Below are 71,399 nucleotides of genomic sequence, written 5' to 3' on the forward strand. Positions count from 1 at the left end.
CTTCGCCTCTTGACCGGAGAGGAGTCGCGTGGTACCGTAGCGTTATTATCATTAGAGGCGGCGGCGCGTGTAGTACGAGCATCCGCTTCGGCCTCGGCGGCAGCACCTCGGGCCGCGGCTCTTCCTCCTCTTCCTCCTCCTCCTCCTCGCGCTAACGCCCTGGCTTCGAGCATGGGGCGCGCGAGCGCTTTGCCCAGTCGCTCGAGGAAGAGCCTTCGCCTGTTGAGCTTGCCCGCCATCCAGTCGGGGTGAATTTCCCTCCAGAGCACAAACGCGTTGTAGGCCGCCACGTCGACCATGTTGTGGAAAAGGGCCACAGGCCACCTGCAGGTCTTTCTCCTGCAGCTGTACGTGCTCACGACCTTGTCCAGGTTGTCGACGCCTCCCTTGGTGCGGTTGTAATGCAGCACCAACGGCGGTTTTCCGCCGCCGCTTCTGCCGTCGCTGCTTCTGTTGCTGACGCCGATGCTGTTGCCGATGCGGCGGCAAAGCCGGGGCTCGGGACCGGAGCGATGGTAGCGAGGAGCGGTGGTGAGGAGCAGCACGTTCTTGTTCTTCTTTGCCACGTAGGAGAGGATAATCGTGTCGGGCCCTCGTCCTCCTCCTCCTCGTCCCGCGGAACAGCCGCCGAGTACTACTGATTCGACGGAGCCCACGGCCCTGCCCTTGACGCAGCGCAGCTCTCTGGGGATCTCGGGCCTGTTCGATCGCAGAGTGCCCAGCACGGTGTGGCCTCTTTCGCGATAGAGCCTGTCGGCGAGCTCGCGCGAGGTGAAAAAGTTGTCGCAGGTGACGTTGCGTCCCGGCGTCAATCCCTCGGTGAGGTCCACGACCACTCGAGTGGCCAGGTGCTTTTCGGGAGGGCCGCGCTTGTCGGGCTTGCCGGTGTAGACTTGCATCTTCCACGCGTAGCTGGAACGCGCGTCGCACGCCACCCATATCTTGATCCCGTACCTGGCTGGTTTGCTGGGCATGTACTGTCTGAACGGACACCTTCCTGATGGAGAGAGAGAGATGGAGAGAGAGAGAGAGAGAGAGATAGAGAGAGAGAGAGAGATGGAGAGAGAGAGAGAGAGAGAGAGAGAGATGGAGAGAGAGAGAGAGAGAGAGAGAGAGCGAGAGAGAGAGATGGAGAGAGAGAGAGATGGAGAGAGAGAGAGAGAGAGAGATGGAGAGAGAGAGAGAAGGGGGACGTGAGTTTGACAGAGAACACACGTGCAAGCGTGGACCATAAAGTCATGTAAAAGCAGCAACTCAGAACCCGACGACGACAATAGCAGAAAGCTAGTGTTGTCGTCCCCCCCCCCCCCCCCTCTTCCTCCTCTCATCCGCATGCAAAACACACACACACACACACACACACACCACGTACCTCTGAACGGCACCAGCCTCTCGTCGACGGTGACCTCCGGTCCCGGGCGGTACATGGCGGGCAACCTCGCGCACCACTCGTCCCACACGGCTCTGATGGGGGCCAGTTTGTCGTAGCTGCTATCGTCTCGCCTGGCCGGTCTGGTCTCTCTGTCGTCGAAGCGCAGCGCGCTCGAGTAGGCTCGAAAGGTCTTGAGCGGCATCGTGGCTCTGAACACGGACCTGCCGCTCTCGGCGTCCCACAGGCTGTCGCAGGCCTCTCCCCGGGACCTGTACACGCCGGCGAGCACGAGCAGCCCCACGTACGCTCGGAACTCGACGCGACCCATGGGTTTCCATCCGTCGATGGCGGGCCTGCGCCTGTCCGCTTCCAGGTTGGTCATGGCGATCACCGAGTCCTCGATCTCCGGCGGGAAGTAGGCCATGAACGAGGAGGCCTCGTCTCGCGCCGCCGCCACGGCCTCTTCGGTGGGGCCTCCTCGTCCTCGCGGGTCGAGGTCTTCTTCTTCTTTTTCTTCTTCTTCTTTTTCTTCTTCTTCTCCTCCTCCACAGTCTTTGTCTTCATAGTCTTCGTCGTCGTCTTCGTCGTCGTCTTCGTCGTCGTCTTCTTCGTCTTCTTCTTCGTCGTCTTCTTCTTCTTCTTCTTCTTCTTCTTCGTCATAATCATCGGCTACATCTACATCTACATCTGCAGTTTCGCCGCCACGGCGCTGTCGGCGATCGCGCCCAAGATCATGAACGCCACCTGCAGCACGGCCGGCGTCCTCTTGCCACAGCTCCGAAGCCCCCCACCCCGGTTCGGCGCCTGCTTCTTCGTCTTCGTCTCGGCCTTTCGGCTCGCCTTGCGAGCCGCCGTCCTGGCAAAGTTGCAACGGCATTTCGCAACCCTGATCCTCTGTGGCCGCGTACCCTTGGTGGTCCGCAGCCTCATCGTTTTCGTCCGACTCCCGATCCTCCCGGTAGCGCTCCTCGTCTGCGAGCGTTCGGGCCGTCGTGTCGTCGTCCCCCTCGGCCTCTTGCTCCTCTTCCTCTTGCTCCTCTTCCTCCTCCGAGTTCTCCTCCTCCTCCGAGTTCTCCTCCTCTTGTTGCTGCTGCTGCTGCTGCTGCTGCTGCTGCTGCTGCTGCTGCTGCTGCTGCTGCTGCTCTTGGTCTTCCTCGATCCCTAGCCCTCGATAACGAAACGTGGCCGGTCGCAACAACGGAGCGACCGCAGCCCACCCCGCGTACGCCAAACGCGCTGGCGATGGCGATGGTGAGCGGGAGGAGGAGGACGATGATGACACCGCCGGTGAAAGCGGTCCACCTGTACCGACCTTTGTGCTCTTTGGCTCCCACGGTCTGGTGCGTGACATTGTCTTCTTCTTCTTCTTCGTCTTCTTCTTTCACGTTGGCACCTTGTTGCCAGAGCTGTTGTTGTAGTACAGCCCGCGCCTGGATGCCACCTCCGTAACCAAACCCCGACACACTTAGTACCCGCCATCCACGCTCTTATCGTCTCGCCACGCGACACGCTGTGCTTTCGCCGGGGTGTTTCTCGACCACCTCTCTCTCTCTCTCTCTCTCTCTCTCTCTCTCTCTCTCTCTCATCCACTCGGGGGGGGGGGATCTCGCGACCCCGACCTCCTCATTACATCCCTCCGTCCCTCCGCGGGGGTCCCCGCATCCCCCCGACCTCCTCATTCCATCCCTCCGTCCCTCCGTGGGGTACCCGCATCCCCCCGACCTCCTCATTCCATCCCTCCGTCCCTCCGCGGGGGTCCCCGCATCCCCCCGACCTCCTCATTCCGTCCCTCCGTCCCTCCGTGGGGTACCCGCATCCCCCCGACCTCCTCATTCCATCCCTCCGTCCCTCCGTGGGGTCCCCGCATCCCCCCGACCTCCTCATTCCATCCCTCCGTGGGGTACCCGCATCCCCCCGACCTCCTCATTCCGTCCCTCCGTCCCTCCGTGGGGTACCCGCATCCCCCCGACCTCCTCATTCCATCCCCCCGTCCCTCCACGGGGGGGGGGGGGGGGGGGGGGGGGGAACCCGCATCCCCCCGACCCCGACGCTCTCCCCCTGGCGGGTGCATCAGGGTTAAACCCATTTAGAGTGAAGTTCATGTAAATTTACCATTCTCTATTTGTTTATCTTCTGACAACGTAAGATTACAAGTGTGCTCCAAAGCTTCCTTTGCCTGTTAGACGTGGGAATGCTGCAGACCATCAGAGACTGTACGGTACATCAAGCCCGCAGAACAGAGCCGGACTGGAATTTGTCAGTTCATGAACTGATCATTCATTTCAATCCTGTTTGTAATCATGTGTCCTGTTGGTGCCATTGTGGATTGCTGGTCAGGAGGATTTCTGGTGTCAGTAATCAAAGAGACAATGCCCCGAGATAGATTCATTTCAATTATGCAACACCTTCGATTTGATGACAGGGACACGCGGGCAGAACGGGTGAAAACAGACAAATTTGCGGCGATCTCAGACATCTGGACACGCTTCAACGAGAACTGTGCTACGAGTTTCACTCCAGGAGAACACATGACCATAGATGAACAACTGTTCCCTACCAAGGTTTGTTGTCCATTCACACAGTATATCGCAACCAAGCCAGACAAATTTGGGATCAAGTTCTGGATGACCACGGATTTGGACACCAAATATGTCTGCAGTGCATCTCCTTACTTGGGAAAGGACCCCAGTCGTCAGAAGGGAGAGAGGCTGGCAGAGAACGTGGTCATGAAACTGATGGAGCCGTTTTTGGATGATGGGAGAAACGTCACAACGGACAATTTCTTTACTTCACTGTCACTGTCACACAGACTGCTGCAGCGCAAAACAACGTTACTGGGCACGGTGAATAAAGTCCGGCGTGAACTTCCTCAACTTGCAAAAGATACTGCAAAGCGAGAGGTATTCTCCACTTCAGTGCTTAGAAGTGGCGGTGTCTCCTTGACAATTTATGCACCTAAAAAAACAAGACTGTGTGTGTTCTAAGTTCCATGCACCAAGACGTGACGATCGGTGACGACAGAAAGAGGAAACCCAACACGATAGCAGACTATAACCACATGAAGGTATGTGAATGTGTGTACAATTTTAAACCAGTGCTACAATGTTTTCTGATGTGTGCTATACAGGCCTATAGAAAAAAACATATACTCATGACTCTCTCTCTGCTTTTACAGTGTGGTGTAGACGTGTTGGACCAAATGGCACGGATGTATTCCGTAAGAGCAGCAACACGCAGGTGGCCAGTAGCGGCTTTCTACAATATGCTGGACCTGGCGGCGGTGAATGCCTACATTTTGTACAAGGCATGTACAGGGTGGACAGGCAAAAGAAGATTGTTTCTGAGTCTTCTAGCTCAGCAACTTCGTTGCTGATTCATGCAGCTCAAGGAAATATTAGCACAGAGGCAGGCTGCTGAAGCTGCTGCAGCTGCTGTGCCAGGGACTGTAAAGACAACACAGTGCCAGGTGCAAGAGAGCTGCAACAGGAATCGCAGCAGGTTTACCTGTGCAACATGTCAGAAATTCACTTGTGCCAAATGCAGGGATGATGGACACTGGGTCTGCAAACGCTGTAAAGTCGGAAATACTTTGAAATAAAAAAGACTTGTGTACCCATATATTGTGAATGTGTGTCTTTTCTATGTAGGTTGTAACACAGAGGTTTTGCCTGCCTTGGATCTGAGTAAACAAATGCCAATGTTGCACAAACACACACACACACACACACACACACACACACACAGCAAATCTGCATTTATTTGTCCCACAAGTGGAAAATCTGCATTGTCATTGCAAAAAAGTGGACAGTGCAAGACAAAAGCAGCTAAATAAAAACTGTACAAAGAGCACGGTATAGAAAGTGCACTATACAAACAATCTGGAAACATAAATATGGATACGTGTATTCAAAAATATTGGTGTATGTATACACACACACACATCTATATCTACATATATATATCTATATATCTATATCTATATCTCTAATATATATATATATATACATATATATACATATATATCTATATACATAGATATATATATATATATATATATATACATATATATATATATATACATATATATATCTATATATCTATATAGATATATATATATACATTTATACATACATACATATATATATATATATATATATATATATATATATATATATATATATTAGACATATAGATATAGATATATAGATATATATAGATATATATAGATATAGATGTGTGTGTGTGTATAACTAGACTTTATGCATAATATGTAAGGTGTGGCTATATAAATATATGTACAACTCTGTGTATATGTGTTTATGGGCAGGCATGCAATGTAGTGACAAGGATTGACAAGAACTACCATGGTGTATTGTACGCTGCAAGTAAGGAAGGAAAGTAGCCTTGCAGGGAAGGAAAGACCTGAATCTCTCATGGTTGGGGGTTGGGGGAGGGTGTCTTTGCACAACAAAAGCAGGAGAACAATGGAGCTGAAGACCTGTGAAAATCTCAGTGGGGTGCCAAGAGGTGTTAGGGTCGGGGGGGGAATTTACGCAAATCTGCGCAGGCTAGTAAATCTAGTAGTAGGGACTGCAGCAGGGAAAAAAAGGCTCAGTAATTCTAGTGTTAAGTAATCCAAAGTATTCAGAATACATTACTCTCATTGAGTAACGTAACGGAATACGTTACAGAATACATTTTGGGGCATGTAATCTGTAATCTGTAATGGAATACATTTTAAAAGTAACCTTCCCAACACTGGTCTTCACATATCTCGCGCCAAAACTTCTGAACTGGTGGACAGAACCAAAGAGCGTGGATATAATTGCCCGGTGAGTTGGTTTGACAGTGTGAGCAGTTGTTGGTAGACGTAAAGCCCACCTTGAACATCCGATGACCTGTATAGTGTACTCTATGTAGTATTTTGTATTGAATTAATTGAAGACTGGGATTTCTGATTAGATGAAAGGTTTTTAAGCAAATCTGAGACCAGAAGTTTTGGTCTAAGTTAACTGATAAATCCGCTTCCCATTTTGCAATAGGAAGTGATATTGGGATCTGTTTTAGAAAGCATTCTGTATATTTTGGAGAGTAATTTTGGGGTTTTAAGAGTAAGAAATTGTACCACACTTGATGGTGTTTGTAGTTCAACTTGACCCGGTTTAAATTTCTTTTTTACTATGGATTTAATTTGTCTTTTCTTGTTGATCCTATATTGTGTAACTAGTCTGTCAAATGGAATAAATTCAGTTCCTTCTAATATATTTTCTACATATTTGATTCCTTTACCACTCCAATCTGGAAAGTTTATCATATTATTGTTTTGTAATGTGTCAGGGTTGTTCCAGATAGGTGTACGTTTGCATGGGATTAATGAAGGCCCCAGCCAGATGGTGGAATCAAACTTGAGACCTTTTTGCCCACTACATGTAATTACAAATGTAATTATATTCAAGGATTCAAGGAGCTTTACTGTCATTCGCATTACACGTTTACATGAGGTGAAACAAAATTACGTACACACGATCCCGGAGCGAAAAGAAACAGAATAGCGAAGAAACAGAATTCTAAAAAATAATAAAAAACAAAACAAAACAAAATAACAAGTAAAAAAAATATATATTTGTATAAATAATATTATATATCATATTTATGATATTATTATTATTATTATTACTATTATTATTATTATTATTATTATTATATGATAATTACATTAAACTCAGTGAGTGTTGTGTCTTCTGTTCTTTAACATAACAGAAAATAGTGTTTATTGTTACTCTGTCTTCTTTTTGCTGTTGCAGTATTTGCATTTTGTTGTTTAACGGAGTTTAGAGGGTGAGGGTGAAGAATAGTTACCAGAGCAGATTTGAACCAGGATCCAGTTAGACGTTTAAGAGGAAGAGGATGCACACTTTCTTTTTTTCTTAAAGTCAAGCATGGACAGGGTTAGTCAAAGGTAGCCCAGGGGCCTGTACGTGATGGAGGACTCAAATGCAGAGCCAGATGCAGAGACGGCAGAGAAGTTTTCACACACACCTTATTTAAGAACATGAATGCAAGGGTGATTTCAACAAAGGACTCGTGGCTTGGTGACTAAACATGGCGAGGATTAACAGCGTGACTCGTGGCAGTGAACTGTGAACAGAGGAGAGTTGATCCAGATGTGAATGAACTTTTAGAGGTGTGAATGGCAGGAGGAGTCTGTGACGCTTTGAGGAGAGGGTCGATGAAGGTCTGGACGGTGAGCTAAGTTTAGCGACAAGGGCTGACCTGAGTTCTAGTGATGGGATTTCCAGCTCTTTTTAGAGAACCGGCTCTTTCGGCTCCGAACCGGCTCTTCAGGTTGTTTTGTTGCTTTAATTAATTTATTATTAACAATAATATAAAATTATGCACAAAAGGAATTACTAATGTAAAAAAAGTGTTTTTATTTATATATGTTTATATATAAATATATACAGTGGTCCCTAGAGACAAAACACGTACAAACTCCAAAGCACATTTGTAGCATTAACTGAACTTCAAAACAGAGCTACCTAGATCACTTAAATTACACAACTGAAAGCATATGTGTTTGTGTATTTATACATAAGCACTCATATATATTCAAATTATTTTAAAAAAAATGTTCATTTACCTGTTACTACCACACACCAAATCCGGTCGTTGGTACGTCCTGGCTTGTGTAGCCACGAGGTAACAAAAGCTCAACACTGCGCCCTAGCATCCTGGAGCACTTCTGTTGTGTTTTTACGTGATTTGAAATTTGTATGTTCTTTGTCTGTAGCGGCCACCATAAATATACTTTTATTTATTCACTCCACATAAAATGTATTAAATAAATCATATAATACAAAAACCAACTGTTCACATTTCAACTTTTAACTATTTAAATTTTTAGCTTTTTCCTTTTAAACAAATTTAAAGTGAAACAACACAAAACACTGCAAACCACAACACAATTAAATACAAATTAAAATATGAAAACAAAAAGAAGATGCATATTCTCTGTCATATGGGCCTGCATGAATAAACTTTCTGAATCCTTTATCATCTGCAACTGAAAATAGTTGTGGATGATTACTATACCTTTCTAATGTGACGTTGTTGTCCCTGGCTCTCTCTCTCTCTCTCTCTCTCTCTCTCTCTCCCGCTCTGTTCCTGTGCTCCTGTGTGTAACTACCGCCCCTCCCCCCTCTGCCCAGCATAAAGCACAAGGCTCGCGTGCTGAGTGAAGCGGGAAAAAAGTGCGAAAGAGAGGGTGAGAGAAAGAAAAAAAAAAAACCCACCACGGCTCGCGATAAAGAGCCGGCTCGCGTCGTTCACGTCAAAGATCCAGCTCTAAAAGCCATTTCGTTCACGACCAACACATCACTATTGTAGATTAGCCCCAGATTAGCTCCAGGTGAGCTGGATAGGTGAGGTGATAAGAGTCTCAGGTGCGGACACCAGAGAACATGGAACTCAGTGGAAACACCTTCAAGCACCTCAAAGCTCTAGCGCAGCACGACATTTCTTTGTTTAACAAGTACGCTTTACAGACATGCTCTGCAAAACTCACTCTGCTGCTGCTGATACCGGACAGCAGGAGCGTGCCCGAAACTCTTCAGAAACTGAATCAAGTTCATCCTCACACCATTCTTCACACACACCAACAACAGCAACCACAAAGACGTGTAAACAATCCAAGCCATATACAGACAACAACACAACTGAGTGACTGATGATGATTAAAAACCAAAAGAGGATAAAGGCAAAGCATCGAAAATCATCCCACACTCAAACCCACTCCACACTTTTCAAACATTCCAACAGTGGCCTGTGATAATAGCACGTGTTAATGGCATCTCCCTGGAGACTGGAAGACATGCATGATGATGTGGAGATGTGCATTAGGCAGGGGGAGCCATACTTTTCAGGACAAGCTGTTCTGGGATTTGACTGGGTGTTGTCCTCTCCAGCAGCACACACCTGAGGAATGCAGTACTGCTACTTCTGTTCTGACCTTGTGCTTTATTTTGCTCTCACACACACTCACAGAGGTGTCACAGACAGACAAAAAAGAGAACAAGGAAAACACACATGCTCTACACACAAAAGCACACACACACACACACACACATATATATATACCTATTCTGGTGGCTCATAATCAAAGTACAGTCCCTACTGTCCTGCCCTACATCCTTCCGTGGTGTAATCCAGTACAGCGGTCCCCAGTGGTGTTCCTGGCATTGAATCTTATTATAAGTACCACACTGTCCAATTATCACTGCTATCAGGAGCCATGTAACACATAGACACACACACACCATGTGTACTGGAGTTTGAAGAGACTGTCACCTACCACAGTTTTCATGTGATATCAGAGCCACAGGCATCGGGCAGGCCAAAACAGCACTGTAGTCCTTTGTCCTCCAGCCATCCCTTCAACATCTTCGTTTCTCTGTGCTATAGGATGCACAAATTAAAGTTTTTTTGGCAGCTGTCAGATGGGCGTAGAGTATGGCACCAACATGTGAACATACCTCTCCTAAAGCTGCCTTGCAGGCTAAATTGCACCGATTGCAACCCCAGCTTTCAGGGGTGTCTCATTTAAATTGTAGGAATGATTTCCCTGAAACTGGGAAAGTCAACTTTACTCTCATGACACAACATTGTTATGATCATTAATACTACAGGAACTTTTCTGGCCCTACACCGCCCAAGTATTAAAAAACATAGATAAGATAGCTATCTACTGTTTACCTTTGCTTTAACGATAAAAAACATCTTGCTCTTCACCTCTCACACGGCAGGGTTATTTACCCATCCAGATCAAAAATACATGTAGCTGTCTCTGCTTTGAAAGCTTCTATCCTGGCAGCAGTATAAGGTTAGTGATTCTCTACAACACCTAGAAGTCACCAAAGTGGAGCTCCAGGAGAAACATCGTCACTTTCAGGGATGAAGCTGCTGGGGATGGATCACAAGTCCCTAAAATTCATATCTTCGTTTTTCCTCTGAGGATAGTCGATCCAAGTAATCTTAGGCTCAAGATAGATGAAAAAACAAAAACCGTCACATGACTGAAAAATATGGACAGCCTTGCCTAACTATGGAGGGAAAACATCTGGTCATCTATTATCCCTCTGAAAATATTTCTTTCTACTCCTTCTTGAATCACCACCTTACCATTGTGGAGGAGTGGTGGCGTTAGTGTGTCTCAGAAATCCCATGGGCCCTGTCGTTGGGTAGGATCTCCCAAGGAAAATTGTTCCTGGGTGAGGGACCAGATGAAGAGCAATTCAGGTGACCCCAGTTAAAAGTAAAACAAAATTAGGGCCACCTTGGAGCCAGGCCTAAGCCCATGGTCTAAGCCCATGGCCCCTCTTTATCCTCTCGAGGTGCATGGGAGTTTGCCCACATATGTTTTGTAGACGTGTAGAAGCATTCAACCACATCCCTCAGGGGACCCTGTGAGAAATGCTCCAGCAGTATGAGGTGACTGGCCCATTTGGTCCCTGAACAGTTCTCAGTTCATACTGGAGGAGTTCACTGCTGTCTGTGAAGTGGCAGGAAAGAGAACTGGAGGAGGTAACTGGGGAGAAGAAGGTTTCTGCATCTCTGCTCAAACTGCTGCACACACCTGGTCCTGGATAGGCAGCAGAAAATGGATGGATTTTGTCTCTCTTTATTAAAGGTCCATGTTGCCCTAGCTGTTTAAAAACAATTATTCTTAAATAAAACCAGCAAATTATTCTTGGTTTTGTGCATTGCTGATCATGCACATAAAATCTGGTCTTTAAGTCATGGCGTGATGAATCCTGCTTCCGGGCCCAAACTACCCTGTGTTTAATAAGGCTTTTTTGTTTTTAACATGTTTTAATGCTTTGTATGTTGTTTTATTTATTCTCAAAAAGCCCCTAAAAACAGTCAGTGATCACTGTCAGCCTCTCTCAATTTTTATCACCACTGTTCATTTTAAAGCTCAGTTTTTAAACCCTTACGATGTAACTCCAGCCCATGCAGCAGTATATTAATGACTAACCTCGTATTGTGGATGGATTATCTCAGTTGTTCTCCTGGCTGACGTTTGGTCCGTTTACAGCATCCTGCCATGCGATTGCATTTGTCCCTAACCATCGGGAACCCTCACGTTAACTATTATCGAGGTGAAAAAAGTTAGCGTTCATCCTCCAGCTTCACTGTTTATATTATGCTAACATAGCTGTGTCGCTAGCGATCATATATCAGCTAGCCAAACCTCAGTAACCCTGAAAACGTCACTGCTGTTTAGTTTTCGGTCTTCATTTATGTCGGAAGTGATAGCAGAGCTGTACGTCTTAATTTGTTTCAGAAATCTCTCAGTCAGGACATGCTAGATTATATTTAGATGGAAACTAGCGAGCTAACTTCCTGCTAACTTCTAACTCCGTTAAATGTCATAAATTCCGTTTTCATGGATGTTAAACTTAATTGTTACACCTGGTAAAGCAGCAACGCTGATCATTTTATTACAGATGAAAGAATTTAGACAGTTTTTAACTCTTAGTGATGCTGCAGTGTTCGTTTGACTTATGGACCTGCAGCAGAGTTTGGGCCCAGACACGGATAATGACGTCAGACTTAAAGACCGGATATAGAATCGTTATTGAAACTAATTAGCATGGAAAGAGATCTCAACCATTATTCATTTAAAGTAAAGCAACAAAAAAGAAAAAAACTCCTCACAAACACAAATAATCCTTACAAATCTAGATTTACAGTATAATTCTGGAACCGATTCTCCAGTGTCTTGAAAATCATGGCTGAAAATGTGGGATTACAATTGTTTTTAAACTGTAGCATCCTAACATCCTAGTCCTGTACAAAAGTCTTGAGCCACTCCTTATTTCTTTATATTATGACAGGAAAATAGGAAATAGGTGTAATAATTTCCTGACACATGCAAACATAGTTGCAGTGGATTCACCATGCAGTGCCGTATGTTCATACTTCCATCCATTTTGGGAAAATCCCGAAGACCGCTGGCTGAACTGCAGCCTCAAACCAGGGTTTACAGATGACTGTAGACACTCACTTTGTACCCCCCTCCTCTCACCTCCTCCACAGGCATTGATGATGATTTGAACCAAAAATGTAAAATTTGCATTCATCGCTCCATCAGACCCACTACTATGTATTTTCAGTGTTAGTCGTGTGAATGTTGGCATCCCGCTGTCATTTACCTTTTCTTCTTCCTCTCTTTTCAGTTTCCCTTCCCTAAGAATTGCTTCTTGTCAGTCACCCAATGACACCATTTCTGAAGAGGCGACGGAAAATAGTAGATGCATCATGCTTTTGAACGGACGCATCTATTGGGTCCTGCTATTTATTTATTTATTTATTATAGAGAGTCGTTTTTGGAAGAGAAAATAAATGGGTCAGATACAAGGACTGGACTGAAAATGAATGAAAACACAACCAATGTCCAAATAAAACCTTTAAATGGTCTAAGGAAGGCCAGTTGTCCAAGACCACTTTAATTTGAATGAAGTCTGTCTCCTTGGAAACAAAAATTTAAAAAATGAGGGCTTTTTTCGTTCTTTTCTTCACTAACCCTTCCTCATTCTATACGAGCTCTAATTATCCCAAAAGCATCTCTTCCACAGGCACAAACACCAGGACACGTTTAAAAATTGATCGATATTTAACAGCAAAGCTCTCACCCTAGTTCTCAATGTTGATTTTAAAAGAAGCAGCCGTTCGACTGGGTTGTGGAGCTGCCTGTGGTATGTCGCTCCCTCAAGCACAAAGCGACTTCCACATCAAAATGTCAGCAGCAACAACAGCTGCTGCTCCGGTGATAGTCCTTTAAAGTAAACTTTCCCCAACTCTCCTGAAAGCACACACATGCATTCACCCACAAAGTGTTTTTAATGAATAAGACAGTGAGTTGGGAGATGGGTAGGAGATGGAGGAATGTGAGGTTGGGTTTGTGCTAGTGTGTGTGATTGTGTATGTGTTAGGGAGGTGGCGGGGGGACACAAAGAGCTGATATTATAGGAAGAAATCTGTGTGGGAAAGACAGGCAGTCAAACTGTCAGGCGTGAGCGCTGAGACGGAACAAAGAAGAACAGTGGAGACGATTACAGTGGCGAAGCAGAGTGACAGAGGCATGGCGCACACTGATGAAGATGAAGGGAGAACGGGAATTACTCCACCACGCACAGATGCCAAATACACCAACAGAGACGCACACGCTCGATTGATCAATGCCAGAGAGGAGAAACATCCTGATACAAGGCCTCGTATTCTCATTAGGCCTTGTGGATGCAGAGTAATGACTTAAAACCACACACACACCACCCAAAATATTAGCAACCTCTTTTATAGTCCAAAGGTTTTTTTATACCTTTATTTTTGGTAAACATTTCAGGCTGCTGAGGAAAACAGGAAATAAAACATAGCACAAAGTAAGCCAGTGGGCTGTAGCAGAGGAAGAACTAGTGCCAGCTAATGCAACAGAGGTGAAACAAATACCGTCTGTTAGACTGACTTGTTGTCTGACCGGCCACACAGACACTCAGCCTCATTTATCAATGTCAGCTCCCTTTCAGATGCTTTAAAAAGCTTCTACTGCCATCTTCTGGAGGATGTCGCACAAGACAGTCCAACTTTAAAGACCCATCTTTGTGAGCCATATCTTGATCTTATATTAATGATATTATTTAATTTAACTAAATAATAATTGTGGCGGAGGTGTGGTCCCGGGCGCGGCTGCAGGGGAGGAGTGGTGCAGTGAGCTCAACGGGGCGGTGCTGGAGACGCAGGTGAGAACAGCTGATGGCGTTTGGACTGATGATGGTTTCCTTCCCCTTTTATAGTGAGACGGGAGCAGAGCGGAGGGGAGGCTTGAAATCAGCTGAGACAGGAGCTGTCAGACTGTGGACGGTCATAACAAATGAAAACTAGAAATAAACGTGGCAACAACTGTGCGTGTGTGCACGTGTGTGAAGTGTATATTTCACATTTCAAGAAACTCTAATAATCCACAAAAAGTCACAATCTTCAGAGCCAGCTGATATTGTTTTAAAGAGGTCAAAATATTCTTGTAAGGCTGATTTTAACTTTCTGATTTGCAATTTTGATTATTTTAAGGCTGGATTTTGGTGACCCTGTGACTCTGGAGGCTTCCCACGATGCACTGTGTGTTTCTTCGTCACTGACCTTTTTTCACTAATAATCGTTGGTTGTTATTAATGTCTTGCTCTCCTCCACAGCCAGTGTCTTTTGTCCTGTATTGCTTGCCACACACTCAGCTGGTTGCAGCAGATGTCTCCAAACCTTGCTCTGCTGGAGGTTTCTTCCTGTTAAAAAGGAGTTTTTCTTTCCCACTGTCACCAAGTGCTTGCTCAGAGGGGATCATCTGGTTTGGAGGTTTTCTGTAATATTGTAGTATCTTTAACTTACCATATAAAGTGCCATCAGGCGGTTGTTGTTGTTATTTGCTGCTGTATAAATACAATTTTAATTGTTTTGTTTTATGAGTTCATGGGTTTCATGTAAGCCACGTGGCATCCAGCAGTGAGATCTGCAACATCAAAAATGGTGGTAGAAGCATAACATGCTGTTTTTATGTCCTGTTCACCACAGAAATGAAAATTTAGATAATGTGTTGCTGAGTTGTGGGACTTGCTTTTGGAAAGAGTCAGCTTATGTCAAGGTCCTGGGTCATTTTGACCCAGTGTTCTTAGTTTTCCTGTGGTTTTGTATTTTGTTCCTTATGTCCATTGGATTGTTTGGTTTGGTATTTGGATTCCCCCTGTGTCCATGCTGTTATTGTGGTGTTTGTTCTGGTACCGTGTTCCCGTCCTTTGTGTTCTGTGTTCTCCTCATCCCCTCGTGTATTCATCCTAGTTCTCTGCCTCTCTCTCTGTGCTCGTCTCTGTGTACTGTGTTGTGTTCAAGGTCCACATCTTGGTGTCAGTATTGTCACGAGTAATTGTCCTCAGCTGCGTTCCCCGTGTGTTCCCACTTCCCTCATTACCTTCTGTGTATTTATGTCTAAGTATCCCTTTGTTCCGTGTTGCGTCGTCCCTCTAGGTTGTGTGCATTTCCCGTGTCTTCCCAGAGCCTCAGCTTTAGTTTCTCCCAGTATAGTTTTGTATGACTACTTATCTTCCTGTTAAGCTGTCATGCGGCGGCTGTGTGAAGGCAAGAGAGGACCCAAATGCACGGCTCTAGACACACGGGGATGAACTCAAAGGCAGGTCTTTATTAACCTGCTGATGGTCTTTCACCTTTATACCAGCTTTACACTGGCTAAGAGGTGAACAGCAGTAATAATAATAATAATACATTTTATTTGAAAGCGCCTTTCAAAACACTCAAGGTCGCTGTACACTTAAAAGCAACATAAAAGCAAGAAGTTTACAGAATCATAAAAGCATAAGACATAAACATATAAAATAACAGAGTGGAGAGGTTATGTGGGATAAGCTATTTTGAACGAGTGGGTTTTGAGTTTGGACTTAAAGAGTGAGAAGGAAGAGATGTTCCTTAAATCAGGAGGTCGGGAATTCCAGAGTCGTGGAGCAGCTGAAAGCCCGGCTCCCCATGGTGGCAGGACGGGGGGAAGGGACGGAGAGAGAAAGGGAAGAAGACGATCTGAGACAACGAGATGGGGCAGTGATCTTAACCAGGTCAGAGAGATATGGAGGAGAGAGATGATGAATAGTCTTAAATGTGAACAAGAGTATTTTGAAATTGATGCGATATTTGACCGGGAGCCAATGAAGCAGTATCATGAGGGCTGATGTAACCTCCATATATGTGATATTTACTTGACAGTTACTTGTAACAATGTACCGGAATTTATCACTTTTACCTTTTGCCAATTTCCAATCACCATTTAATCTAACAAGCATTTTTAAACTTTTTACCAGCCGACCTTAAAATATACAAAAATGTCCGTTTAGAACCTAAAAAGCTCAATGCAGTCATTGGGAATAATGTGTCTCACGTGCTGAAGCCCAGTCCAGATGTCTGTGGTCAGCCTCTTTTTTCAGAGCAAACAACTGAGTAAATGATTCTCATTCCCCATTTGTCCAGTAACAATATTTTAAAACTAAACTGTTTTTTAATAAATTGCATTATAGCAATTAAAAGAAAGACTCCCCATCCATCGGATATCACATGAAGACATTACTTTATTAATAAACCAGCAAGCAAAGCATGTCAAATACAATAAAAGGATGTCCTGAAACAGAGACAGGCATGTATAAAAACCCCAAACAAAAAGATAGGTGGAGCTGGACTTGCTAAAGCCTTGCCAATGGTTGTAAACAGTGTTACAGTAGGAAATAAGAACAATGAAAAAACGAATGTGCAGAGTTGTGCTGAGGTTGTAGTGTACATCCACACAATAAAGACATTCACATGTGTCAGGTAGAGCGCAGGGACTAGTCTGCATGAACTACTGCAGCAACAGAGAAGGAGTAGAAGGTGCTAGACTGTTTGTAAGTGATGCTCAGGTTGATTCCAGTCTGACTCCAGTTAGACAGTGGTGCTGTTGTTGCCCTACATGAGTAGCAGAACACAGTTAATGCTGGTTATGGGTTAATATTCTGCCCACCCCTCTTAAACCTGACATTTCTGTGGTGGTACAGGCTTGATTCCCTTTGTGTTCCCTTCTTTGTAGAGGAAAAAAAACTGGTTATATTTTGTGCGTATGTCGCAACAACTGGCCCCACGCATAAGATCAAATGCCTGGGGTTAGCAGTAGAAATTTACGATGAGTCCAACAGATCTGTGTCCCCCAACACAGATCCCAACACACACATTTTTGTCAAAGCTTAAAAGTAATTTAAAAAGAAATAATGCACTCTAAATGATCCTTATGCTTCAGCTCAGCTCTGGTGTGTCAGCTCTGTCATCAGGTTTTACCCCCCAGGTGACCCAACATCCATTATGATGCCCAAAACTGCCTTCAAAACACGACATATGCAAGTGAGTGCAGCTCCCCATTTAGACCACCAGAGGGCGACATTCCATTACTTTCAGCCAAATGCTTGTAAACTGCAGATAACATAACTTCTTCTTTAAATCCAGTATTGCAATTCTTTTATGTGACAAAAGCTGTTTTAGATGAATTTGATGGCATAAATATCCATTTATGTCAATGTTTCCAGACCTGACCCGACCACTACTGTGTGGATCTAGACAGTCAATGAATTTGACGGGGCCCTGATGTACTCAGGTGACATGTTTGAGGATTAACAAGACAGTTGTCCCTCTCCACATCTCATGCACACTCACATCAGACGTGTCCAAATATTTGTAGCTGATGCAGAGCCCTCTAATCGCCAAGCAGTTTTAAACGTTAATTAATCTAAAAATAATTGTTGAACTCACACCAAATGTATGCTGACATCAGGAGGATGGTTAATAGTTACACTGTAGTGAGTTTTACTACTTTTACCAGGACACCTGCTGTAAATACCCAGATTTCTGCCTGACAAGTTGCAAATTATATTAGTGGAATAAAAACGTCTTTCACAGAAAAGCTGACATTGTTCTATAAATTAAGGCTTGTATTCCCCAGTGATGCAGAAAGCAAATGTTTTATTTGTTTTGAATCGTGTTGAAATCATCGATCTGCTTTCCCCTGACTCGGCCTCAGTCCACCCTCAGTTTCAAATCTGGGAGCAGATTTAGAAAACATTACAATGCTTTATATAAGAAAGCAAGGTAGCAGCTGCTGGCAGTGAGACGAGAACAACACTGGACTTTATTTACAGAGCTCTTATTGGCAAACTTCATGGGAATATTGGATTTATATTTCAACTTCACACTATACTTGGTACCAAGACTGTTTAGTCCTTTAAATTTATCACAATAATACCAATGTAGGAAAATGCTGCAATAAATCGATTATGGATATTTGCATCATTCTTCTTTCTGATGCAATATTATTTTAGTTTTATTCAGTTTCTATCTGTTATGATTTTATACATAATTCAAGAGGTTTCTTTATATTATTTTTATGTTATGAGTCAAAGTAAATGTTTCCATGTGTGTTATAACCAGGGGGTCCTTGTAAAAGAGAGCCTGCTCTCAAAGCCTTCCCTGTTTAAATAAAGGAATTTTCTATAGACCACAAATAAAAGATCTGGCAGACTGTGATAAATATGTTTACAGTAAAAACTGCTCAAAACATTTTGTGTAATCTCAAAGTTGTTGCTCATAGCGACAACCCGATGAAGACGTTTTTTAGCATTGTAGCTCATCGTTTTGGTTTTTTCTAACCCATTTCCAGAAATACGCTGCTGCTGCGCCTATCGACTCACACAGTCGTACCTACAAGTTGATGGCGAGCACTGTTCGTCCACCTAATATTTTTCATCGTTATTTTAGACCAAAACAGAGCTTATGTTTGTCACATGGCCACAGCGATAAATGACTGTGGCTCCTGAATATTCTGGACTGGTAAACATACAACTCTTTGACAACAGCTCGAGGTCGTGTCCATAATGCTGCCAAACAGCTGGTGGTTCAAAGTATCGTTTCTTTCCTTCTTCTAGTGCTGACTCAACATTGTTAGTGTTGTTAGCATGTTTGAGGACAACTATAACATGACCCCAGGTCGTCCCCGTTCATTTCCAGCGTTTTTCATCACAAATATCTGCATACAGGTTAAACTCCTGTTATGAATCCACTCACCCACACTTGCGTTCAGTGGCTGACCCTAATCTAGTCGATATATACTATAAACACACACAGCAGTGGAGGTAGGGGCTGAGGGAGATTTGGTTTAACTATTGATTTAAAAAATTCGGTAATCTCCACAACAGTGTGACTTCTGATTTCTGCTGACATGGGATTGCATATGTGAAAAGTCTTTTAGTGAGAGCTCACTGTTAGGATGAACTATTGAACTTCAGATTGACTGGGGGAAGATGTAGGAGCTTGACAGGAAATGAGCTAGCATAGATAAGTGAGTCGGGAGGCGATACGGAGAGATGGTCAGGCGTTCCTCACAGGCAGAAGTCAAAGGTCAGGTCGGACTTCCCCATCTTCTGTCTGTATACCGCATCAAACTTTTCATTCATAGACACGGTGAAGATATCTTTCCACAGACCAACACGACCTGCAGGGAAATGGAGCGTAGTGAGGATTTTAATAAGCACTGTCTTTATTTGTGCTCAAACACCAAAACTTATTGAGCGTATTTCTGCTGCGGACTGAATGCAGCCCGGCACGGCAGTGACTCACCAGTTGCAGTGTGTATGTGACAGATCAGACTGACTGTCAGCTCTAACCTATAGCAGATCAAACACCAGACTTCCTTAGACTAAAAGGAAAAAAACAGATGGAAAAACATAGAACAAAAACAGATGACAGAAACTGTAAGTGAACATAAAAAACTAAATATACACATAAACCAAAATGATAACAAATAAGGAAACAAATGTAAAACACATGTACACTCGTGTGAAAAACTATGCGCACCCTTACTGTTTCTGTAGGAATTAAGTAGCTTCAGAAAGCACAATTACAAAATGACAGATCAAGTATGGCTTGTTTGAAAAAAGCCTGTTCTCTCTAAAATGAACTTGACCGCATTTGCAAAGCTTCCTCTGAACAAAGGACAACAGATCTGGAACAACGTGCTTTGGACAGAATTCAATTCAATTCAATTTTATTTATATAGCGCCAAATCACAACAAAAGTCGCCTCAAGGCGCTTCATAGATACAGAGAAAAACCCAACAATCATATGACCCCCTATGAGCAGCACTTTGGCGACAGTGGGAAGGAAAAACTCCCTTTTAACACGAAGAAACCTCCAGCAGAACCAGGCTCAGGGAGGGGCGGGGCCATCTGCTGTGATTGGTTGGGGTGAGAGAAAGAAGAGACCAAGTGGAAATCCTTCAAGCGTAGCAGTGGAGAGGTGCTAGGAGAGACTTGTTGCAGTCACCGTGCAGACTTCTGTATACCAAAGTACTCTAGAGTCAAATGTAAGGTCGACAGCTAGAGCGTGGCCAAAACTGGGTCATGCAACATGAAAATGGTTGGAACAGAAAAGAGTCAAGGTCGTGCAATAGCCCAGTCAAAGTCCAGAGCTCAACTCGATTGTGGAAGTACCTTAAGATAGATATGCATAAACACAGTTCCTCCAACCTCAGTGAACTGAACAATGACATGAAGGAGTAGGCCAGATTTCCTCAACTACTGAAGGGACTGGAGGTCACACAGAAAACAGGACGCTTCAAGTTACTGCTGCTAAAATAGTTCTGATGGATAATAAATCATCATTTGACAGTTTTCTTTATGACTGTACATGGAGCTCATGAAAGGTTCAATCAAAACAAACGCAGTCACATCCTGCACAACACTCCAGTGTGCAGTGCAGACACACTGGTGCTATAATGTTTTCATTCAGAATACATGATGTAATAATCCAAAAATATTCACATAGTTCATCTGTTCTTCTGTTCTTTCTTGCACAACTCATTTTTAATTTAACCAAAACAAATTAAATTAAACGCCATGACTAATTTAACTATAACTTGGTTCTGTATTCAAACCATCGTCATTCCTGTTGAATCACATCATCTTCTTTTCTTCTGTGATCATGTTGATAAAGTTAAGCTTTAAATTCTTAGGTCCCAGTCACACAGACCCGGAGATCAGTTGGTGACTACATCGAACTGCTGATTAAAAAATGAGAACCCCCTACCAGCTGCAATTTGCTGTGACTGATTGTCACAGAGCCTTGGTAGCTATCACCTATAACTGTCATAGGAGGCACTGACTGACACTAACTAGCTGCTGTGTGACCATGAAACTGTAGTGTGTGAGGCAAACCGGAAACATCTATTGATGAAAGCTGTATAAATTTAAATGCCAGTATAAGCCTTGTTAGCAGGCTCGTGTTCAGTGTGTGTTTCTCTTTGAAACCATGTTCTTAATATTTGGTCATGTTGAGAAAACACCAAACCTTTAAATGAACTCTTAACATCGGCACTTGATGCACATTAATAAACCAAGCTCATAAGTTAAAAGGTTTTTCACACATTTATATATTTTTCACAGAACTTGTCTTTGCATTAATCAAACAATTTAACATTCACTCGTTTAAAACTCGGTATATAAATAATTAAACATAATTAAACATATTCACCTCTCAACTCATCCAGCATGTATGTGAACATTTACTGATCAGAGGTGTAGACCTGATGGAGTGATCAGCCCATTTTAAATAAATAAATTTACAGTTAGCTTAATAACTTCAGTTGTCAGTTTAAGAGAGTTTCATACAGTAAAGTTAATAAAGATGAAACGAGTGATCAAAGCTCTCATTGTGATAACAAGGCTCACATTTAACAACAGTTTTCTTATGACATCAAAAACCTGCTTTCAGGCTTTGTCCAAAGAAGTGTCAGCTATGTGTTTGTGAACAGCATCTCCAAAGCTGCACCCATAGAAGTGTAAAGTTCTTTGGGTGATTCTCTAACATTGTGCTCAGTTATGTAGACGCAGTCAGTTAATGATAATAATAATAAATAAATAATGATAAAAGATGAACACGTTGAATAAAGGGGCAATTAATGCCCTAACTTAAATCATACCATGTAATTTTTACACTGGTGTCTTTATGAAAACGCATTTAAGATAAATGAGAATCATTATGTAAAGGTCTCTGTTAGGGGGGCTGTGTGAGGTCCTGGGACTGAGACTCAGGTGGCGTGCAGGGTTTATCCTAAACTCTAACACCTGCCCCTTGCTATGTGAAGACCTACTGTCAAGTCCCGAGTCATATGTGTTATAAATCACTGACTACATGAGTTAAAGTAGTATTGTGCACCAAGAGCTCTGAGTGACTGAATTACTAAGAAGCTAATGTTAAGTAGCCTTGTGCTAACTGGAGTGTAAAGTATTGACTATGACGCTGCGTGATGATCTAAACTCCTGAAACAGAAAGCTGTTTCTCTTCATAAAGTCTCATTGTAATGTCATTATAGTTCACATAAGGAACAACTTAGATGTGGATGTATTTAGCTTGTATCAGATTATTAGTGAGATATATTATTAGTATTAGGTAAATTTGCATGGGTAAGCCTTTGCTCTGTTTACTACAGGTCACTGACCTGAGACTGGTCTGCATACATAACTCTTGCAACATAACTATCGTCTCCAGGGACATTAATAACTAACCAACACAAATCAATGTAGTTATCTCCCCTTAAAAATGTTGTCTATAAGCTCAGTGTACATTAAATAATTTATGGTGTGTTTGACTTGTGTAATCTGCAATGCTACACATTTCCTTTGCAGCGGTCGAGAGTTATAGTTAGTGATTTAGTTGCTGTCTGAGTTTGTCTGCACTAGTTTGTATTGAATTTGACCCCAAATATGATTAGCTTCGATTATTTGCATCCTGACCTTTATCAGCTAATGGGAACAGCTAATCTCTTAATGGGAACAGAATGAAAAACAATGAAACTGCTATAAACAAAAGAGTTTGAATACACCTACATGGAGCATACAGAAATCGAACTACACAATATTGTAGTATCACCACAAGAGTTAACAAGGAGGTAAGCTCTGTAAGAAACTAACAGTTCAGAGCAAAGGACCAAAAAGATCTGACCCAGCTGCTACTTTCTTTAGTAGCATTAAGTAGCATTAAAGGGCAGTGATTTTGAAAGAGAAGCTGCTATATAATTAACTTTTCACTGACGTGAGCAACGCATAAAATTCCATTCTTGTCGTGGTCCTGGGTCGTGCAACCCAGTGTTTTGAGTTTTAGTCTATTTTGATGTTTATTGTTTGTTTAGGTTCATTAAGTTATTCTAGCTCATTTGTAATTATATTACCCTTGTGTTAAGTCTCCCTCGCCCTTCATGTGTTTATGCCTGTGTGTCTTATGCTGCCAAGTTCATGTTGTCGTTTCTGTCATCTCCTCCTGTGCTCAGTCTCCCTGGTTCGTGCGTCTACCTGTCATGAGTCATGTCTGCGTGGTTATGTTTAGTTCATGTCATGTCTAATCTCCATGTTTCCTGTTTTACTTTGAAAGTCTATTCAATGTCAATGTATTTAGCTTCACTTCTCCTGTCCTGTCTTTAGGTTCATGTGTGTCAGCTGTGCTCCCATGTGTGGCCACTCCCCCTGATCATCCCTTGTGTGTGTTTAGTCTCTAGCTGTGTCCCAATTCAGGGTCTGCACGCTTGAAGTACGCATTTTAAGTGTGATTACGTCACCGCCACGCGACGACGGCTGTCCCAATCCGAAGTGTACTCCAAATGCGCCGTCGATTTCCCCAAATATCAAGCGTGGTCCGGTGCACGCTTCGTGGTCCCATATATCCCACAATTCATAGCGCGGCGGTGGGTGTGGATAATTTTGCCGCAAAATACGGCAGAAGGGAGCGGCCGAAAAGTGAACTGTCAAAAGTAAGTACTGAATATGACGTCACTTATTCATGTGCGAATGTTTAATGAAGAACATTAAAACATTGCTGTTGGCCACATGTCGGCAAAGTTATGTGACATTAGTGAACAACTGTAAAACAATCATGTTTCACAGTCCTGTGGTCTCAGCCTCAGATACTCAACTAATCAAAGTGATGTCATGATGAAAATGATTGACCAACAAAACATTTTTCTCCTTCATTTCTGTCACACAAAGCTGTATGAGACGTTACTCGCGGTTAGTATCATGGTTGCTAGGCAACCTGAGCAGCACGACGAAGGCTAGACCTTCCCATTTCACAGGCCTCTCACTTCCGCACTTCTCGTACTTATAGTACGCACCATACGTAGTACGCGTAGTGCGCGTACTTCAAGCATGCAGACCCTGAATTGGGACACAGCCTCTGTGTTTCATGCAGTCTGTGTCGCGTCGTCTGTGTTCTCACCTCCATGTTTTCACGGTCAGTCTTTGCAGTGATCATCATAGTCTCTGAGTCTTCTTAGTTTGTCACAGTACTAGTTTTCCCAGTTTAGTTATAGTCTAGTTTAGTCACGCTATCCCTGCTGTGTTTGTACACTTTGTCTTCAGCCATAATAAAAGCTCGCTTTCTGTTCACTCCCGTCTACTCACTTGTGTACGAACTTGGGTCCATCACACACACCACCACATGGCCTGTCTCCGCAGACCGTGACAATTTTCCTCCACTGCTTTGGGCATTTGGCAATCCTCCCACGATGAGCTTACCCAATCTTCTACCAGAAACTGCATTTTCTGCACTTATTCATGGAAATATAAAGTGAGCAATGTTCTGTAAGATTTGTGTTTTCCTGGTACTCTTTCTTGTTTGCAGCATTTGTTTGAATGTGTTCTTCTGTGTTCATTCGTTTTTCCAGGTATTTTACTCTTCATACTACACACAGACATAATGTAAACAACGGGAGGCATTGCTTTAGGTTTAGATGCACAAACTCAGAGCAGCAGCACCAATCTTAACAGTAGAGTCTGATGTTCCTGCACTCGATTCCTCTGCATACAGAGATATCAGTGGGGGTGGAATGGACCCTTTGGTGGGTCACTTCTGGCCTACAGTCTGTGGACCCCTGTTCTAAGATATTACACAGCCACCACTAGCGGTGACACATTACAGCTGCCTGCTCTGTGCTTGGATTTTGTAAACCAGCAAGTATGTCCTGTTTTTATATTGGTATTTATGTGTCACCCTTAGCCCCACTTGGAAAATAGTTCAAAATAATACAAATAATAGATAAAAATATAACATCAGACACATTTGATTTTCTCCTGATTAATCAACTAACATATTGCATCATATCTATGCAGGTAATCACTAGGGGTGCAACGATACACAAAATTCACGGTTCAGTTCGATTCGATACTTTGGTGTCACGGTTCGATATTTTTTCGATACAAAAAAATGTTCATGCCTTTTTATTAATTTGTCATTTATTAAATTTTCACGGCACATTCTGCACCACCTCTCTGTGCGTTCATCATTTGTTTGAAGCCAGCTCACCTCCTGCAACCACTTTTCCGAGAATACGCGCTTCTTTTGTGGTTCTGACTCCTTCTGACATTTCTTTGGAGGTGGAGGAACATCACAGTAATTGCTTAAAGGAGCTTCTTCGACATCTTTAAGAGTTCTAAACAAATGTCTGTCCTCCTCCTGAAAATCTTATGTACGCAAACACGCGTTGCAACTTCTTATCTGGTGCGCGTCTTTTATTTTAACAGCGAATGCGCACCTGCGGACCACTTATGTGCAGCCCTGGTTATTTAGCTCGTCATGTTGCAGCCACAGAAATTCTTTTGTCCATGAAACCATAAAGCTGCACTTTCTTTTTGCCTTATAGTCTGATTTGTCATAACTTTTCCGTTTTGTGGTAAGCTTTTCTTTGGCTGTCACTTCTTCACCCTGACCTGTCTTATTTGGCTCAGCAGAACTAAAATATATATCCTGCTGCTTTTACACCCACACTCACATAACGCTCAGCGATTCTCTGCGCGATCAACCTCTCACATGTTTAAGCTGCGGGAGATTTCACTTGTCATGTTTGCATAGTAAGCTAACGATTGATAAGACGATGTCAGAGGAATTGGTGCGCAAATTATCATCACTCACCAATCAGTGCTGTCGCTCTTTATACACAGTTCGCACGATTGCAAAGTGAAAGCAAAAAACAAGCGCAAATTCAAACGCGATTTCAATGTGTCACATATTGACAGTGGCTCACCGATGCCAATGACATAATTACCCAGCTACATTTCCGAAAGAATGCAAAAGCATTGACATATATTTTTCCTTCCTACGATAGGCCGACGGGCAGGGCAGAGATAGATTTTGGTGCAAAAATCGCTAGCCCCGGGACGTTGGGCTAGCGATTTTGCGAGCCCTGTATCTGACAGAGAAATCACTCATCTTTGGAAAAGAGAGTTTATTACAGAGAAATGTCTCTTTCCAAAATAAAAGCTATACTATACGCTTCTTCTGGGCTATATTCTCAGCAGCATATTAAACATATCAGGTCCCCATAAGGAGAATCATGTGCTAACAGCTGTCTAAATGACTCGGGTAAAGTTTGTCTGCTTCCACTTGTCTTTGCACGAGGATGATGTCGGAGTAAATGTGCAGTCATATTCGTTGTGTTCCCACTAGTGCTGTCAGCGTTAATCTGAAATGACGTTAACGCCACAACACGGCAAATCTCCGTTAACGAGCTACCGCGGATCGCCCCGTGCGTGGGGCTGGACGGCCAACACGTTAACGAACTAACTGCACTAACACACTAGTTCCCACCCATGTAATTGAGCATTGCTGTGGCACATCCGACACACTGTTTTACTTTAGTCCATGACGCGCTTACCTTCAGGGTCATACGTCACATGAAGACCAAAATAGTTCCAAAAGCCAGATCTGAATGAGGGTGGGGGAGGTTCAATTTGCCATGTTGCAACAACAGATTAACTTCTGTCTGCTAGCTTGCCCTGCGCTCAGTGAATCTGTGTTCGACTACTCCGCCTAGGCTGCACTGTTGAGCGCAGATCCACTGAGCGCTCAACACAGACAGCACCGTCAGAAGGAAAGTTGATAAAATAAATTAAAAATTTTGTATTGTTCGATACATATGCGTACCGAACCGAAAGCACTGTATCGAACGGTTCAATATCGATACGAGTATCGTTGCACCCCTAATAATCACCATACATACAGTTAAACTGCCTATGCAGAAGACTCAATGAACAACCTCCAGAGCTGTAAAATGAACATGGAAATCACAAAAACTGCAGTTCCCTTTACTTGCCGATAGATAAGATCCCCTCTTTATAAGAACCTTACCTGAGGTGAATTACATCCACCTGGATATTTGAGTTAGTGGCCTTGATTAATGAGTGTCTGTAGCTGGTTCTGATAGCGTCTGCTAAGATGGGCGTCTTCACTGTGTTTGCATGATTTGACTAATTATGGCTTTCTGTGTGAAGATTGTGTTGCAGTTTTGGTGGGTGCATTCGATTGCTTTATTAGTCTGTAACTATTTGTGGGGGTTTTTTGTTGCACCCATACAGTTTATGGAGACAACTTGTGAATATAGCTAACTAGTGTTAGCTCTTAAATTAGCACTGCTCCCTCTACTCAGAGTGTAGAGCCCTAAACCAATGGATGATGTCTCAGTCGGTATGTGCATATTTTATGCTGTCTGTGCCCAGAACAAAATAAGCCACGGACTGAGCGTTGCTCTCCCACTCACCTCTGCACATGGACAGGGCCTCTGAGTTGCAGCACTGCTCAATGAGCTGGTTGCAGCTCTCCACCATGCCTTCCAGCTGAGCCTTGTCACAGGAAACACCCAGGAAACGTGCCAGTTGTTCCACTAATGTCCCCAGATCCTGAAGAGGAGAGGAAGAGAAATCTATGAAAGCAAATGTAACAAACAAACACAGAGAAAATGTTTTGTTGTTAAAATAACGCTAATGCGTGATTCTGCTTTCTTAATCATGGCTAGAGAAAACACACGGTTACCCTACGCTTACTGTACACGGTCTTGGTGATAGAGGAACAATAACTACGAACAATACAATTGTTCCTACAATTGTAATCAATTAAGGAAAATAACTGCATATATAGCAAAATGATTCTTCCAAAGAGATTCTTGGAGCAGCTTTCTGATGTCTTCATGGATGCTTGTGTTTCCTCCTGGATTTGACACGCATCAATCCTCCCCCTCTTTCTGTTGCCTGTATACCCTCGGTGTGCTGAAGGTTGAGCCTCCATGCATCGTGAAAAGTTTTCATATTGTGACATTGAACTCGTTCAGGTTACTACTCCAGCTGGGTACCTGATGAACGGTAGAACTGTATTTGGATACTTGGTACTTGCAGCTATCCTGTGTGTCTTCTAAGATTGGTCTGCCTGACCTTAGAGTCCTGACGTACTGTTTTACCAATCAGTAGCTGTGCCTTGAACCTCTGATGTTATCTATGTCCTTATGCGTTGATACAGGCTGGTAAGTTTCACGCCCATAGAGCATAAAAAAGAGCATAAATGTCAAATAGATAACAAATTAATGTGAAATATCAAAAACATATTATATAAACTCATTTCTATTAAAACAGATTTTTGGTTTAGTTGGAAATATTCTGCCTCCAGCTCGCACTGGAGCGGTTCACAGCCGAGTGTGAAGCAGCAGGAATGAGGATCAGCACCTCCAAATCTGAGGCCACGGTTCTCAGCCGGAAAAGGGTGGAGTGCCCACTCCGGGTCGGGGATGAGGTCCTGCCCCAAGTGGAGGAGTTCAAGTATCTCGGGGTCTTGTTCGCGAGTGATGGGAGAAGGGAGCCGGAGATCGACAGACGGATTGTGGCTGCAGTGATGTGGACGCTGCACCGGTCTGTCGTGGTGAAGAGGGAGTGTAAAAGCGAAGCTCTCAATTTACCGGTCGATCTACGTCCCTGCCCTCACCTATGGCCACGAGCTGTGGGTAGTGACCGAAAGAACGAGATCGCGGATACAAGCGGCGGAAATGAGCTTCCTCCGAAGGGTGGCTGGCCTCTCCCTTAGAGATAGGGTGAGAAGTTCGGCCATCCGGGAGGGGCTCAGAGTAGAGCCGCTGCTGCTCCACATCGAAAGGAGCCAGCTGAGGTGGTTCGGGCATCTGACAAGGATGCCTCCTGGGCGCCTCCTGGGTGAGGTGTTCCGGGCATGTCCCACCGGGAGGAGGCCCCGGGGCAGACCCAGGACACGCTGGAGAGATTATATCTCTCGGCTGGCCTGGGAACGCCTTGGTGTTCCCCCGGATAAGCTGGAGGAGGTGCTGGGGAGAGGGAGGTCTGGGCCTCTCTGCTTAGGCTGCTGCCCTCGCGACCCGGCCCCGGATAAAGCGGATGAAGATGGATGGATGGAAATATTCAATGGTTCTTGATTTTTATCCTATTGAGTTCCTTAGTCAAACTACTAAGAGGGCAAAAACTACCCATATTGTATCTGTCTTGTGTGAAACTTGTATGAAAAGCATACAAGAGTGAGAACAGATATAAGATCCCTTGAAAATTTATATAATGAAACTTGTATGTTTTGGATACTTACTAAAACAATATATGAAAGTAGTGAGAAAGTGGCCACTTTCATGAGTAAATCATGTAAGTTTTTACTATTTCTTTTCCATATGGGTATGTTCAAGGCCAGAATGCCTGCTCAGAAAATCCAGGCACCGTAGGAGCAATTTCCCCCTAATTTACTGCTACGTTGACACAAAACTCAGTAAAGTCATCTGTCAGGGGCAGACAGCTGGGTGTAAGTTTCCATGAACTAGCAAACAGATGCTAAAAGGGCCCACAAAACAGTTGTGATATTACCTTGTACATGTCTTCGTATTTCAAGAAAAGGACATTAGAATCCATACGGTGTTCCCAAAATTCCTGAACATGTTCAAACCAGGAACCATATCCCACTATAAAGAAAAAGTATCAATCAGTGAGATACAGGGACTCGACAAAACAGGACAGGGCTTCTATGGAGTGGATTACATGAAATGTCCAAATCTTCTATTAATCTATATACTCACGTTTATCATTCATGAAGCGCCGGCAGAATTCCTGGAAGGTTCCCCGGTAGCTCATGGTCCTGAGAGAGCGGTGAAACTGGTAGTAGGATACCACCAAATCCTTAGGGTTACGAGCCATGTAGATCACCTGGAAGAGCGCAACAGTACTCGCTGTAAACAGGAAGTTTAACCCAGTATCACGGCAAGGCGTGTGACAGACACGCTGGTCCACAGAAGTTGCATTACCAGCAGTGGGAGATGATATATTTAAAGTCTGTATCGAGCAAAAGACGTGTGACGTACATTTCAGGGGGCTTAAATGCCAGAAACGATAAAGCTAGGCAGCTAAAATGTATCCACATGTAAGAGTGTTAATAATGTCTAAACACTTTCCAGTGATTATTTTCATGTTGGCTTGTAATGGAATATCTCCATCTGATGTTTTACTGCAGCTCATGCGTGCTCATGCATTTCACACTTTGGAGAAAGCGGTCTATTTGACTTTTTGTCGTGACACTAGGTTGATATATTACCTCTGTGTTTTAGTGAAATAAAAAAGACTGCTGAATCTCCCTGTTTACTTGTTGATTTGATGAACTCAGCCTCTTAGAGAACTAACCTTAGCCTCTCCATTGTGCATGGCTGTAGGGAGGAATCGATAGGGAAGATGGCTTTTGATCAAACGAGGTGACGACAGCTCCTGTGAAAGACAAACACAGTGAATATGCACTGAACCTTTCCCATCATGTCCTACAGAAAACTTGTGCAACTCTGTACATTTGTCCAAGAAATCTGCTGCTTTGACACGACTGAAGTGTTTGAGTTTTAGCCAGTAGAGTGTCTCATATGACATTTTACGACCCTGGAAGACGCCCTACAAAAGTTCCCCCAATAAAAATCTTACTAACACCAGATGAGGTCATTGTTACTGGTGGTGAAACAACAACAAAAACAAACCAAAGAGCAGCCTGAACCTTACTGCAGCATTAGCATTAGCATCAGTTTGATGGTGCTGGTCAAACATAGAGACCAGTACCAGCATCTCCTTATGTTATAGATCTAAACAACACGTTCTCACTCCCGAGTAGAGCAGGGCGATATGACCAAAAATATTTATCACGACATACATTTGAAAATTTGTGATAATGATATAACTGACGATATAATTGACACGAGACAAAATACTTTACAACTCCACAACTTTATTAGTGCAACAAAAAAATATCAATGTATTTTCACTTAAACAAGCAGCTGTTTTTAAGTGCATTAAAGTTATATAAAAATGTAACAGTGCAAATTCCTCGCTGACAGTTCAACCAAAAGGCATTTCCAGTGGCCGACATATCCTCAGTATAACCATGTATAATATCCACAAACTTAAACACACACAATACGGTAATATTATGTTGAAGCACAGTACGTATCACTCCGCGAGGCTCCGCCTACGATGCCGTAATGCTCCGACAATCCATCAAGCGGTGCGGCTTCGTAGCTTAGCAAAGTCGTACTGAAACATTTGACAGATTTTCGAGCGCCGTGCACATAAAATCGTTTCGAGGTCAGTAAACACAACCAGAGTTCATACATAAGGCACACGGGATTATAAGGGGCTCTGTCCACTTTCAGAAAAATCAAAGGATTGATTTTAAGTGTGCCGTATTTTCCAAACAACACGGTAATAACGACGGCCCGCTAGCATGCGCTACCAAAAATAGTGCTTTGTTGTGTATCTGACAGACGAAAGCTAAACCAGTTCCACCAGTGAAGCTGCAGCATTTTTACAAACCAGTTCTGGTTCATCCGTTTCATTCAACGATCCGCTTTCGCTCTTCTCATTCTGCGTCGCCGCCATGTGTGTATGTAAACAAAGGCACTGCGCCTGTGCGTTTTACCCATATTCTATTGCAACATTTCATTTTCTTATTGTTGCCCAACATTATACCGGTATTACCGTGAACGGTATATGGCCCCGCCCTACTCCCGATTTGTAATATTTTACGCTAGGTGACAAATCATCAACATGTTATGCTTCTGGGCACCCAGCACGTTCACATTGCAGGCGAAAGCGCATCAAATCCGATTTTTTTGACCCTATGTGACCCATATCCGATCATGCCATGACAGTGTGAACGGCACAAATCCGATATTTTCAAATCCGACCTGGGTCACTTTCGTATGTGGTCCTGAATCTGAGACATATCTGATGTTTTAGAAAGCTGCTGTTTGATGGTCATGTCGCTTTAAATCCGTCTTTTACGTCACCGACACAAGACAGACGCCAATTATCAGCGCCTGAGAAGACATCGCGAACCCTTCCATCCAGTGCAGATGTCAGTGAAACTGTTGGGAAGACAACGTTGGAGAAACGTGAACATTTTATTTGTTCTGTATAATCTGCAGATTCTGACAGAAATCTGCAGCTATCCTTTGAAGCAGCGCTCCTCTAAAACAGCAATAAGGATCATTATTAGGCCAAATGTAAATAACAAAATAACTTAAAGCAAAATTGGGAAACGTGAAGTCCAAAGTCTTTATATTAAGGCCATCAGTCACACAATATTGTTGCTCTGGGTCTAAACAGAGCGCGTTGTGTGTGACGTCTTCATTTGCGCATGCGGCCGCTGTGAGCGTTCACACTAGAGCACGTTTGCTGTCACATTTTATTTGTAGTGTGAACGAGCAGACAAAAAAATCAGATTTGATCAAAAAATTGGAATTGAGCATCAAGACCTGCAGAGTGAACAAATGACGAGATCGGAAAAATGAGGAAATGTGAGAACCATTTGGAATCCATCCACACATGTTCATTCATTTTCCTCAAATCGCTTTGGAAAACACTATTTCACGTCATTACAGTGCTGGTTAGGGATAAGGTCATGGTTAGAGCTGTAATACGTGGCTGGAACGTCTTTTACCGTGGGACCGTCATTCTACTGTATTTCACCCATAACCCGGCGCGTACCTTAAGCACGCTGAAGGTTGCCTTTCGCGTTCCTCAGGAACGCCGTGGGACGTGACAAATTGTCAGGATGTTACGCTTCGGGAGTGAGAACGGGCCGATCTAAATCAGCAGTTAGTTCGTTTTAATGTTGTCATAATGTAATCCACACAATTATTCATTCCTAAATCTATAGGAATAAACAGCCTGTGAGGAATCCTTATCCAAGGACAAGATTTTTAACTTTCAAGTTTCCATTTGTAGTCTCAGCTCAGTTAATGCAAATAAACAGCATATCTGGGAGGTAAAAGTGGGATTTCATTTGCAGTAATGTAATGTTCAAACTTTTGGTAGTTATTTGATGACCTTTTCTAAATTATCTGCATTTATAAGCAGGACTTATGACAGTAAGTCTTGAACCAGTTACCCATTAACATGGCTACAGTGGAAGGCTAAGTTAGCAGACTAGATTTTGGATTGTTTTACCAGATGGAATAACTTAATCTCATCTGCTGCCTTAGTTCTAAACTGGTTATGGTGCTGAGTGTCTGCTACTGTGATGTCAGTGACTCCTACCTGTATGATGTCCAGCCCAGGTTGTGGGTATTCTAAAACAGGCAGCTGTTCATCAATGTTCATAAGGCCAATCTCATCAGGGTCTGCTCCCTGACTCACCAGATACACAACTTCCTGAAGTAGACTGGTGCCTGCAATGACAGAAAAGACAATCAGGGGACAATGACAAAAGTCAAACTGCTGCATGAAACAGTGAAAGTTGCTGGATCCACAGCTGATGAGCTTGGATTAATTCAAAGTAACTATTGCCTAAAGACAGAGGTGGCTAATTTCTTCCCATGTACTGCAGCAGAGAACACCCAAACACTCTTTGAGGTCTTAATTCATCCATGGGAACTCAATGAGTCACATGTAAAAGTGTGTGCGTCACTAAAAGACATCTTGGAAGAAATTATTTACTGTTTCCACTTTTTCAGTCACCCTAATCAATTACATTGTAACCTTTTAATCACTAGTTACAAAACATTACCATTCTCACATTATTAATGTCTTATTTGTTGCCAGTCCAAAGATTTATGGGCAGTTTGGCTCTTTTGGTTTGCAGATATGCTTTGATGTGTCAGTCCAATCTGATGGTGCACTCTGATAGGCTGCTGCAGATCACACCATGTGAAACTTGAAGGACGCCTCTCTGTTAAGCAATGGAAAAAGTCGGCATTTAAACACGATGCAATCAATTCATCCCATCTTGTTTCTTAATAACTTAAAGGCTTGCCAGTGTTCTACATTACAGGGTGATATGAATAAGACTGACTACTCTCACTTAGGAAAAAATTAAGTGAAGTTAGCCACACACTGGTTTTGAAACCTAATAAATTGCATAAGAAAGTTTTTCAGTAAAAGCTTTCTTGTTCTAAAAGAACATTTTTATAACACATTAGCAGCAGTTATGTAGTGTGTTTCACTCCTTAAAGGGTTCAGTTGTATTTGATAGACGAAAAAAATAATTTGCGGCTTACAACTAAAAGTTTAAAAAACCTCTAGGAGCCTGGGAGACAAAGATTAACAGAGAACACTGTTTTCATAATAACTCTGAGATTCAAATGATGGATGATTTTTACATATATTCAATTGCACAACAGTTTGGGGTCATTTTGAAAATCTCTTTTTTCTGTAAGTACAAAAGAATCACTTTTTTCATCTAATTTAGTAACAAAGAATGAAAATAATTTATCAAAAATCCTAAAGATTCTGCAAAAAAATCATAAAGAACTAATTTTTATGGAAAGCATTGATTTGCCTGCACAGAGTGTATAAATCAGCCTAAGCTTGAATGGAGATCATGACACATTAAACAATATAAAATAATATAAACTGATTTTGTTAACTGAAACAGTAAGTCTCAAATACTTCATGCTCACAGGCGCCTATCGGGCACCTTATCGTCTGTACCTGGGGTACCAGAAGCTTAAAACAAGAGTCAAAAGCAGAATAAACTGTTTGTCATTGCCAGAGAAGATTTGACAAGCTTTTCATAGGTGCAACTCACGCACTCAACTTTGCATTTTCCTTGCAAATGTTGCACGATTTTGAGGGAAATAAACAGGCTCTCCAATGATATAAGATTTACTGCCAAGAAGCATTGTGCTGAGTTTGTGTTATATTGTGTTTGATATTATATCTGTTTCTTTTTTCTGGATGCATTTTTGTTAAATTTTGATCCAGATGAGTAGCAGGTTTTAATTTAAATACATCACAATGCATATTTCATACCTCCTTCCTAGTAAAAAATGAAAGTCCTTATCTCTATTTCAAATTCTTCACTTGATTATAAGTGAACATATGGAACGTATGGTTAGCATATGGATATTATGTTTGGAAGTTTCACTCATCATATGTTTAACATGAGACTTTGATACTGGATTCCCATAAAGCTGATGGAAATGCTAGAGCCAGATTAAATAAAGAAAGACCAAATCAGTGTAGCACAAACTGACAGAGTTTCTAAATGGATGGAGCATAAAGCTGCAGGATACTCAGGAGCACATTGCAGACTCTCCCAGCTCACCTCTTTCAAACTCTGCTGTTTTCCAGTCTTTCTAACTGCTTTGACCATGTGTTTAGAATGTTTGCCTAAAGTTACCTAACGCATGTTTTAAGGAAAATGAACAGTCATGGCTTAAAGACAGTTGTGGGTTAAAAAGGGGAAACAAAATCTCTGATAAAAGTTCAATATGTTTGTGGAGCCAGACCTCCTGATTGCACTAACTTCAAGGATGTGCAAGTATACAGTATGACACATGAAACAGACCTAAGTAATATCATATCGCTCACCCCCTCCCTTTGGTTTAGGGAGTGCTGCTAATCCTATTGGCTAAGATGATCACATGTAAGCCAATAGCATCATAGCTCTGCAGCATCCCAGCCATGTGGCCTGACATGTGCTTTCTTTCTCCTATGCACCAAAAGACTACAGATATATAAAGCTTGTTTAAGCTTAAAAACAAAGATTGCTTGGATGCACAAAGTTGTAACTGGTTAAAATGAATATTTGCAGAATATTGCAGAGAACCTCAGGAGACCAGCTGCGTGCCAAGGACACCAAGTTCTGCTCAAACATGGACTGTTTTGGTGTACAAATGTGACGGATCATTCCTGATCCTGCTGTGATAAACTTATGAAAGGGATCATTCTTGGCATCTGTGACTGCTGTTCCCAATAATTTTAGCTCTGGTGACCTTATCAAATGTCACTGGCTCTAATCCAGGGGAAAAAATCACTACTTTGAAATCACACCAGTGTTCTCTGGAGATTTCTGAGTCTGTGCTTCAGTTCTAAGTGAGTGTGTTGGGTTGTTGGGTATATTTGTAACTTCTGAGCCATTATCACTGTATAATAGGCACTAACAAATAAACTAGTTTAATGATGCTGTGCTGAATTTGTTCCTGTGACTGTTTGTTTTTTTTTAAAGAAAAGTATAAAGAATGTTAGTGTGCAATACCAGTGTTTCTTGTCTTGACAGCACACTGGATCAAAAAAATGTTTGACATTGAACAAAATAGTGCAGTGACAAGATCTGAGAAGACATGTGCTCCTCTCAAGTGCCTCTGTGGCTTACAGCTATCTGTAATGCATGTAGGTGCGTGTAGGGTGGTTAAAGAGGCAAAACTGAATGAAAACCACCCTTTTAATATGTCATTGGTCTAGAGTAGCGTTAATCGTACATTATTACATTGTTCTATTTTATATTGGACTATATTATTATAGCTAAAGCTAATTATCTTTATGTAAGTAAGTCTTATGGACAACAACATTAAAATGTGATGTTTCACACACTTTAATGAAGCTGTAATAAAGTTATGATCCCAAAGTATATAGTGTATAGTAGTATAACTATATTTTGCTTATAAAACCTTTTTAATAATAAGTAAAATTCGATTTTTCCTCAAAGGTTCTGCTTCATTGACAAATGCATTTATGATCAGATATTCTGATTCCTTTGGGCCCCATCAACCACCCTGTGACAAAAACTTTCAAAACATCCTGATGGTCACCACCCCGTCCTTTGGGTTGCTCTCCTCTGCTGTGCTACATAGAAATGCAACTAAACTCTGAATATTCAAACTCCTTCTGGCCTTCTGCAAGCACTGCTCCAGCTGCCCACCACCTGTCACATGACCGGACCCACCCAGCGCACAGCAGGGCACGACGCATGCAGCAGCGCTGCGCAAAGACACGCTGAGGATAGATGTAAACACCAACTACTAGAAGTGCTCATGCGAGTGAGGTGGATGATGAAGGCCACAGTAGTTGTGGAGGCTGCACTGATGTGTTTCAGCCATTATCGATCTAATCAGTCTGACTCATTAATTTGCTGATATTTGATTATGAAGTACGGGCTGCTGATGCTACGTGTACATGCTTGATAGAGGCCTATAAAAAGTAGTTCTACTGCACGAGCATCATAAACGGATATCGTCATCCACCCACTGCAATAAAGTGAACGGATTTGCAATTCTCACGATACCCTGATACCTGCGTGCTACGCAAAATGAACCCTGTGACTGATACTAGATACGGGCTACCTGTGCATTCGTGTTTTATTCGTGTTGTTAAACTTTGATAATAACAAGAGAGGCCTGCAGAAACTGCTGCAGTAGCGAGCAGCAAGAAATGCGAAGGCACAAAGACACTCGTGCACAGGGTGGTGTGGTGGCTCGTTTACCTGACTTTGGGTACGTCACAATCCATATGTCGCTACTTCTAAGGGAGAAGTTGGCGATTTCCTCCATCTTTCCCCTGCAGAAGGGCGGCAGCCGCACTCCATCAAACTCGAAGTATTTGCTCTCAAACTCAATCGGCGTGCTCGGCGTATCTGCCTCGCTCTCGGCCATCGTCGAAACGAGCCGCCAGTGCAGGAAAAAGAAAACGCGCACACCCACGTGAACAGCTTTGTGTACGTGTGGTTTGGTGTATTTAAAGGTAAGAAGATGATGACCGTGATGAGGTTGCTTGAAACAGCGTCGGGATGCTGTGGCTCGCGGCGGAGGGCGGAGGAGTTGACCCTCAGCCAATGGCGCAACAGAGAAGTGATGTAATACGCGTGCATGAGAACCAGCATCAGGACCACTCAGCAGGCACGAGGATGCGCGCGCCCTGCAGAAGCAAACTCGTTCCACAGACAAAACAGAACTATTGGGCTATGAGGCTGGTGATGACGACTGCATGCTGTGTTGATACAGCATGACGTCGGGTACAGATTGCATGGAGCCAAACACAAAAAAGAAAACCTGCTCCAGAGACTGGTGCACTAGCACCCCTCTCAGCAAGACAACGACCTAAAGCAAACAACCAGAACACTTCTGGAGTTATTGCATGATAAAGTTATTCAATCTGTGTGGTTAAATAGGACCTGATGATAGCAGGTTATAGATAATTTCCATCTAATATGGCAGAGCTTGATTGGATCTATCAGGAAGAATAGGATTAACTGCTTAGATGCAGGTGTGCAAAGCCTGTGGAGTCTTACATAAGAATGCTGTTAAAGTGATTTCTAGAAACTACTAAATTATTTAAACGTGGCATTTTAGTTTGAATTTTTTTTTTACCTTTCTAAAAAATAAAAATAAAAAATAAATAAAAATTTTTTGGGAAAATAAAGTCAAAAAAGAAACCTCTAGCCCTTTGTGAAACATCCATTCACACTTCATCTGTCAGTTTTATTCCCGCAAAGAACAGATAAGACATTTCAATCTTTTAGTTCTATATCTTTTCATGTTATGTTACCATTGTGGATTTATCTTCAAAAAAACGAAGCCTAAAACACAGTGAAATGATTTTAAAGAAAGAACTTTCATGTACTGGTAATGTTGCCCATTGTCTTTTTTAACTTATACTTTGTTGTCACATATTTTAGGTGGTGTGACGTCTCGGAGTCAAACCTTTCTACTGATTGGATGGATTGGCTCACGTGAAAAACCTATCCAAGCCTCAGTAACCCGTGCTGCCTTTGGACTAACTCGGTAATAGGAAGACTTTCAAATTACTTACGACATCATGTTTTATATTGCTTCGACATGGCATTTAAGTGGAATAAGATGATCGAGTTGATGACTCTTTGTTAAAATACGCCTTTTGAATAAACGGTGACAGTAGAGATGTATATGTACTTATAATACAAATAAATCGATCAGTGGAACATAGTTGCGTTGTTTCGTACGGCTTTTTCTGACAGTCATTGAACGCACCACCGTTTGTTTTTATAGCTGGTTGTTGACTTGTTGCGTGCGTTCCTTCTGGCCGCGCGGCGGTGACAGGCTTGACAGCTCGGTGTCCTGCTCAGTCTTCGTTACCTGTCAGAATACCCCAGCGAGGGAATGCCCCGCTATGTTCGACTTAAGCCGTGGCTGGAACCTGTCCTTCGCTGGTTGCGGGTTCCTGGGCATTTACCACATCGGAGTAGCCAGCTGCCTGCTGGAGAAAGCTCCGTACCTTATCAAAGAGGCCACTAAGCTGTATGGGGCTTCGGCCGGTGCGCTGACCGCCTCGATGCTCGCCAGCAAGTCACCCATAGGTAAGATACAATGCTGGGGCTCGGTAGCCTGAATAATAATGTACACTTATAATCATATTCATTACCGAATATGATCTGATAGCCTGCTGGGGATATGTGTAAATATGGGTTCAGCGTGTGTACATAGCAGGCGTCTGTAGAGTTAGCAGACGTAAAGAAAGTTGCACTTGACAAGAGAGATTTAGGTCGATTTCATAAACAACACGAACCTTAAAGTTAGTAGAAAGTTGTATACATTGTAAATATACTTTAAAATATTTGTATATATGAAACGTTGTTTAAAACATAGGCTACTTATAGTTAAAACCATTTACATGTTAGCATGCAGATATATGAAATCGGTGTTTTTATTAATAAAGTAATAATAAACGTTTATATCTAAGGAACCTTTCAGATTTCTACAGTAGAAAACAGTAGAAACCCTAAAAAGGGAGAGAAAACATCAAAACAAAACAATCACATGAAGCCCCCAAGATAAAAAATAAATAAATAAATAAATAACCTTTTAGAGTGTAAAGCTATTAGACTGGATCATTGGGGCAGTTCCACATGTTCCACATTAAATGTACTGTAAATTCACTCTTAATAATAAATAATAATGGATTGCATTTATATAGCGCTTTTTGAGAACCTCTGTTCAAGGTTACATATTACTTGTCAGTAACTTGAGACCAGTAGTACCATAAACTTAAGACAGCAATTCATATATGTGCAAGGCTTATACAGAGCAGGCAGATATACATGTATATATGTATAGGTTGTGTTCAAATTGGACTGGCTCATACCACAACATGACTGTGCTTGAGTTAGAGGCACCCTTTCACTTTCTTTCTCATGATGAAGCAATCATTACGGACTGATCTCATCTGTAAACCTAGATTGACGCCCAGGTTATCATCGATAGCGTCAGACAATACTGATACGGGTTTAATTAGCGTGTTTTCGTTCCCAGCTAAATGCTGTGAAGATGTGATTGAGGTGGCTAAGGAGGCCAGAAAGAGAAACCTGGGCCCCCTGCATCCAACTTTCAACCTGATCAAGGTGTTAAGGTCTGGCCTGAATCGCAACCTGCCCTCTGACGCACACACCCTGGCCTCGAAGCAACTGTGCATCTCTCTGACCAGAGTGACTGATGGGGAGAATGTGCTTGTGTCCGAGTTTGACTCCAAAGAGGAGCTCATTCAGGTGAGGAGGTGGTGGATATATTCCACATAACAGGGAATGGGTGTTCTGTACTTTAACCTTGTGCTCTGTCCACAGGCGCTCATCTGCAGCTGTTTTATCCCCATCTACTGTGGACTGATCCCTCCGTGCTTCAGAGGAGTGGTAGGTTTGCTTCTTTACATGTATGTATGCGTGTTTCTGCTTTGGGGAAGCAGACGCACACATGTGACTAAAAAAAAGAGAAAAAGAAGAAGGAAGCCTGAGCAGTGAAGAAAAAATGTAGCAATAAGCAAAGTTGAAAAGCACTGAGTGGATGCAAAAGAGTGAAATCCTCTGAGACGTGGGTCGTCTCGTATAATCACATTTGATTGTAGCTTCTTTTAAGCATTAAACATGAAGAAGAAAAAATGCACATTTAATATACGGAGTAAAGATTGTGGGATGGCTTTGTGTAGTAGTCAATCTGAGAGTGATAAAGAAGCTGCAGGTCCCAGCACATAGCTGTTTGCTTTACTGTGACTTATCAGCAGCTCGTGGACTTTGGCAGCAATCTCATCCAGTAATCAGCTCAACTCTCCTATTACCACAATTATAATTAAGACACTCAGGACTGGATTTAGATCCAGTTATAGAATAATATAATAGCAAAATCACAAAAGTGGAGTTCATCATAGTCACAGCAGATAAAAAGAATAAACCTGATAACAAATCAAGAAATGTAACATCTTCTAGAAGTCAACCCCATTTCCTTGAAATTGCCTAATACACAAACATTAAGTGTGTTGACTGGATTATGCTAAAGATAATGGAGATATTTGGCAAATTACAACTATGGTAACACTAATCACATAATCAATACGACTATTTCCACATAGAGAAATGAATGTAGAAGCTGTTGGTTTGTTGACTTACATTCTGAGGCCTCGGATTTAATAAATAGGTAATTAATATTTTCAAAAGAATGAAATGTATTCAGAAGGAGTGATTTTCACTGACGTAACATGTATTGAGAAAAGTCAGTGCTTTATGATGAGTTTAGAGTCAGACTCCTTTGGACTCAGCGTCTAGTAACCTTGAATGACGTCACACTTTCAGGGACTTACTTGGACTTTTCCCTTTTGGCTCTTCACTTGTCTGAGGAAGCACAGGCTTTGCTGGGACAACATACAGTGTGTTCATTTAGAGCGAGATATCTAAATGACTGTAAGTGTTACGTTCACAGGAAAACGCCTGTTCTGAACTTTTTAAATCTGCACCTACAAATGTCATTCAGAAGAGAAACTAAAACTACAAGTGAAACTAAAAAGAAACGTGACTGTTGTTCTGTCTTTGAAGTTCAGTTGATAATGGTGTCGTAAAAATGACAGCCGGGCTGAGTTACTCCACGTTTTTGTAGTTTAGTGATAATCAGATTTCCACTATCAGAGAATGTTAATTTTCAGTTACACTTACAGTTCATACATGTTTCATTTATTAAAAATGAAGAGAGTCCAACAACAAACACTGTTTGATGTTATAGAAATGCCATGTTTAGCAGACATGGTGGAGTTAATAATAACAAGAATCTACTTTGATTTACAAAAGGGAACGAAAGACTTAAAGAAAACAGAAAAAACAAATAATATTGAAAATCCCCAAATAAATTAGTGCAATTTTGTGTCAGTTAAAATTTATTTAAATTCTCATTGACAATTGAAGCAGCTGACATGTCAGTGTGATAACAAAATCTAAACGCTTTGTAATCAAAGATAAACACAGTGACAAAAATCACCAAATACCTTGAAAATGAATAAGGGTCCAACTTTAAAAAAATAAAATTCAGGCGTTTATAATGTGTAAAATCAAATGCAGTTGTTACAGTCAAAGAGTTGTAAACTCCATCCAAACAACAAAACAGGACACCTGGTTTCTTTTCACCCTGCATAGACGTTGTTGTCTGAAACTTGGTGCTGAAGTTCAGTGTGAACACAGAAGTACAGCTCAGTAAGCTAATGTGCGATTGATTGTGTGTGCACATGCAGACAGATGTCTAACATCAGGTGTAGTTTTCTAATAAACTTCTTTTTTTCCACTTTGCCTGAAATGTTTGGGAATGTTGTTCTGCCACAGATCTGACTCCAGTCGGATGTCTCTAAATACTAAAGAAACAAATAAAAAGTGCTAAAACCTTTAAAACCTTTAGCTATTACTATTCCCATGATGCATTGAGTTTTTCCTTTCCAGTCACCTTTCTCACTCACTATGTGTTAACAGACCTCTCTGCATTGAATCATATCTGTTATTAACTTCTGTCTCTCTTCCACACCATATCTTTATCCTGTCTTCCTTCTCTCACCCCAACCAATCACAGCAGATGGCCCCGCCCCTCCCTGAGCCTGGTTCTGCTGGAGGTTTCTTCCTGTTAAAAGGGAGTTTTTCCTTCCCACTGTCGCCAAAGTGCTGCTCATAGGGGGTCATATGATTGTTGGGCTTTTCTCTGTATCTATGAAGCGCCTTGAGGCGACATTTGTTGTGATTTGGCGCTATATAAATAAAATTGAATTGAATTGAATATTAAGGAAATTATAACAAAATTGTAACAAAATAGTAATTATAGCATATTTAAGTTAATTAAATACACTCGTGTAGCAAAGATTCATTTAAAAAGAACATCATGTTTTTACTCTGTGTGCACAGTCATCTGTTCCCTTTCTGACCTACTTTCCATCACGCTTTACATTCCTAACACAGAGGCTGCATTCTCTGTTGCTAACGTCTAGCAGGCTGAATGACATTTAACTAATGGCACTTAAAAGGATTTTAATTCCTTTTAAGCGCTTTAAATTAGAGAACCCTGCTTTCGTATCCCATTGGTTGAGAGAATAAATGGAATCAGAACATTTCATTACATAAAAACTGGGTCTTTAAAATTGTGTCAAATGTGAAGCCTGGGTTTTAATATTGTAAGTGTCCTGTGTGATGGTAGGTGAGAGCAGCCACAGGAACAATTAGATGGTTCCTCAAAATGTGCATACCAAAAAAGTTTGTAGTTTGTGTCACGGCTGAGGAGCAGTTGTGTGGTGTATTGAGAAAAGGATCCAAAATGCAGACACTAGCTAGGGTGCGAGTGAGTGTTTATTTACAGAAGTGACAAAAACAGGACGAGCAGAGCGGGGAGTTAACAAACCTAAACTGGGGAAAACTAAAGAACTAACCAGAAACCAAACACTCACGAGAGGAGGGGAAAAATGCACAGAGAAGGATGGCAGAGAGACGCAGCATGAACACCGGGTTACACAGAGTAGTGACGACTGACACGGTGTAACACAGACGACGCGACAGAGAGCACAGGAAAACACAGGGCTTAAATACACTGAGAGTAATCAGGGAATGGGCCACAGGAGGGAGACACAGCTGGGAGAAATTAGGCTAACGAGACGGGGGAGAGGTAAAACTGAACACACTGACATGAGACATGAACTTTCAGAATAAAACAGGAAACTAACAGACACAGAGAACCAGACAGGACACTGAACTTGACAGGCAGACTCATGAGCAGACACAATAACACCATGGACAGACAGAGAGAACACAGGCAGGCATGAAACAAAAACACTAACACATAGCAAACCTAAACAAAAGACAAAACAGAATAAACGAGAACAAAGAATAATATAAAGAAACACAAAACACCGAGTCCTCAGACAGTTTGTGCATGGCCCAGTTATCAGGGTATAGCAGAAATGAATAGTTTCCTTGTGTTTCATTGTGGCCTGCTCTATAAATGACAACCAAGAGTGATGTTGGTAACTGTCTGTGTGTGTTCAGCGTTATGTAGACGGTGGCATCAGTGATAACCTGCCTCAGTCAGAGCTGAAGAACACCATCACCATATCTCCTTTCTCTGGCGAAAGTGACATCTGTCCACGGGATAAGTCCACCAGCTTTCATGAGCTGCGTTTCACTAACACCAGCATCCAGATGAACATGGGCAACATGTACCGCCTCAGCAGGGCTCTCTTCCCACCAGAACCCAAGGTAGGTACCTGTGCAGCATTAGCACACTGGAGGCGATGTACTCGTTGTGCATTGCACTGAAGCTGATGGTCGGTTCTGTCACATGTTTTTAAGTAGAGAATAGAAGGAAGGAGACCCCTACTTTAGATTTTCATCTTTTTAAAGTTGAAAATCTAAAATAACAAAACAGTAAATCAATGATTCTTTCACCTTTACAAGGATTAACAATAGTAGTAAAAGCATCAGTGCGTAGGCAAAGGGTCAATCCTTTGTTACCAGACAAGAACCTCAGAAGCGGCGGTCTTTGATGGAGTCGCCAAAGCCTGGAAAACGTGTGTAAAGCAGCTCTGAGACACTGCCAGCAAACTAAGCACCACTCAAGTGCTGTTTGAGCATCTCCCAGCAGCAGGGAAAACCTGCACCGCACACCTCTGCCATGGCCTCAAACCAAACATAGCTGTGCAGTGTGATGGAAGAGACACTGGGAGCACTGGTGGTTGAGCCTCGGACCCAGAAGCATCTGGCCACTGAGCAGGCTGAAGTGTTTGATTTTTCTGTGTGGAAACGAACCAAAGCACAGGAAAAAGCTACATGTTTACAAACCCGTCAGCTGATTCAGAGTAATTCAGAGTAAATGAACTATAACTATGTGAAAACATTGATTCTCAGACGTGAATCAATACTAAAAATGACTCATTTGCGACAGTATCATTACCAACAGTGCAGCCTTGGCTCTTCCAGCTAACAGCTTCCCTGCAGGCAGGCATACAGGAGCTACTCTGACTCAACCAGCAGTTTCAAAAGTCCTGCTTTGAAGCACTGAGATGAGCTTTGCTGCCATTTGTTGCAAAAAAAAGCTGAATGTGACGAGAAGGGGGTGGGCCTTACTCTGAGACTGCATGCTCATTGGCTGCTGACTAGTGTTAACCCTTTGTTAACCAGTAAGTTTTTAACCAGTAAACTGTGGCTTTGTGCAACAGATAAATTGAATCATATTTTCAAAATGTACTAAATATTTATATTCAGTATAACCAAAACTCAGCACAAAAATGTGGAGACATGAACACAACCACAGCTGTCACCATATGGTGGCTTTTATATGGAACGCAGGTTTAAGACACCAAAATCTATGTCAGTGCTTTTAATGTGAACACCACTTTATGAGGAATTTCAGAATCAGAATACTTTAATAATCCCTAAAGAAATCATGTTTCAAGACGTGACCCCATGAAACATTAAAGTTAGCTGTTTAACACGCAAAAAATACCCGACAGCAGAATTCGCTGTCTGTAAGTTATGTTTAAGCTAACAGCTAGCAGCTATGGTTGATAGTGGGAGCTAGGAGCTAATTTGATTAGCTCTGCTGACGGTTAATAGACAGCGTTAATGTAACGGGATGACAAGTGTTAAGCTTCAGATAAACAATGAGAAAAATCTACAACAACTAGACAGAAATAATACAAGTCCACCTTATAACTCTGTCTGCAACAAAATATGGTGCAAAGTCATTAGAAGGTCAGCGCTACCTCAGACTACCTATTGTCGGATTTTGTGCTTTTTTGCATTACCTAAGAGAATCTTTAAATATTTGTCATATATCTAAAATGTAGTGACTCTCTGTGCTTGTATATTGTAACATTTACCTACTAACTGTTGTCACAGTGGCTGCTCTGCAGGAGAAGTCAAAGTGGTGTTGTACACTAAGTGCCTCAAGTGAACACTATGTACAGTTGATTTTCCTGTCTGTGCCTAGGTCCTATGGTGCTGAATGCAACATTAACCTAAATCTTAAAACATCTGTTAAATTAATATCCCCTGAACAGAAATTCCCCAAAATTCTCAGATTTGGTTTTAGGCCTTTAAGTGCCTTTTTAATGTAATTGTTATCATTCAAACTGAAGCCAAGTTTTCTCTTGTTATTTCCTGCCACTGTGATGACTGTCAGTTAACCTCTAAGATAAGGTGACCTTTGACCTTGTTGGAGTACATCTATTTGCTGTATCATTGCTATATAGCTCACTTATCTGTGTCTGGGGGATGTGTGTGTTTTTTCCTGGAATGACATCACTATATCACTTCACCTGAAAAACAAGTGCACACATTACCTGCCTGAACAAAGTGAGTCCTTAATGCAAACGAACACGCTTGGCAAACATGTGTCTCCTGTGGTCTGACCATTCCAGCCAATGAAATGAGCATCTCCTAACAATGTCACAGCTTGCTTGTATTGAAGCTTTTACACAATAAAACAAACTGATGGTAGACCTAATGACACGACTCTGTACCTTTCACTTGCCAAACACTTTAATAGCATAACAATGAAAGGCATGTATATTTAATTTTAACAATGCTAAACTGTATATTAGGAAGTATTTAACCTCTTTAGGGAGATTGTGTCAATATTACAATTCCAACAAGCTTAAAAGTCAACGTCTTGGTGTGACCACCATCACCAACGCCAGTAGCTGAAATACAGCGTCAAACCATGACACAGCCTCCACCGTGTTTTACGGATCGCTGTATACACTCATATTTACATGTCTCCTGGCTTCCAACATCCATGTTTGCAATGATTTCAATTAAAAAATTCAAGTTTGGATCATCAAGACTTATTTTCAGTTCACTTCATATGTAATTTAGTCTGTTTCTTTTCTCCATTTCCTTTCCTTAAAATGACTTTCACTGAGATAATTTCTGACGAGGCTTTAGTGAACAATAGATGGATCAACTGAAAGCCCAGATGCAATTCTCAGGTCCTCAGGATTTGTTTATTTCTTAAGGTCATGACATTTTGGTACCAAGTGTCTGTTGCAGATAGGCCTGCCATTTCTACTTTAGTCTTCCACTTTCCTCAAAGACACGCTGCACACCATGCCATGATATGCCAAGTTTTTGGCTAATAGCTCTTTGGAATCACCTTTATTGGTACAAAAGTACTACTTGACACCTTTCAAGATGTTATCTATGACAGAGATTCTACATTTTTTGCTAGTGTAAACATAACACAGGTTCAGCCCTTGAGTTAGGTGCTTATTTATCCTTGAATGACGCACAGCTCAGGTTCAAGTGGCTTAACAAACAAGAAAAAACACCTGTTCAGGTACTCAGGTACAAGGACTTGAGTGAAAGTGAGTGAAAAAGCAGCCAATGTCCAAAGAAAAACTTTTAAAGACCTTCAAAACCCCACAGAACTGTTGCTCAAGAGTGTTAAAAAATTCAAGTGTGACTCCTTGGAAGCAAAATATGAAGAAATTAGGAGTTATACAGATTCAGACACAGTAGGGTATGATAGTTATGGAAGATTCCAATAGAAAGCAATGAGTCACAGTTCCCATCAGAGCAAAGACATGCAGGGAATGAAATGAACTTGCTTGCTTAGTGGAATATCTTAATGGAGCAGCTTGTGGTATGGAGCTCAGGTCCAAGAAGACAAAGTTCATGACCAACAACACCCAGGCAAGTGAGACCAAATATTCAGGAGAAGGCTGGTAACCGTGAAGACTTTCAGCTACCTTGGTTCAGTCATATCAGGTGAAAAATTAAATCCTGAGATTTTGGCAAGTATACCAAAGACAACAACTGCAATAATAAGACGTGAGGCCAGCCAGAGAGAAACATCTGATTGTACTTACAATGTCAATCTTCGCCTATGAAAAGTACACACTCACAGCAGAACTTCAAACAATGATTAGATGCTGCAGGAAGATTTTAAATGCTTATATGAAGGCAGTGCCACTTCTGGAATAATGGTAAATGGCCTGTATTTATATAGCGCTTTTCTAGTCCCTAAGGACCCCAAAGTGCTTTACACAACCTGTCATCCACCCATTCACACACTGGTGATGGCAGCTACATTGTAGCCACAGCCACCCTGGGGCGCACTGACAGAGGCGAGGCTGCCGGACACTGGCGCCACCGGGCCCTCTGACCACCAACGGGTGAAGTGTCTTGCCCAAGGACACAACGACCGAGACTGACCAAGCCGGGGCTCGAACCGGCAACCTTCCGATTACAAGACGAACTGCCAGCTGTTGAGCCACGATTGCTCCATTGTCCACAATGCAATTTTTCTTTGCATGAACTTTGTGTAAGGACTACAGTTCTCCTCCAGAGTCGACTCGGAGACATGGACAACCCATATCTGTTTTTAATGCAGTGTGACCTGAGAGCCCAAAGATCACGGGCAACCAGTGTTCAGTTCTGGCCTTGTCCCTCGCACACAGAGACTTCTCCAGGTTGTCTGAATCTTTTGATAACATTATGAGCTGTAAATGATGACATAGTCAGCCTTCAGAATTTCACCTTGATGATCACTATTTTGAAATTGTCCTATGGACTAGTTCTTTTTGGGTGTGCTCAGATTGGTATTGCCATAATGTTAAAGAAACATTTTTGCACACTGGTAAACCTCTGCCCATCTTTGCGTTCTGCTTCTCGTTCATCTCTGCTTCTCTAAGATCCTGTTTTTTTTATACCAAATCGCTTACTGACCTGCTGTCGATCAACCTAATTACTTCATTTTAGTACCACCTACTTCTCCACCCTTTGTTGAACCATCCTAGCTTTTTTAGGCCTTCAAATCCATCCATCATCTTTTTCTCATCCTATTCATGGTCCCGGGGGGCTGGAGCATATCCTAGATGACATAAGACAACATTTCACACTTACATTCACACTTAGGGCCAATTTAGAATCACTAATTAACCTAACCCCACTAACTTCATGGAGATGGAGAAGCTGAAGAACTAGGAGAGAACCCATGCAGACATGGGGAGAACATGCAAATTGGTGGAGGGTGGATCTTGATATATCTATGATGATATTTTTTATGAAGAAGTAAAATGTCTTATTGTAAATATTTAACTTTTTTCCATTTTGAATGAATTGCGGCTTTATTAGATCAGCAACATTTATATAGCTTTCCAATGTTTGGGGCTGTAGAATATATTTTCTGCCTCCCGTCCACAGGTGCTGGCTGAGATGTGTCAGAGCGGTTATAAAGATGCTCTACGCTTTCTTGAAGAGAACAGTGAGTCCTCTATTCCTTGGTTGCTTTGGTCATTCTCCAACTTACACACTTTCATATCAGCCTCTAGTTTGACATTTGGACTGTGTTACCTATGTGGTGTTTTTTGGTTCCAGACCTGCTTGCACTGGAGTGTCCCACTGCTGGCCCTTCCCTGCCAGAGAGCTCGATCAGCTGCTGCAACAATACTGAAACAACCAAGGAGTGGGTGCTCCGAAGGCTCCGACTGCTTCGTAAACAGCACTGTAGGGTGGATGAACAGATTAGTCTGCCTACTTCAATCAAGAAAGGTATGGTATCATCCCAGAATAAGCATAGATTGCATCATTCTTCTTTAAAATATTTAAAGAACTGCATCCTATTCTGTATGTGGCTGTCAGTGTTCTGTGAGGCCTGCCAAGAGAGATCCGGACTGTATGGCAGGGTATCCGGGATGCTGCCAGTAAGGGTGGCCTCCTACATGCTCATGCCATACACACTTCCTGTACAGTCAGCATACTCAGTGGCCCAGAGGTAAGACGGAGGTCGCATCAATAACAGTAAATCACTTTTAACCAAATGAGTTTTGAACTTAAAATTAGCTGGTGTCAAATCCGTGACCATTACCACTTTGCTTTGGACCAGGTTTGTAGAGTGGATCCCAGAGGTGCCCGCTGATGTCCGTTGGCTGTTTGAGGTGGCAGGTGATGTTTACAGACAGGCCTGGAAAGGGGAACAAGCCAGCGCTATGAGGTGACAGAACATATGGCATACAGAGTCATTTTCAAACAAACGTTAGAGGTTTAGCGTCAGGCGCTTTCAGACATGTCCTCTTTCTAATAATCTGAAATCTGTCTTCATTTTTTTCTGTTTTCACTATTCTCATTGTGGAGTCCAGATCACCTCTCACTTCTGTACATGAATCTGGTTTTCATTGCTTGTACAGGGAGCCCTGCCTGAGGAAATGCCTGAGTGTTCCACCGCTATCTTCGGAGTGTGAGCCCAGTCAGAAAGATATCCCACCTGCTCTTTCCTCTGTCGAGCTCCACAGCAACTACTGGGAAATCCCCAAATCTGCCTTCTCCGCGTCTCATCAGAGCCATCCAGCCATCGATCCCTCCTCACCACAGGATGTCTGCTTCTTTGTTGGCATCCAAGATGAACCATAGAGCGTTCACAACAGTCAGATGCTCCAGGACCTGAACTTTAACAGAAACACGGTCTAATGTCAGCTCTCTTGTTGAGACAAGGATGGATCGATGGATGGTAGAAATTTTAGCCAATAATCACTGGTGTATCTGTTTTTTACACTGACTCTGAACACTCCATCCAGTGCAAAGAGTATTGTACTTCTGTGATGTGTTTTATGACCTAAATCAGTGTGCAGCACAGTATGATATCTATCTACTTCCCTAAATATTTTTAGGTTTAAAATATGCACACATAGGAACCATCCCAGTGCATTTACTGACAGCTTCTTTCTTTCCCTTCAAATATTGACTCTTTCTCCATTTCACCACGCTGATGGACTCGTACCGTTGAGTGATATGTCCAAGGTTTGTGGTCCCAATCACTAATTTAAAGTTTTTTTCAGTATATAATGATTTTAATTTTCTAAATAATTAATACTCCACAGAGTAAAACAGGTAGCAAAGAAGGCGGGGCTACCGTGTGAAGGTGTCCTTTGGTTCTCAGTGCGATCAAATTCCAGAGGGACTGATTGTATTCAGTATAATGTGAAACTAGGGACTATGACCACAAAGTCGTCAGGAGTCTTTTTTAGGTCATAGCTGAAAGCTGTTTTACTAAAAAGAGACTTTTTGCACCTACAGGGTGGTGCAAAAAGTCTGTGGTGGCCTTTAAGGAGAATGCAAGTTTAAGCTACTTCCTTTTAAACCTGAAACCTATTTATTATATATAAAGGCTCTAATATTACAAATCTTGGTGCAACAATCCTTAGCATTAATCAAGGTGATCTTTCCAGGATTTTTGAGTAAAACCAAGTTGTTCACTTAATTGGAACACTTTTAACTCTTCGTCATTGCAGCTGTCTTGTATTAGTAAATCTCTACTGCATAAGGAGAGGCTATTTCACATGATTGGGCAGAGTTACGTGTGATGATCGGTCTGGGGTAAAAAGCTGTTCCTGAGACTGGTTGCCTATTATTTGGTGGCCGCTTACCATCAGGCGACTCTTCTAAGCTGACGATGACCAGGATGTGATGAGTGTCTGAAGGTTAGTGGTTCTGTTTTGGCAGCGGTGTCTGTAGATATGTTCAAGGGAGAGAAGAAGGCAGCCAAAGCTGTTTTGTGCAGGAGTAATGACCCATGCCCAAATGACTAGTCGGCCACTGAAACCTGATGAAAAATGTTTCTGCTAGAGAAAATGCACTGAAGCTGACGTTTTCAGGTTAAAGGCTGGTTCTGGTCCTGGGCCAGCTAGGCAAAGGGGAATGCAATCAGCAGTACAAGTCACATCAGCCCATTGCCTCTGGCCAATAATGCAGTGCATAGGCTGAATGCTGATTGGCTGAAAGGAAGTGTAAACTGAATAGGGAATGACCACAGCCTTAATCTGCAGTACAAAGAATTTCTTTGTGCACTATGAACTCTGTAATCCAGCAAAAGGACCAACAGAACCACAAACAAGAGTGGCCCATGTTCCAGTTATTAAACAGTACATGTATGTTTTTAAACTATAGCAGCAATGTCAAGTTGTTTGCATCTGCAAAGTGCTCTGTAGCACCGACACAGTGCCATGCCGGAGCCAATACGTTCCATTTTTATAGGACAAACGCACAGTTTTAGCATGGATGAAGACATGATCCAGTATACCACAAAACCTTACAAACTTTTAATACTTTAGACATTGCATTGTCTAAAGTATTGCATTGCATAGTGTTAAATAAGTAACAGTCGGCTGCCTGAAGCCCGCCATACAATAATGGCTTTTATGTCTAAGTTGCAGCTCACTGTAAGTATAACTTTCAGGGTGACTGACTTGAAATGGAAAAGTAATGTTAAATATTGAGACGTATCTACCAAACAGCACAAGTCATGTTATTCACTTTCAAATCATTTTGAGCCGTATGTAAAGCCAGCGGCAGCCCTTTGCTAATGGTTCCAACACTGAAGCTCAATAACCGCCATCAGATGTGGTTATTGCGCTTCTTCCTCTGTAAGGTGACCAAACTTCTGCACATGTCACAGTCACAATTTTTATTTGTTATATTATTAAGTTCAAAATTAAAAGATAACAGTGCAATAACCTTTGAAGACAGGCTTGTTTTAATTCCCTTCTTTTAAGTATAAAATATCAACTCAATGTGCTATTTCCCAGAGATTTGCTGGTAGTTACATGGTCAGACCGTGAAATATGTTTTGTTTCCCGCAAATGTAATTTGTGTTAAGACACAAAATGTAATTTTGTGTTAATATCTTGTGATATTTCAAGATTAAACAATTGATAATTGATTCCAGTGCTGTAAATGGTGAATGGACTGATTCTTATAGAGCACTTTTCTACTCTCCTGGAGTGCTCAAAGCACTTTATACAACATGCCACATTCAACCCAATCACACCAGCACTGTCTTCCAAGTTTCTTAGTGCTTCCTAACTACCATTCATACACATTCAGACTCTGATAAACGCATCGGATGCGGTGTGTGTGTGTGTGTGTGTAGGTGTGTGTGTGTGTGTGTGTGTGTGTGTGCACATGAGGTTGTGAAACACAAAGATTCATCCTGACACGAGAACTTCAGAAGTCATCCGCAACAATGGGAGAAAGTCCCAGAAGGATTACAATCTCAGGAGCAGTCCATAATTCAAGTGTGTATGGTAGAGCAGACACCTGCAAGTGTGACTAAAATATGATCACAAAACAACAAAAATATGCACGTTCTATATATAAAGTCGAACACGGAGAGTTCCTGCACACGTGCAGAGATTTTGACTGGATGGCTGATATAGTTTTGAAACAAATCTCTTCATTCTTCATGCAGAGCATGAAAAAACCTGCTCTCCTCTTTCTCTGGGTGAAGAACACCTTTCAGCTCCAGGCCCTATTTGAATTAGAATACTTCTTGATGTTCCTGAGTTTGTTGACTATTTTTATTTTTTTGTTTTCTAATATTATTAAGGCAAAGTTTGTCTTTGTAATTTTCACAGAAAAAACAACACAAAGAGACATGACACGCGCTAAAGCAAATCTGATTTCTGACTCTAATGGAAACAATAAAAATAGTTCATGTTGTATTCACTATGACCTGAAACTATTAAGATTAAAACTCACCAGGAAAGTGTTTGCTGAGGTCATAGGTCATTGGAGGTGAAAGGTCATTACTCTTATATACTTATATATCCTATTTCACCAGTAGTTACTTCCTCTGCAGCCCAAATCTGCTCGCAGACAGATGTTGCTATTTACAGATCTAGACCTATTCCAATTACTACTTTTATTTTGACAGACCGGTTTAACTTTACTCTGATTACCTTATTTTAATCTGTGCAGCCTTTACCTTTACAATAAATGTATGTACACAGGAAACACACAGACTTCTTGCCTTGCAACTCCTCCCACGTGGCCCTACTAAGCCAATCAAATGCTTTATTTAGAGCACGTGTGAAAATGGAAAACTATTGTTGGACTGTAACTTCTTTGTTTTATTTGACAGCCAGTTGATTACCATGTGCAGGCACGGATTCAATTCTTAGGCTACTATAAAATATATCGCATTGAATTATAATGCATGTGCAACTTATTTTTTGGACCTGGCAAAAACAGAGGAACGTTCATGTTTCTGCCTTTTATTTTGCATGATAGTCACTATTGCTTAATGTGTGATTTTGCCTAATATTTAAAAATGATTTGGTTCTGTAACATGTTTTATAGCATCACAGACTGCAAACTCAAACTGTAAATGATGCAGTTCCTCTCCATCAGCTTATCGTTTATTCAGAGACACCCTCATAGAAAGATTTCCTATCTGCATGTGAGTTAGTAGCCCCAATGAATAATTATAATTCAGTTTCATGCACTGCAGACAAGCCCAGAGTGATGCATGAATTCATGCAAAATGACAGTATGTTTATTAACATGCAAACAACTAAAGATCTGACAGAAATGTTTTCTTACATGTCAGCTGTTACACATACAGGAAGGAATAGTTTGTAATAAGGCAACTCCCTGGATATCCTGATGCATGCTCAATCATCCAGGTGAATCCAAAAAGGTTGATTCTGTTCATCCGGATGTTTTCAGTGGGAGAAACGTTTGGTCAATCATCCAAGTGTATACTTCAGTCAATGTTTTTCTCACTGAAAACGCTACGTCCAGATGAACAGAATCAACCTTTTGGAACTCCCTGGATAAGTCCAGGAGTCCACCCAAGTCTCAGGACCACGCAGTCTCCACTAATTCTTGTCAGCAGACTTCACCCTTATATTATAAAAATGGAACGTGGCGTCAGAGAACCTCCACTATTCATTAAATCAAACTTCAGACTCCCAACCAGTTGATTCATTGAGTAATGATTCCACAATTTCCTCAACTTATATACCCCTTCCCATGTAAATTATGCATTTGTTTCCAGATTCAGTATTTGTATCACAGCTGATTTTCCTGCTGTGTCAGTGGTTTTGTTAATGTTAATAAACATCCAGGAGGTATCCAGGGCTGTTTACAGACTTTTGAAATGGAGTGTTATAAAGGGCCCAAGAGTGTTTATTTAAGGTTTGGTGGTGATGGTGGGAGGGGTCAGTGGCACCCTAGTTCTCACTCCAGACACACCCCTGCTTCTCCCTGAGGACCACTCATTTCGATGAAAACTAGCTTGTAGCGTGTTTCCTTAAAATCGCGATTCCCTGACTAAACACACATTTCGTATTTCCATCAATATGTGACTGTGTAATCTCAGAAAATACCCGTTTTTGCTTGGCACGGCTCTAACGACCACGGGACGGGGGAGTTCGAGGATGTAGGGACGTGTTGCGCATGCGCCGTGATCAACATCAACATCACGGAGAGAAAGGTGATGGCGGATGATGGAAGGGAAGAGTCGCTGGGGACTGACGATGATTCAGACCAAACGGGAGCGGACGGCAGCTTGAACAACACTGTGAGAGCGTAGCTTCTCTTTACCGGTTAACCTGCTCATTCATTCAGTTTGTATTTGTCATTGCGCGTTATTTTACGGTACATGGCATTTAGCGTTGACGTAAAGCTCAGGGCAGAGGTTCCTTATACAGTCTAGCACATGCAGGAGCATACACGTCAGCATATCACTGTGCTCAGTAATGTTTTTACTTTTGCGTTTAACTCATTTTGCGGATATTACCATGTTAATTTGGGTTTAAAGGCGGATCGCGTGCGTCATATAAACAGCTGTTAGCGTAGGGAGAAGCATGGAGCTGATGGGTGATCGAGCTGCGCATGTGTTAGAGACAGCTGAAGGAAAACACAAGGTTGGAGTTGTGCATGTTCCTGGGATGTAGCGCAGTTCATTCACCCTACGAGTCAACAAACACGAATTACTATGTGAGAGTCACTGAGTCTGTTTAAAACGTTTTTGTCTCTCATTTAAGGAACTTGATGGACTAAATTTGTCTACCTGTGTCAGGGATACACTCCATCATCCATCCATTTTCTTCATTATTGTCCAATTCAGGGCTGGAGCATAACCCGGCTGGCATAGGTGGGGTGCACGTCATGCATATTCAGAACATGTGACAATATCTGTGTAAAAAAAAAAAAACAAAAGAAAACCTCCAGCTCTCACTTCCTCTTTGCTTTTGGTTCCTGCTCCTACCAACTCTTCATAATTAAATTCACACCAAAAGATTTTAGTGGTATCAACTCATTCATATTTGTCATTGTAAAGAACATCAAGTGTTGAAGGATAAAAAAGCATACCCGTCTGAGGCTTTGTTGTTTCACTGACTAATGTCACCTCAGCTTTTCTCACTGACTTCTGTGTTTCTTGTGTTAGGGCCAAATCATGTGTTCTTTTGTTGTGTCGACTCAGATGGTGGAAGAGGGCTCGACCCTCATGCGCAGGATGGAGATCTGCGTAGCTGAGGCCGAGAAGAGGAGCGGCAAAAATGCAGTGAGCATGCAGGAGACGTTCACTGTGTACCTGATCGAAACAAGGTGAGCTCAGCATGCTGTTCGCCTGTTTGGTATGAAAGGAAGTTCTGTGGGTTAAGCTGTGAGGTTTTCACACTGTATATATTTTATCTGTGTTTCCTCTTGTGATGTTGCATGAATTGCATCTATTGGCTCAGCAAAAACAGAACTAAATTCTACTGTGGTCCATTCTTTAAAGGCCAATGGATGCAGTCGCTGAAGGCCATAACCCAGCCCCCGACTGTCTGTGGAGGAGGTACAGTGAGTTTGAACTGCTGCGCAACTACCTGATAGTTACCTATCCGTACATTGTGGTACCTCCTCTGCCTGAGAAGAGGGTGAGTCCAGTGTGACTTTGTTAAGTGTCTTTTAAGAAATATATAATCTAATATGACAACACAAGTGTAAGCACTTCCAGTTAACTCTGGCAATTGAAGGCTTAGTCAATATTGAGCTGAAAATCTTTGTCATTACTCATACAATGCATGACACGTGATTAATACCATCATAACACTGACATATAATGATTTGTCATGTATTAATCTTTTTATTGCCGAATTTTAAAATGGGTCAAAATGCAACATTAAGTTGTAGAGTAATTTCTTTGTGAAGGATGTGATGTTTCCTCCAGACCGCCTTGGCCCTGCTCATTAATCACTAATGTTACTAATGACTAGCATCCACTTACTAGCTCCCAGCACAACCCACACTCCAAAGCAGATTCCACAGTAGGACAGAAAAGCAAACAGTGACGTGGCATCAAAGAGGATTTTTCTAGCGATAACGTTAGCAGTCAAACAAGCTAAGAGTAGCTAGCTAACTGCTACTGAATTAGCAATGAAATTAGCACTAGCTGCATTAGTTAGATGTAGCTAGTGCTAAATTAGCACTAGCTGCATTAGTTAGATGTAGCTAGTGCTAAATTATTTAATGAAACATGTCTCACCAGAATATTTCATTCTTGCTTGTTAATGTTAACTAATGCTAACGTGCTTGACTTGAATGGTAAATGACTGATTCTTATATAGCCATTTTCTACTCTCCCGGAGTACTCAAAGCGCTGTATACAACATGCCACATTCACCCAGTCACACCCATTCTCACAAGCACTGACTCTAAACTGAGTGCGGTTTAACCACATTCACACTCTGATGGGTGCATCAGAGAGCAACTTGGGGTTAGTATCTTGCCCAAGACTGGAGGAGCAGGGATCGAACCACGAACCTTCGGCTCAGTAGGTGACCTGCTCTACCTCCAGCATGAGGTAGAGCAGGTCACCTACTGCAACCGGTTCTCTCACCCCAACCAATCACAGCAGATGGCCCCGCCCCTCCCTGAGCCTGGTTCTGCCGGAGGTTTCTTCCTGTTAAAAGGGAGTTTTTCCTTCCCACTGTCGCCAAAGTGCTGCTCATAGGGGGTCATATGATTGTTGGGCTTTTCTCTGTATCTATGAAGCGCCTTGAGGCGACTTTTGTTGTGATTTGGCGCTATATAAATAAAATTGAATTGAATTAAATTAAATTGAGACCACGAACTCTTGAATGGAGCGATCTTTTAGATAGGGGGTTTCTTTATATATGTAAGCAGAAGCATAGTGTCAAAAACAAATGCGTGTGTGAACAGGTCGAGTGAAAATGGTTGGTCTTCATGTGTACAGGCAGAGTTTGTGTGGCACAAGCTGTCTGCAGACAACATGGACCCTGACTTTGTGGAGCGACGCAGGGTTGGACTCGAGAACTTTCTTCTTCGTGTGGCTTCTCATCCAGTCCTCTGCAATGACAAGATCCTCTACTACTTCCTCACTGAGGTACATGGTGCTGCAGTCTGGGCAAATTCAGCTGATCTGTTATAGATGAACTCCTGAAGTGTAACTAACCTGTGTGTGTGTGTGTGTGTGTGTGTGTGTGTGTGTGTGTGTCAGGAGCATGGCTGGAAAGAAGCGGTGTACGAGACAGGATTTCAGGCAAAGGTACCGGACGTTTGCGAGCATCAGTTCCTGAACTCGTGCTAACAGCTGTGCAGATATTCTCAGTGTTCAGTGAGTGTAAATATCTCCTGGATCTCCTTTTGCAGGCTGATTCCAGGCTCAGGGCTCTCAGTGCCACCTTCAGAGTGAGAAATCCAGATAAGTAAGTTACTGTTTTAATAAGAGACTTATTTTCTTTTTGTAAAAACGTTTAATTTAAAGCATCAACACAGAAATAAGACAGACTCTGCCACCACTCAGCCAGAAGCCTAAATGTCCACAGATACACAAACTAGTGTGTGTCTGTGGATGTGCACAGACACACACTAGTTTGGACCTTCCTGCATGTTTAAGCCCAGTCTTTGATGATTTCTGAGATATTTTTAAGTAACCAATGAGGGATTTTCACATACAAAACAATAACATTCATTTTTATGACTAATGCAACGCAACAATTGTTTCCCATTGCATTGAGCAAAGCACAGTGTCCACTGTCCAGGGAGCGAACGGCAGGGTATGACATACTCTCGCATGAGCAATAGAAATGCAGAATGACAGCAGTGTGCATGTGATGCATGTCAAGACCATGAGCGACTTCAAACCACGACGTAGTGCAGGCCGATCATCAGCTGCAAGATACATTTTAGGCTGTTTGTGCAACCTAGCAGTTCCCACAGTGCACGCCACTTTGTGTGTGGACCTTTAGGCATTGGTCTTGGCATTGGTCATTTGCATCGATGTTGTTCTTCGTAAGGAGCTAATCAAACAAAATAAAAATATGAATCTTGTGTAAATGTGTCGCTCTTCTTTTATCACTCAGATGCTTCATGGAGATGAAGCATTACAGCGATGAGCTGCAGTCTCACACGTCTCAGCTGCTCCGAGCACGAGCAGTAAGTCTCACTTTTGCCTGTCTCACACACACACACACACACATGTGTTCCTAAATCTTTTGCCCCTTGGAAATATCAGAAACCAGTTCTAAACACAACAGTGACATCATCATCATCCAGCCTTCAGACATGATGAGGTGAACTTGTTTTCAAAGAGTTACATTGTGATTACAGCTGCTTAAAAATCAATGAGTCACTTATACTGAACTTCAAAAATAACAGTAAAAGTTCATCCTTAACCTCAGGAACATTAAAGTTAACAAACATGCTTCTGTGTGTCTCTTGTAGAGGGTTGCTGACCGACTGTACGGGGTTTTTAAAGTTCATGGGAACTATGGACGAGTCTTCAGGTTTGACCAGTTTATTATGCGTCTGCAGGGCTGAGAAAAATGTACTGATCGTTAATTTGTTCAAGTTTCATTGCCTAATTTCTCATTCTCTCAGTTGGTTTTAATACAAATCCTGAGTTTTAGCTTCACAAGCTGCACCGTCTGTCCTTATACCCTCAAACTGGAGCCAATTTGGGGTTTTAACTAAACAATCTACTGGCAATGTTTACTTTAGTATATGTAGAACGCATGTTCACATTATGTTTGTTTTTGTCTTGTCCTGTGTGAAGCCGAGTGGCAGAGGTGTTTTTGGATGATAGTGTGGTTTTGTTGAGCTGTCACACATAGAGTGGGCCGGTTTGCAGAGATGAATGGCTCTAACGACGTATCCATGAGTAACAGACTCCTCTAACCCTGCTCACGTGCTGTTTTGTGTTAAGGAAAAGGAAAGAAAACGTCATGTTTAAGATACTGTGTTGTCAGACTGTTTATACTTATGTGTGCACATCCATGTCTTCACTGCAGTGAGTGGAGTGCCATTGAAAAAGAGATGGGAGATGGACTGCAAAGTGCGGGTCATCATATGGATGCGTACGTTTCCCTGACATAGATTTACCTCATAGTGCTACAGATGTTACCACCAGCTGTGTTTCTGCTGACGTGAGATCTTGTGTTTTGTCACATGGTTGCAGATATGCTGCTTCAATAGATGATATCCTAGAAGAGGAGGAACACTATGCAGACCAGCTGAAAGAATATCTTTTCTATGCCGAAGCTCTGAGGTAAGACCAAACTGCGACACCGAGCGATTTTCCAGCAGCTGCTCCGTGTTAGCCTGTTTTACCCATTCCAAAGCCAGTTTCAGTATTTGTTAGGAATCATTGTTGGAGAATCCAGTTGTGCACAAGTTTCCATGATTTAGCTGCTGATCTGTAATAGGGCTGCCACAAACGATTATTTTGATAGTCGACTAGTCACCGATTATTTTTGCGATTAGTCGACTAATCAGATCATCATCCATTGGACGTAAAACTACAGCTTATTGCACCAGCTGCATCTGCTCTTATATAACTATCATTAGCTTACAGCTTTAAGTGTTTAAGGTATGTGCTAACTAAAAATAAAGACAAGATGATAGTTTATTAAATGTTGATGACATTTGCAGATTGTTTCGGTGGAGTTTAATAAACTCCTTGCTATCTAAAATATAACAGGACACCGGAGTAAATTCTCGAGCATCTCACACTTCTGATAATCAGCTGTCTGCTTGACGTTTATTCAGCTGTGTAAAAACTATAACTTTAATCTCAGCCAAACCGATTCACTCAGGAACAAATAAAATACTGAAAAAAGTCAAACAATAACATTTTTAAGTTATCTAAGTGACTTATATATCATGTTTAACCTGAGTAGCGAAAGACAGCGGTGGGTTTGAAAACGATTAGCCGGGAGTCCGGTGTTCTCACGGCTCTAGTGAGCCTAGCCCCCGGCTAGCTATCGAGCTAGTGGGTAACAGACGTCTCCGAAAACGTCGGAGCGCTTTTGAAAATATGTGGTGTCTTGATAAACTGAGCAGATATTTGAGGTTTACACAGCTACATTCTCGCCTGAAAACATGTTAAACGTTTATTTTGTGACCCAGAAAGAATAATAAGAGTAATATTAAAACTAACTAGCTGCCGCCATTGTTGGAAACTGAGCTGGGCCGCGCTATGAATTCTGGAACACAGCTTCTTCTTCTTCGGGGTTTAACGGCAGCTGGCATCCTTGTACATGCAGTGCTGCCATCTTCTGTTTCAGTCCGTTATTACACTCTTAAATCCTACTACTTATTCCTGCGTCTTTTGGGATCTTACAAAGCTTCAAACGACGCGTCGACTATTAAATCAGTCGTCGACGATTTTGATAGTCGACATAATCGTGACTAGTCGACTAATCGTGGCAGCTCTAATCTGTAATAAAGTTGAAGAGTTTAAGGTGTTCCTTCTTCGTTATTCCGTCTACTTTGTACCAGTACCACAGCTCCACAGCACGATGCTAACACCGCTGCTCTTTACAGCTGCCAGTGTTTTAGGTTTGAAAGCCTCACCTTTGCTCCTCCAAACATCCCTCCTGTCATTGTGGCCAAATAGCTCAGTCTTTGTCTTGTTTAACCAGAGAACATTTCTCGACGAGGCATCTGGCATGTCCACATGGGCAGCGGGAAATTTCAGTCAGGTTTGAAGATCTTTGAACTGACAATGTTGGAATAAGCAGTTGTTGAGGAACCTTCCTACTTTCTTAGATTTACTCAGTTCCTTGGACTTTAAATGGTAAATGGCCTGTATTTGTAAAGCGTTTTTACTAGTCCCTAAGGACCTCAAAGCGCTTTACACACCCAGTCATCCACACATTCACACACTGGTGATGGCAAGCTACTTTCCTATTGTTCTGAAGATCGGTGGATCCAGTGAGTGCTGCCAAAACAATGATATGTTTTATATATATGCTATTCTAACATGTTGATGTGCACGTGTAGAGTTTTAAAATCAGAGTCTTACAGTCTAGTAGCCAGAGGTAAAAAGGCTCTCCTCTGTGGGCCAATGAGCCTTTTACTGCGTAGGCTGTGGTGATGGATTCTCCATGATGCTGAAGAGCATCTGCATCTCAGAGTCAGATGTAGCATGTGTCACATGTGTCTATGTATCTCTCCTCTGTTTTCTCCTCTACAATGCCAAAGGCTCCTGTTTGAACATGCAGTATGTAGTTCATGATGCATCCTTGTGTATTTGGCTCTGGCAGGGCAGTGTGCAGGAAACATGAGCTGACCCAGTTTGAGCTGGAGATGGCCTCGCAGGATCTCATCTCGAAGAAGCAGCAGCGTGAAGAGCTGGCTACAGGGGTACACTGTGCTCATGTTCTACATGTATTCCTTTTCCTTGCCTGTTAACACTTACACACGGCTACATAGGAAACATATATGGAATCCTTCACATTGCAGATGTGTGATTTACCTTTCTGTGAATTAAAGGCAGAACAAGATGGTGAGCTTTCGGGACTGTGTTATGTCTTTAACTGTTGGACCAAGCACAAAGCTTGGAAACTTCAGGTTTTTCCCTGAGTTTGTATACCTGGGTAAATCCAAGCAGACCAGTCTGAAGCTGTGGACTCCCAGTAGGTTCCCAGTTTGCTGAACCATAATTTCCCCAGTAGAGGACAGAGCCAAAGCTTTGTCACTGTGCTTTTTATACACTCATTCTGATGGAAACTTGTCATTCCAAGTAACTGAACACCCGTCAGCTGCAGACGTGCTTATAGGGCAGTAAATTGAGAACAATTTGTAGAAAACTGCCAGAAACCTGATCCATGAAAATACTGACGCTCTTCAGTGGCACTTGAGCAAAGATTAAAATGTTAAAGATTCAGAGTTTGAGGAGGATCTAGTTTTAGGAGACTCCTGCAATTTTCAGTGTTGTCCCTTCTCCCCTTCACCTCCTCAGATCGTGCGGACATTCTCCTTCAAAGGCATGACCAACAAGCTTTTTGGACAAGAAGCGCCTGAGCAGAGGGAGGCCAGGCTGAAGCTGCTGGAGGACCTGATAGCAGAGGGTGAAGAGACTGTCAAGGAGAAAACGATTGAGCGCGCGTGAGTGTTGAAAGCTGCCTGGTGTGGGAAGGTTTTGGGTAAAAGCAGTTGGAAATGTTTCAAGATCGACGCGGATTTAAAGATGATATATCTTTGACTGCAGAGAGCACGTGGAAAAGGCCTGGGTGGATATCCAGCGCTTCAAGGAGCAGAAAGACAAAGACCTACGGGAAGCTCTCATCAACTACGCTGTCATGCAGATCAGCATGTGCAAGAAGGTACGTCGCACGTCAGCTAGCTAAGCTTCAAAGGAAAACTGGCACTCAAGTTTACTGGATGTTTTTGTTTCTGCTCCCTAACTGCAGGGAATCCAGGTTTGGAGCAATGCCAAGGAATGTTTCCTCAAGATGTGAGGCTGAGGAAATATTCCCAAGATTTTCTCCCTCTAGGATGATTCTGGGAAAATGATGCCAGGAGGTGGTGGATGATTCAAAGCCCTGAACACTGGAGTGTAATATTCCCAGACTGAGACGTTTTTTCTAACTTTAAACTGGTGCTTTGCTTCTTTCAGTTTTTAAAGCTGGATAACTGCTGATGGGATGAGTGAGTTGCTTTGGGGCAGATAAAGTCATGTTTGGCAAAGAAATGTAAGAATATGCGGTGTTTAGATCCACACAGAAACCTTGGTGTGATCTCAGGCACCTTTGTTTTATCCACTGAATCTCTCCACTTTATGAGGTCATAATTCTGCATTGGACCATCCCATAGGTTTGATTTATGTTGAAACCTGTCAACTGAACCAAAGTGCAGCTTGTTTCATTTCTGTGAAAGTAAAGTAGGCATAAATATAGTGAAACAATAAAGTAACTTCGCCTCTGATAACTGATGATTCCAAACCTTACCCTGGATTTTGTGCTGTTGGTGCCTTTTGAAGCATTTTTAATGTTTGTGTGACACAGACTGAGGTTTGATGAGTGAAATACAAGAATATTAATATGTGCGTTTAATCACTAACGAGCAGCTGTGTCTTTATGTAGCGCTTTGGCAGTTCATGAATGCAGCCTGCTAACTAAGCTTGCTAGTCGTGGTTGCAGCATTCCTCACATTCCCGTCTCTCTTTTTTTCTCCGTTTTTCTACACGGAAGCAGAAAAACATCAAAATCAGTTGATCACATGACAGTGGCGTTATCTACAGTCTTTGGTTACAACATGAATACATGTTTACAGGGATGTGTATAATAAAACTACCGCTCCAAAGCGTCTCACACTGCTAAAGTTGGAGCTCTGCCTTTCCATCATGGTGTCAGACATTTCTGTCTTATATCTCTCATTATATCTCAGTGGGGACCAGAGCTACCAGGCAACAGTGTGTCATGTTTTTTCTTGGTCTGAACTGAACTACACGTGTGAAGGGAGCTGATTGGTCAGAATATTGAGGTTATATAAAGCACATGTATTGGACTAATGAAGCCAGAGTCCATGTTGTACTGAACAAATACAAAATGTTAATTTTAAAACAACCAAAGTCACATTACGTTTTCTCTTGCTCTGTCTGTAAAAGGAAGAGGCTACAGGATGTTGAAGTAGCGACAACACATACGTGCTTAACAATTTATTAGACCACCACCCAATGTGAGGTGTGTGCCACAGCTAACGGCTAGATTAACGGCTAACGGCAATTACCGAAATCCTTTTTATATTTCTGCTGTGGTTAACGCACACGTATGCACAAGCTCTTTAACTGAAACAATCGTTTTTAATGCTGATATATCATTTTTGTTTTTTCCATGAATTTTTAAACTAATATTTTTTTTCCAAAAAAACAACCAAAAAATGTTAAATACTAAAATTGTCAACTAATTTTTTGACAATGCAAAATTGGAGTTATTCACTTTTGTTCCTTAACAGAAAAAATTGTTTTATTGTTTGGATTTGATGCTTAATGCATTTGTACGTTCCTGTGCTGGCTCAAATTTATGACAGGAGGTCTAATAAATGTGTTGAGCTCTGGATGATGAGCTGCACATATTGATCCCTCTGGGATCAATAAAGTCTCTCTGATTCTGATCTGATGATATCTTTGACTGAAACTCTCTGAAGGTTTTGTCTTCGATATTCAGTGTGTTATTTAAATGACATGTGATTTGTTGGAAATGCTTGCCAGCACTAAAAGCTTTGTGAGTGTAGGTGTAGCCCCTGTTTGCTCTGTGTGAATAAAAAGGGTTGACACTGCAAACTGTATCTTTGTTCATTTTGATGGTTTAAATCATTTTTGGTGATGGTGCTGGTGACTGTGAGCAGAACTGTTTTGTCATCGGCATCATATCAAAGCCAATTTACCAGCACAGTTCCACTTCCTGTGAATCCCGTTGTACAAAATTCCCAGTTGTACAATTGGCTGCAATGCAAACAGCTAAAACAATAATTTCCCCTTGTATATAGGCTAAGAGTTGACGTTTGATATTAGTTTTTCACAAATACAGTATCAAAAATACATGAGGACTGAAAACAATACTTTTGCCTGTAATGTGTTTTTGTTTGTTTATGTTTTTACAAATAAACATAAAACACTAACATTTAGCTAATGCATGCAGACTGTTCAGTTGAGATGCCTTTCACCTGGGCACATAAACCACATTGTAAAGGCACAGTTACAGAAACCCACCTCAGAGGGCGGATTAGGCCTCCCAGTTTTCAGGAATATTATTGGGCTTGCAATGCCAGAACGTGGGTTTTCTGGAATAATGCTTCAGCTGTTCCTGCGGTTCAGAAGGGATGCGGTCCTTCCTGGCCTTTTATAGAGGCGCACATACCTGAATCCATTTTTAGTACATCGCTTGATGCTATTCTGTTTTCTAAACCTACCAAACTTCATAGTAAAGATTTTGTCCTTGGTCACTCAGTCAGGATCTTAAAGCTAGTTAGGGATGCTCTGTGCCTTCCAGACCTATCATTTTTTACCCCCGTAACTTAAAACCTTTCTCTTTCACTTGGCTTGATGGACCCCGTGTATAAGCATTGGTCAGATTTAGGTCTTCACACTATTAAGCACCTCTACATCGACAACTGTTTGCTTCATTTGCTCAGCAGCAATCACATTTATGCTCCCCTCTGCTCATTTATTTCTACACTTACAAATCAGGAACTTATCAGGAATTTTGTTAAACAGTCTTTCTCCCATCTGGATCAGCCCCCTGCTCATAGTGACTTTTATTATCAACGCCTGATCAGCCAGTTTACTACACGTTGTACACTTACAGCACCACAGCAGAGATGCTTGGTTAAGGACATGGAAGCAGAGACGCTTGATGGGCCAATGAAATGCCAGATTACAACTTATATTATATGTTAAATATGTTTAACATATATAACCTGATTTATGACTTCAGAGTAAAGCCAGAGAGTATAATTGCAGTGCTAGGCTGCTCCCTAACCTCATTGGCAATTCTGCAGCACTATATACATATGAACAGTATTAACAGAGAGAAATGAAATAAAATGTACAAATATACAAACTGGTGTTAAAAAAAAGGTACTGCACAGTGGTGGTTCATAGAGGGAAATGTGTTGTCGGTGCATGTGTGAGTTCAGGGTGGTTATAGCCTTTGGGAAGAAACTGTTCTTGCGTCTGTGGGTTTTGTGCTGATGCACCTGTAGCGCTGTAGAAACTCTTCTGGACTCGGTGGACTCTCTGTTGCCCTGTCTAACGAACACAGAAGATCATCTTCTTCAGACTCTTGCATTTCTCCTGTACTTTTGATTTGGACTGACTAAGCTGTGTGGGGTTTGTTTGGTTGGTTGGATGTTGTTGTTTTTTAATTTCTTTCCTTTGTCTTGTGTGATTTGATGTCATTTTGAACTTAAGGTCTTATAAATAAACATTCACTGTTCAATCCTTTGATATCCATGAATTTGAAACACTTCTTGAGGCTATTACATCAAAGTGTGAATGCTTACACTGGGAACATTAAAGCAAAACGTTTCTGTCTTTTTTAAGGATGTTTCAAAACCAATATTTGCAGAAATAATGCAATTTGTTGTTGTTATTATTATTGAAGCTATTACAAATTATTAAACTGCTGCTGAAGCAGTTTTCATTGAATAAAAACTGAGCTGAGAGTGCTCCACCTGTCCACCCGGAGTCTGCTTCTGTCTTGGTGACACAGGTCTGTCAGTTTGGTTTAGGGGTTTGATCCTGGCTTTGGGTGAGAGGGGGCCTGCTTTCAAATCCCATAGGAGACCATGTGGTCCTTAGTTAACTCTATGAAAATTTATGCAGTCCTTGTTTAGTTAGCAACTGATCCAGGTCTCATCAGTGTTTTGTTACCGGCAGCTGCAATTCACAGATGTTCAGAGGTCGATTATCTTGTTAATAATTTCACCTCCTCACTACGTACGACTCTGGATACTGTAGCTCCGGTGAAAACTAAGGTCTCTAATCAGAAGTACCTGACCCCGTGGTATAATTCTCAAACACGTACCCTAAAGCAGATGACTCGTAATCTGGAGAGGAAATGGCGTGTCACAAATTTAGAGGATCATCATTTAGCCTGGAGAAATAGTTTGTTGCTTTATAAGAAAGCCCTCCGCAAAGCCAGAACAGCTTACTACTCATCACTGATTGAAGAAAATAAGAACAACCCCAGGTTTCTCTTCAGCACTGTAGCCAGGCTGACAAAAAGTCAGAGCTCTTTTGAGCCAACCATCCCTTTAATGTTAACTAGTGATGACTTCATGAACTTCTTCACAAATAAAATTTTTATCATTAGAGAAAAAATTACCAATAATCATCCCACAGATGTAATATTATCTACAGCTACTCTTAGTACCATTGATGTTAAGTTAGACTCTTTTTCTCCAATCGATCTTTCTGAGTTAACTTCAATAATTACTTCCTCCAAACCATCAACGTGTCTTTTAGACCCCATTCCTACAAAACTGCTCAAAGAAGTCCTGCCATTGATTAATTCTTCGATCTTATATATAATCAACCTATCTCTAATAGTCGGCTATGTACCACAGGCCTTCAAGGTGGCTGCAGTTAAACCTTTACTCAAAAAGCATCTCTAGACCCAGCAGTCTTAGCTAATTATAGGCCAATCTCCAACCTTCCTTTCATATCAAAAATCCTTGAAAGAGTAGTTGTCAAACAGCTAACAGATCATCTGCAGAGGAATGGTTTATTTGAAGAGTTTCAGTCAGGTTTCAGAGTTCATCACAGCACAGAAACAGCTTTAGTGAAGGTTACAAATGATCTTCTTATGGCCTCTGACAGTGGACTCATCTCTGTGCTTGTCCTTCTTGACCTTAGTGCAGCATTCGATACTGTTGACCATAATATCCTGTTAGAGCGATTAGAACATGCTGTAGGTATTACAGGTATTGCACTGCAGTGGTTTGTATCATATCTATCTAATAGACTCCAGTTTGTGCATGTAAATGGAGAGTCCTCTTCACACACTGAGGTTAATTATGGAGTTCCACAGGGTTCAGTGCTAGGACCAATTCTGTTTACATTATACATGCTTCCCCTAGGCAGCATCATTAGAAGACATAGCATACATTTTCACTGCTATGCAGATGACACCCAGCTCTACCTGTCCATGAAGCCAGATAACACACACCAATTAGTTAAACTGCAGGAATGTCTTAAAGACATAAAGACTTGGATGGCCACTAACTTTCTGCTTCTTAACTCAGATCAAACTGAGGTCATTGTACTCGGCGCTGAAAAGCTTAGAAATATGGTATCTAACCAGATTCTTACTCTGGATGGCATTACCTTGGCCTCCAGTAACACTGTGAGGAACCTTGAAGTCATTTTTGACCAGGATATGTCCTTCAACGCACATATTAAACAAATATGTAAGACTGCGTTCTTCCATTTGCGCAACATCTCTAAAATTAGAAATATCCTGTCTCAGAGTGATGCTGAAAAACTAGTTCATGCATTTATTACTTCCAGGCTGGACTACTGCAATTCATTATTATCAGGATGTCCAAAAAACTCACTGAAAAGCCTTCAGTTAATCCAAAATGCTGCAGCAAGAGTACTGACAGGGACTAGAAAGAGAGAGCATATTTCTCCTGTTTTGGCTTCCCTTCATTGGCTTCCTGTTAAATCCAGAATTGAATTCAAAATCCTGCTCCTCACATACAAGGTCTTAAATAATCAGGCCCCATCTTATCTTAATGACCTTGTAGTACCATATTACCCTATTAGAGCACTTCGCTCCCACTCTGCAGGCCTACTTGTTGTTCCTAGAGTATTTAAAAGTAGAATGGGAGGGAGAGCCTTCAGTTTTCAGGCCCCTCTTCTGTGGAACCAGCTTCCAGTTTGGATTCAGGAGACAGACACTATCTCTACTTTTAAGATTAGGCTTAAAACTTTCCTTTTTGCTAAAGCATATAGTTAGGGCTGGACCAGGTGACCCTGAATCCTCCCTTAGTTATGCTGCAATAGATGTAGGCTGCCGGGGGATTCCCATGATGCATTGAGTTTTTCCTTTCCAGTCACCTTTCTCACTCACTATGTGTTAACAGACCTCTCTGTATTGAATCATATCTGTTATTAATCTCTGTCTCTCTTCCACAGCATGTCTTTTATCCTGTCTTCCTTCTCTCACCCCAACCGGTCGCAGCAGATGGCCGCCCCTCCCTGAGCCTGGTTCTGCCGGAGGTTTCTTCCTGTTAAAAGGGAGTTTTTCCTTCCCACTGTCGCCAAAGTGCTTGCTCATAGGGGGTCATATGATTGTTGGGCTTTTCTCTGTATCTATGAAGCGCCTTGAGGCGACATTTGTTGTGATTTGGCGCTATATAAATAAAATTGAATTGAAATTGAATTGAATTGAAAAGCAGAAACCATACATCAAGTAATGGAAAACACACACAGACTGCTTTTAACTGTATCACATGTAACAGGGACAAATGTCAAATGTCAACATAGTATACTCAAATAAAAGAAAAGAAAAAAGAAATGCATCAATTAAGTTCAGTAAGCGTAGTGTTGTGTTTGGAGTAGTTTGGGTTACTGTCCTGGAACTGTATGTGAAGCACACAGGGAACACCGGTAGCTAGAGTTGTAAGAAAGATTAAATTATTCATGATGGGGTTTGCTATACACTGGCAGAAAACTGCAGAGTAAACGGTGAAAACCATGAACCCAAATCACGAGATCCTTGAATTACATCTTTTTTATCAACAGAAACTCCAACAAGTCTGTGGCCAAATTATGACTTTAATGACACGAACAGTCCAGTCCAGCAGGTGGCGCTAATGCGCCTTAGAGCTTTAACCACCAATACACCCAAAAGAAGAAGAACAAGAAGAAGCCGCGTTCCCGCTTTATAGCCTTTTTCTTTCAATTTAAGTTCGGGTAGGGCTGCCACGATTAGTCGACTAGTCACGATTACTTCGACTATCAAAACCGTTGACGACTGATTTAATAGTCGACGCGTCGTTTGAAGCTTTGTAAGATCCCAAAAGACGCAGGAATAAGTAGTAGGATTTAAGAGTGTAATAACGGACTGAAACAGAAGATGGCAGCACTGCATGTACAAGGATGCCAGCTGCCGTTAAACCCCGAAGAAGAAGAAGCTGTGTCCCAGAATTCATAGCGCAGCCCAGCTCAGTTTCCAACAATGGCGGCAGCTAGTTAGTTTTAATATTACTCTTATTATTCTTTCTGGGTCACAAAATAAACGTTTAACATATTTTCAGGCGAGAATGTAGCTGTGTAAACCTCAAATATCTGCTCAGTTTATCAAGACACCACAAATTTTCAAAAGCGCTCCGACGTTTTCGGAGACGTCTGTTACCCACTAGCTCGATAGCTAGCCGGGGGCTAGGCTAACTAGAGCCGTGAGAACACCGGACTCCCGGCAAATCGTTTTCAAACCCACCGCTGTCTTTCGCTACTCAGGTTAAACATGATATATAAGTCACTTAGATAACTTAAAAATGT

The 71,399-nt window shown here is 42.1% G+C and overlaps 4 protein-coding genes across 6 annotated transcripts in view; 2 read left to right on the forward strand and 2 right to left on the reverse strand.

Annotated features, from left to right (window-relative positions):
• The window catches only part of LOC148098039 (uncharacterized), a 2,889-nt gene extending 166 nt beyond the window's left edge, over positions 1-2,723 (reverse strand). Inside the window, exons 1-2 of the mRNA XM_087830431.1 lie at positions 1,373-2,723; positions 1-997 (exon numbers count right to left, since the gene is read on the reverse strand). The exon at positions 1-997 is cut by the window's left edge and continues 166 nt beyond it. Of these exons, the coding sequence (XP_087686557.1) occupies positions 1-997; positions 1,373-2,723 (2,348 nt within the window). The remainder of the gene's footprint in view (positions 998-1,372) is intronic.
• A 13,807-nt stretch (positions 2,724-16,530) lies between these two features.
• Positions 16,531-37,912, reverse strand: sult4a1 (sulfotransferase family 4A, member 1). Of its 3 annotated transcripts, XR_004844160.2 has the most exons (8): positions 37,547-37,912; positions 33,382-33,512; positions 30,487-30,567; positions 29,889-30,015; positions 29,680-29,774; positions 27,576-27,714; positions 19,613-19,691; positions 19,398-19,487 (listed from the first exon to the last, which is right to left on the reverse strand). XR_004844160.2 is itself a non-coding variant. In XM_006806507.3 (7 exons), the coding sequence occupies exons 1-7, from the start codon at positions 37,713-37,715 to the stop codon at positions 19,375-19,377; spliced, it is 855 nt and encodes a 284-aa protein (XP_006806570.2). In that variant the 5' UTR covers positions 37,716-37,911; the 3' UTR covers positions 16,531-19,374. The 3 variants fall into 3 exon arrangements, 2 of the variants coding, with proteins under 2 accessions (XP_006806570.2, XP_035770567.1); XM_006806507.3 differs by lacking the exon at positions 19,613-19,691 and having other exon boundaries at positions 16,531-19,487; positions 37,547-37,911; XM_035914674.2 differs by lacking the exon at positions 19,398-19,487 and having other exon boundaries at positions 19,499-19,691.
• A 1,161-nt stretch (positions 37,913-39,073) lies between these two features.
• pnpla3 (patatin-like phospholipase domain containing 3) lies at positions 39,074-53,048 on the forward strand. Its single transcript, XM_006806506.3, has 9 exons — positions 39,074-39,394; positions 40,347-40,579; positions 40,655-40,720; positions 44,366-44,575; positions 49,523-49,583; positions 49,697-49,870; positions 49,961-50,093; positions 50,205-50,312; positions 50,506-53,048. Exons 1-9 carry the CDS (start codon positions 39,208-39,210, stop codon positions 50,726-50,728), a joined length of 1,395 nt encoding a protein of 464 aa, XP_006806569.1. The 5' UTR covers positions 39,074-39,207; the 3' UTR covers positions 50,729-53,048.
• Positions 53,049-55,544: 2,496 nt separating this feature from the next.
• LOC102788488 (sorting nexin-4-like) lies at positions 55,545-65,666 on the forward strand. The gene is made up of 14 exons (XM_087830476.1): positions 55,545-55,676; positions 56,583-56,707; positions 56,883-57,021; positions 58,341-58,490; positions 58,605-58,652; positions 58,757-58,812; positions 59,470-59,542; positions 59,831-59,892; positions 60,397-60,462; positions 60,564-60,653; positions 62,653-62,752; positions 63,351-63,496; positions 63,600-63,714; positions 63,802-65,666. The coding sequence occupies exons 1-14, from the start codon at positions 55,593-55,595 to the stop codon at positions 63,847-63,849; spliced, it is 1,302 nt and encodes a 433-aa protein (XP_087686602.1). The 5' UTR covers positions 55,545-55,592; the 3' UTR covers positions 63,850-65,666.
• Positions 65,667-71,399: the final 5,733 nt, after the last annotated feature.

Source organism: Neolamprologus brichardi, chromosome 17 (assembly GCF_056152115.1).
Source record: "Neolamprologus brichardi isolate AB-2024 chromosome 17, ASM5615211v1, whole genome shotgun sequence".
In the NCBI taxonomy this organism is placed as follows: domain Eukaryota; kingdom Metazoa; phylum Chordata; class Actinopteri; order Cichliformes; family Cichlidae; genus Neolamprologus; species Neolamprologus brichardi.

What these genes read in the sequence shown, in the direction of transcription:
- pnpla3 (XM_006806506.3), top strand. Translation starts at nt 39,208, where the DNA reads ATGTTCGACTTAAGCCGTGGCTGGAACCTGTCCTTCGCTGGTTGCGGG. An exon ending in CGCCAGCAAGTCACCCATAG is followed by an intron (nt 39,395 to 40,346) that starts GTAAGATACAAT and finishes TTTCGTTCCCAG; the next exon opens with CTAAATGCTGTGAAGATGTG. An exon ending in TCTTCCCACCAGAACCCAAG is followed by an intron (nt 44,576 to 49,522) that starts GTAGGTACCTGT and finishes TCCCGTCCACAG; the next exon opens with GTGCTGGCTGAGATGTGTCA.
- LOC102788488 (XM_087830476.1), top strand. Translation starts at nt 55,593, where the DNA reads ATGGCGGATGATGGAAGGGAAGAGTCGCTGGGGACTGACGATGATTCA. An exon ending in ACGGCAGCTTGAACAACACT is followed by an intron (nt 55,677 to 56,582) that starts GTGAGAGCGTAG and finishes GTGTCGACTCAG; the next exon opens with ATGGTGGAAGAGGGCTCGAC. An exon ending in TCTACTACTTCCTCACTGAG is followed by an intron (nt 58,491 to 58,604) that starts GTACATGGTGCT and finishes TGTGTGTGTCAG; the next exon opens with GAGCATGGCTGGAAAGAAGC.
- sult4a1 (XM_006806507.3), bottom strand. Translation starts at nt 37,715, where the DNA reads ATGGCCGAGAGCGAGGCAGATACGCCGAGCACGCCGATTGAGTTTGAG. An exon ending in TGTGACGTACCCAAAGTCAG is followed by an intron (nt 33,513 to 37,546) that starts GTAAACGAGCCA and finishes CTGTCATTGCAG; the next exon opens with GCACCAGTCTACTTCAGGAA. An exon ending in TGCACAATGGAGAGGCTAAG is followed by an intron (nt 30,016 to 30,486) that starts GTTAGTTCTCTA and finishes GCGCTCTTCCAG; the next exon opens with GTGATCTACATGGCTCGTAA.